Below are 61,331 nucleotides of genomic sequence, written 5' to 3'. Positions count from 1 at the left end.
CAACCCTATAGTTGAACTTTCGTTGGCCCCCTTCAGCCCCTCTTCATGGACTAATCAGTTCCACTCACACTACTAGCAATGGCACAGTTGTTCAGACATGTGGTGCAAAACTCATGTTTTTCCTCTAAGGAGTGGTTTGTTTTTTTTACATTGTGTCATGAACTCATTTCCTCCCATCTTGGATTATTTTTAAGTTTCATTGCTCCTTGAAATGAGAAAATTATAATCTGGTCTGATAAACTGAATACAGTAATCATAAATAAAGTCGAATTTCTATGGAGGTTTTGGGCAGAATGTATCTAGATGCTTTATAGCTTCCATGATACATTCTGAAATCGATCATAATGTTATTTACGTGAAGGCAATTCTCTCCTCTCGCCTCCTCACAGTCAGTTCATGCATAATGTCTCACTCATGCAGTGCCCATGTGCTATACATTTAGTGCTTGTGAGGGACAAATTGTATATATCTGTGTTTCTGTGTTTGTAGAGACACGTTGGAGGTTGTTGGCTGTCTTTGAACTGTAAATCTTTGCAAATGAAAAAGTGGCATTGAGACAGAACCTGTGTTGACACTCACTTCACTTACAGTATATGTACTGAATGCGTATGCGTATATACTCTCTCTCACATATTGATCATCTGGTTCTCTTTATCAGGCTCAGAGAGTGGAATGCATTGTTGCTACGCCTGGTTCTCATTTCAGATTTTCACCCTAAAGACGGCTCTTCTAATTGCATTAGCTTCGCTTGAACGTCTATAGTTTCTTTTTGTTTCATTCTCTCTTCTTTTCTTCTTCTTCCTCAGTGACATAGTAATACAAACTTAATCAACATGTGTATTTTTTAGGTCAAGGAGCAGAGCAACTCACAATCGTAAAAAAAAACCCTCAACAGCTTTTATCATATCACTTAGTTTGATGAGGTTAAGAGTTTAATTGGTGGAGCATTTATGGGGCAGTGATGGGAGGAATGAATGTCTTTTTCCTGGCAGAGAGTCTTCAGGGTTAACTCACCTATGGGCACATTTGTCTCAGGTTCACAACTTTGAACTGGTGTGAACTTTTCTAGACTGTCCGGGTTATTTATGGTCACGGCCATTTGCCTTCATTTAAAAGCTTTTACTCCTGTTGAACAAATGGCTTTAAGATGAACTGCTCATGATCTCCCACTTTCACTCCCTCAGTCTGTCAACAGTCTGTTTTGTTTTTTCACCTCCTACACATGTGAGGCAGCCTGCAATAGTCGGTGCCGGTCTCTGATGGATAGTGACAGATATTGAAATAGAAAACAGTCAAATACAATCATCACCAGGTTAAATAATAATACAAGTATTTGATCCTTGCGGGGATATTGTCTATTCACTTGCCTCTCTCTGGAGGAGGCTCAGAGGTCAGGATCAGACACACAGCAGCACCCCCGAAGCAGTTATAGGCATTTACTCTCTTGATCAGAAACACAGTGGGGCAGTTGCCCTCAATCCGACTAATGTTACAAAAAATGTGTCTGTTTTGCATGTGACTGATTGTTGTTCTATTGAGAATGGACACCAAACCAGTGAGCTGTGGGAGAAAGCAGCACCACACACGTACACACAGAGAATGTGTGTTAGAGAGAGAGAGAGAGAGAGAGAGAGAGAGAGAGAGAGAGAGCGAGAGAGAGAGAGAGAAAGAAAATGCTTTGAAGTCCCAGAAAATTCTTTGAGTTTCCTGTTAACGGTCCCGGGGTATAATGTGAACCAGGAGCGCATGTGTGCAAGGAGAGGGAAGTCTCTTCAGTCAGTTTCTCTCTGCTGGTGAGAGAGGCTAACATCCCTGCAGTCTTTGCCGTTCTTTTACCTTTGACAGTCATGTCCGATTGGGTCCACCTGTTTTTTTAGGACACAGAATTCTTCAGCCTTTAACCTTCTCAACTTTTGTGATCGACGTTCTGGAGCTTTTACACTCTTAAATCACTTTTAAACAGCTCACAAATCCATCTAGTCTGTGTCAGATGCATCACTGGTGCCTATGATCTAGCACAAATGTATTTTATACTCAGAGGAGGATTTGTGAGCTGCTAACCACTTCCCGCTGATCAACGAACCAGCCACTCAACCGTATCAGCAAGGATGTTTCATTTCTATAACTCACACTGGCCTCTGCTGTTGTTTGCTGTTCTCTGGAGCTACCCGGGTTGGCTCACCGCCTGGCCGGGCATCAGTCGCAGCAAGCCCAAGGTTCAGCTGGACCCTAACGTGAGGGACTGGGGAGACTATTCAGACCTCCCTCCGGGCATCGAGCAAGGGTTGGGGTTGGACGTAGATCGTGCAGACAACAGAGGGGTCGGAGAGTCCTCATCGAGCCTGGGCCCGGAGTTGGATTTCCTGGCGGACTTTGCAGGCAAGTCAAATGCACTGATCAGCGGATGTAACTATACTTGTCTGTTTACAGTACAGTACTTACAGTACCCCTTCTCTCCTCCAGGTAAAAAGCGACTGTGGGTGATAACAGCCCCATCACACAATGACCACTACCTTCGTATGATGGAGAAACAGCTGGAAGACATGGAGCAGGTACTCAACTGACTTATTTATACCTTCTATAGATTGTTTTCAAATTGGTTTCATTAAATTTGGGCAAATATTACGAAGTAATTTCACTAAAAACAGCATCCTTTCTATCTCTTCTGTCTCTCCCTGTCTCTTTCAGAAAGGGCTGAACTGCCGTCTAGCAGAAAGAGACACATTCATCATCACCATCATCCAGAATGCCATGATGGAAGGTCGGATCCAGAAAACAACTTTCCAAGGAGACGCCACCGTGGAGAGCCTGGACCCTGACACAGTTAGCAAACTGCTGCACTACCTGGAGCTTACCAGCCAGGTAACCAGTTATTCTTACAACAAGATATATACAAGTTGCAGCCCATTTGAATTATTTATTTTTATCAATGTGAATTTGTCTGTTCCTCCTTTGTGGGTACCTGCGCTTGAGTTTTTATACTGCAACAACTGTTTCAGGAGCAAGGGTTCACCATGCTGGTTCTGAAGAAGAACCTGCGGGTCAGTGAGCGCTTCCCTTATCCGGTCCGTGTTGAGGCGATTTTGGAGCTCATTGATCAGCTCCCCGTGAGGAAGCTGGAGAAGATGACCAGAAAAGGATCCAACTTGAGGTTCCATTATAGCACTGTAGCACTGTGTCATTCCCTCTACAGATAGAGAATAGAGGAAAGACATTACAAGTTCAGTCAGTGCACTTTCAATTGAAAGTAATGCTGTTGTAGGGAAAATGACCAACATTTCACATTCTAAAAATTAATCTTCAGCTTGTAAGAGTTGTGTAAGATGTTAATGTGTGCTATCCAATTTATAGCACACATGTTTTAATGTAATTCTAATTGAAGTTCTGTAGGAAATATCTACTCAGACAAATCCTCTCAGACAAAATGTTTTTTGTTTTTTTTAATTTAGGTGTAAAACCACTAAAAAGAAGGTTGTGATGAAAAGAAAAAAGATGAAAAAGAAGATGATACTGAGCCCTCAGAGGCGAGGTAATGTGACTTCTGTCGTGGCATTACAAAGAAAACCTCCCCTGGACAAAAAAGCTGCCTTGAAGAGTAAAATCCAGGATATACTGAGCGGACGGTCGAGGTTTGTTATCCGTAAGGCGCCTGCCGCGGGGTCCACGAGGGGAAAGGGCTCAAGCAGTGGTGGTCGGACGTCTTCTAACGGACAGCAAAGAGTGCACAGCCCTCCATCTGTGTCAAAGAGTAACGATGAAGTGAAGAAAGACAGGTACTATCTTCATATTTTTGGTCCATTTTTCAAACATACTGTAGAAGACAAAAGAGTGTGGATGTCAAAGCCCTGCTTAGATTTTGTGTTCCCATCTGGTAGGTCATGCCTCTTCATCTCTTTACACCAGACATAAGTGCTTTTTTAGAGCTGGATGAACATCAAAGTCCTTTTGTTCTTCTATTCTACTGCAGGCCTGTCTCCGCTGTGGAAGAAGGGAAGATAAGAAATGGAGGGAAAAACAATGAAGATAAAAAAGAGCAGAATGTAAAGGATGACACACAGGAAAAACAAAGATCCAAGAAAAAGGGTAAAGGGAAAAAAGGGAAGAAAGGGAAAGGAAGAGGTAAAAAGTCCAACAGAGAGGCCAGTGAGAAGGATAAAACAGCACTGACGGAGTTTTTGAACACTTTAAAGGGGACGAGAAGGTTAATGGTGAGAACTGTCTCTTTTTGAATTCTGGTGTTTTCCTTTTTCTCAGTCTTTTATCTCTACATCCACATTAAGCGCATGCAAAGCATTTGACTCTTAAGACACATCTGCACCTCATCAGGACCTTATATCCTCCATTTGGAGTGATGTTTCTGTTTGTGTGTCGCACTGGTGCTAGTTAATCTCAACGCCCAGCAGAGCTGCAACACTGTACATGCAGCAGAAAGACAACGGCGAGAAGCAACACTGTGACCTCGCTATTAGGAAGATCACTGTGGCGACCATTGTGGGAGAGGGAAGTGACGCCACGCTCACGCTGCAACACCACCAGCTCGGTAAGGAGGGCTTGAACACTTTTGTGCAGGTGTATGACATTGTCTGTTTGAAAATTTTGCATTTAATAATATTTGATTAGGTTCTATCGAGGGGTGATCCAAGGAAACTTGTGCAGATATGATCTATTTGTTTTTACATATAAGTAATATTTGAATATTCCGAACAAAATGTTGTGATCAAAGGCAAATGCTTTGGTGCTTCTATGGTTATAGCAGTAGAGGTGTTATTCACTGTTAACGGTTTGAAAGAGTGAATTTCTTCACTCTCGCATTTGTTGTTAAAAGGATCATACTAGTGTTTTTTCAAGCTTTTTCCTCTTCTCTTCAATTTATTTTTTCAAAAATGTAGCTGCTGACTGCTTGTTAATTGTGTTGCCAACATTTGTTATTGAGCTGTGGTGTGTTTAAATGCTGTGGGTATTTCTGACTTCCAACAGCTAAACAGCAGCCGTTTGAATAGAAAACAAGAGTCTATGGTCTGAGGCTGTGGCACTAAAACCACAGGGTTGCTTTGAGCTCACTGATAACACATGTTTAGTAGTTGCTTACATTTGCTAAATAATCAGTAAACACGAAATATAGCTGTGGCTGATGGGAACGTTGTTTGTCTGTAGGTGTCATAAACCAAACTACTGGAATCCCACACAACAACCCTGCTATATATACCGTCCTTAAAGTTTATATGTTTCAAACATTGTTTAGAGGTGGAGATTCATCTTTGTGGTAGTTTTGAGTCAGAGGTAATGTCGTTGTGGTTGTACTGGGTTGAACTGAGATTTACCTGGTATTTTATCTGCTTCCTTTCCATCTATATGCAGACATAGTCATTCGTATATTGTTTGTGTTTCAGAGTCGGAGCCTCAACTCAGTGACCAATCAGATCATTTCTCAGATTCAGGCCTGATCTCTCTGTTGAGAGCGGAGCTCGGCATGTCGTCCTCTGACCTCTTTTCCATGACCGTCACTGACTACGACGTCAAACCCAATGTGAGACGCTCTCCTCTTCACATTGTTCTTTTGTCTTTTAGTGTGGCTTTGGTAAGCATGCATGCTCGTTTTCAGCGCCACTCTCACTCAGGACCACACCTGGAAGTGCAGTTGAGTTCACAGGCGCTCAGAGTGATGAGAATATTCACCTCGTCTGCCAAGCTAATACAGAAGAGGCAACATTTCCTTCAAACTTGTTGGACATAGTTGGTGCCATCCTTTCAATTGTGTGTGAAAATCTAAAAGAATCCAGCATCATTTAGTAAGAGATGGAAAAATAACCAATTGATCCCCACTTTTTGTATAATCCAGCTGTGTCATTGCTGTATTTTTACAATGTTATTTTCTTTGTTGCTGTGTAAGGCTTTGCCACGAACCCCTGATGTAAATCTATGTAATACAAGTACACTTCACTTGACTAGACTTGTCTCTCTGTTTGCTCTGCCTGATTAGCATTTATTATTCCCCTAGAAAGTCTTTGAGGCTCCTCCGTCAGGCCCTGCTCTGTTAGAGTACATTGACGACTTTCCCTCAAGGCGTTCAGAAAAAGAAAAAGAAAGGAGGAGTCCTCCGTCCTGCTTGAATGGCAAGCCAAAGCCTGGAGCTGAGAACACACTGCTCAGGTACTGTGCTGTAATTCAGTCCTCATTATCCACCAATATTACATAAGGACAAACAGCCTCTTCAGAAATCATATACAAAATGTTCTCATTCTTATGTCCTGATGTCACATAACGCTGACTTATAGCATACATTTAAACTTACATGGCTATTCCTCTTGATGTTTAGGTTCATGTCTAAGAGGAGACTGCTGCTCATCTCGGCTCCCTCTGAGGACGACTACTCCTTCCAACAGCAGCTCTCTGCTCTCAGTGGACAGAAGTGTCACCTGGGTCAGTAGCTCACCACACTTACATCTACTGAACAATGCAGAAACTGTCTGTTCTGCAGTTTTGGGCGCAATAAGGAAATGTCACAACTGAGTCAGGTTTCCCCTCTGACCTTTAAACAAATACTTTGTTTGCCTAATTAAATAATAACTAATAACTGGTCATATATATAATATGCATATTTTTAATGTTATAATATATTCTTATTTATACTACACTATACTGTATCACGCTACCTGACACAGTCATTTGCAGAAAGGGGAAAGCGATAATGTAATTTACTTAAGTATTGTGTTTAAGTAAAATATTGAGTAATTCCATTGTGTACCTTATACTTCAACTCTCTACATTTCACAGGGAAATATTACACGTTTTACTGAACTACATTTACTTTGCAGATTTAGATTGATAAACAATAGTTAGCTCCACCTTTACCAGCTGCACCATTAAAATGATGCTTAAGAATTAATGTATCAATTATTATAATCCTTCAAGATAATATATATACTATTCTAAAATGGGCCATTCTGTAAAATGAGCATTTTCACTAATAGTATATGTTTATGCAAATTATTTTGTAGTTTAACTTAAGGAAAAATCAAATAAAGGACTTTTACTTGTAACAAAGAATTTCTACACTGTGGTATTGCTGCTTTTACTTCAGTAAATGTTCGGAGTACTTCTTGCTCACATTTACCCACTACTTATTTTTCGTTTTTTCTTCAGGTATTCGCCACTTTGCCATGTTGAAGCTGATTGGAACTGGAGACAAAGCATCAGGAACTGTTGAGCTGTTTCCCCTAAATGGTGAGTTTCAGTAATGTGGAGCAGTCTATGTACACCAAACGGTGATGGAAACATCAGCTTACAACTGTGTTTAATAAAATGCACAACTTACATTTCACCAGGTCACAGTCAGAGTGAAGTTGAGCCGTTATCCCGTGACATGGTCAACAATCTGAGAGAACAGCTGAAGATCAGTAAGGAATACTACAGCATGCTGGTCGTGGGGAAGGATAGCGATGTCAAGGCGTGGTTCCCATCACCCATGTGGTCCCTGGATAGCATCTACGACCTGGTGGACTCCATGGAGCAGCGCCTCCAGGAGGAGAAGCTGCAGAAGAGACTGGGGATCCACTGCCCTGAGGACAGAGGGACAGGAGGCAGTGAGGGGGGGCATTACCCTGGCTATGATGGAGACGGGGCGTATCACCGGTCAGAGGAATGAAGAGAGAGAAGGAGAAAGAGGATACAGTGGAGTGAAGATGAGCTACAAAATGTCTTGAGATGACACATCAGATAGATCATCACACATAAACAAACTCATCTTCAGGTCTTACAGGTCCAGGACTCACATCTTCAAAGACTCACAATAATAAGATGAATATTTTATGTTTGCAAGTAATACATTTCAAAAGCAGAAAATATTTGAAAGGTATACCTCAAAAAGTGAAAGAATGTGTGCACCCTTCAACCTTTTCTTTTTTTATGAAAAGATGGCTGATTACAGCAACAGTTTAACAAGAAGAAAGTCCATCCAAAGCCGAGCAGATTGTGCTCTTTGGCAACACTTCTGTCCACTCTTTTTCAAACACATTCACTGTGTAAAGTATAAAAATGTTGAAATGTTGTGATGCTAAAGTTTAAATTGTATTCAAACAAAACAGATGTTCTTTTCCCTAACGCTGAGCTAAACATCTGTTTTTTTTAAAGAGCTGCACCACCTCGGGGTCAGTGAAACAAAGAGTTATTGATGCTGGACATTCTTTTGTAACAGTTCTGCAAAAGCTTTCAGTTGCTGAAAAAAGAAAAGAAAAAAATTCCCAGAGACGGTCTTTTTTTGGTTTCCTACATTTTTGACATGTGAAAAGTCATCAACTCTAGGGTCATATAGACCAACCAAGCCAGAGTAGAGAAAATAGTAAATATGACATGGCAGCACTGCAAATATCCTAAAGCAATGGTCAGTGAAATCATCAAGAGAAGATAAGCAGACTCAGTTTAGAGGAAATTTGTGTTTGTGTGAAAATCAACAGCAATCAACACCCAAGCCTAAATGTGGATGTGAGTTTCTGCAAGTGCATCAGCCTCGGAGCATTGTAGGTTTGAAAGCACTAGTCAAGCAACATCCAAAAACATTACAATAACAATAAAATAAGCATTGATACTCCTAATATCTTTGAAGCGACAGACTGACGATCTGGCAGCTTGCCCTAATAACAGGAATGATCAAGTTTGCAATGTGTCACGTTTTGGATGATGGATGGTGAGATAGTGGTGAGAGTCTGCACACAACGACCTGTAGTGAGCCTTGGTACAGTAGGTTTATAGTCTGATGATGAAAGTCACTTGACCTTTGCTGTCAGCGACTCTTACTTCCTAAAACCAAATTTGAAAATTTTAACATTTTGAAAATTCTTTTTGTTCCAATTTATTTTTTGTATTTGGTTGTTTAATTTACTTGTAAAAGATAACGTAAAGTTTTGAATTGATAAGATATCAAATGACCACAGAAGCTTTCCTTTAATTGCAAAACATTCACACTAAGTAAAAACCCTGTCACAAATAAACACTGCAGCAATTCAAACACTTTACAGCCTCTATAATAAAAAAGCTCTGAAAGTACAAAACAATAAATACCTGTGACCATCATGAGGAAGTACGGTCTACTAAGCCTTGACAGCTTGCTCTGGTTTGCCAACACATGTCCCATGATGTCCACTAGGCCGTCCACTGAGGTTGAGTGAGACAACTTTCTCACAAAAAGCATCTGTTGACATCTGTCCTATTGTCTGCTTTTGTCTTTATTCAGGGTGATCAAATCAGTCGCTCACACCAGTCTGAGGGAATCAGAATCCTTAAAATGCACGGGACAATTCTGGATGTTGATCCTGAACCAAATCTTGACAAGTCTAAAATGGCCACAAAGTCAACACCCAGAAACAGTGCATGGACCACAGCTCACATTTGATCGCAATCTATACACACACAACTATTGATGTAGGGTTGCCATGACACTTTGTATAGACAGTTTTAGACCCGAGAGGAGGAAGGCTACTGACTTTGGCAATCCACTGACATATCATCGCGCTAATTAGCCAATATTAGCATGCTAACACTAGGAGTGTGAACATGGCAAACATTTAACCTGTTAGCATTGTGATTGTGGGTATGTTGCTATGCTTGCCTTGGTAGCTCAAAGCCCCACTGTGCAAAAATGCAGCCTCACACGGCTGTAGACTGTTGGTCTTGTTGTTGTGCAGACATGTGGTCAAAATCTTTTTTATAGTTTGGTTGTTGCTTTTTGTGGCTATGTAGCTTTGAGTCATGTCACATTTCAATCACGATCACTCATTGTCACATTTGAACTGTGTTTAAAGTGTTTAATACGGTTGCAAAGGAACGAGTCTCACAGTGGCCCTTCCACCGAGTGAGTGGGCATCAGTTGTACAGAGGGAAGCACAGAGGGAAACTGCAGGGAGTTTGACAGGTATAGGCAAATCCATGAGATCAAAACACACAGATAACAGAGGCTGTGAGACTCACACCCTCACAAAACACACATATACTACAGAGAGAGGAAGTAGTCTTCTAATGTAGCTTACAGAACTGGAGTGTCCACCCCCACCTCCCCCCACATACAAACACAGAGCCACACACTTAATGCTTTGTCACACTCTTTGTCATTCGCTTTACCTCGGTACCTCTCTGTCTCTCTCTTCGACAGAGACAGAAACTCACACCGATACACTGAACAAAAACACTTTTTACACCAACCGTTCAGACGAAGCGCCGTCGCCTCGGATTGCTGTCCTCAGCATGGTGAGTACAACTTAACTGTCAGCTAACTGTAAAACTATTTAGATACATGACTTTTTTGATATTAGAATCAATCGGGAATGCCATTGGAAAAAAAAAGAAAGCTTTTTGGAAATGTTGATGTTTAAAGTAGCCTGTTAAGAATGGATATTATTGAGTATTTCTTTGCAAATACACCCTCAAGTAGCCATTAATTTTTGTACATTTGAATTTGACAATGCCATTTGTTTAAGCGAGTTTCTGCATGTATGATTAGAGAGGATCTATTATATTTAAATAGTCAGCTTGCATTCAACAGAACTTGGACTACAAAGTCAATGTAGCAATTTACCCTTTACCCATCAGATTATTTTAATTTGAATATGTTTTTGTTTCATTTTCTTCATATATAAATATGTGTAAAAAAAAGGAGTCACCATTATTTTGTTTGTGGTTTCATGTAAACTAGACTGAGAAAGACAACTTTGGCCACCACTTTTAATCTCACTGGAAATAGAAATCAAGGTTCCTCTTTGCTTTGACCAGAATACCTCTTTCTCTCATTCTGCATTTTCAGCAGGTCATTTGACTGGAAATGTGCTTGTGCTTGATAACTGTACAGACAGCTGCCTTTTTATTCATATTTGCAAAAAACAGGGAAACTAGCTAAACGTCTAACACTCCAGTGGCTGTAGTCTTTGTGGCCAACATAACAATGGTTCTCGCATCTCCCCATGAGTTTACAGTTACACACAATAAAAGTGACCCTGCACTGAAACATGGATTGAATACAGGGTAAATCAAACTATATGCTTAACCAGAATGTACCGTCAGTTGCCAGCTTATCTATCTGAAACTAATACAGTCAAATGCAACAGCCCTGCAATAAATTCTACCTTTGCTACGCTGGCTAAATATTGTAAACTTTTTACAAAACTGCAACTGCACAAACATTTAGAGAAGTGGTAATTGCAACTGTCTGGTACAGAACATATTGGGTAATTTTGAGTTTACTGAGGTTGAGAAACAGAGGGAACTTTCCCCGCATTTCATATGCAGCCACATCATGTCAGGCTTCGTGTTGACACCCTTCATGTCATTATGACACCCCTAGAAGATGTTACTGGCACCATTAAAGTGACACTCCACCCTTTTTTTTTTTGAGGGCCAAATACAGAAACTCAGTTGGTTTGAAAAGTGGTTGGTAAGTCAAAGCTGGCAGTGGCCTACATGAAGAGAGTCGCCATGACTAGCTGCACTGCTTGGGAATGCATTCACAGCCATCAAACAGTGACAATGTTCCACAGCGGAATGAAAACTTCTAAAACCATAAATTGTCCATCATCACCCATAAACATCAAACAGATCATTCTAGTTACAATAACACATTGTAGCTTCTTCTCCTTTTTTTACTGGCAACATGGTTTGGTGTCAATGTCAATGCTTTACAATGTTCTAGCTGGGTGTTATATTTTGTTAAGATCTGAAGTACAACTTCCCGTTTAGGTTCATACAGTACATTTATTCTTTCCGTTGCACAGTTTTCCCTCACTTTTACTGCTCCGCTGTAGGAATAGCATGCTCTTATCTCCACTTCCTTGTATGGTGCTGACTCTAGTCAAACCTGCCTTATTACCAAAGGTGTGGTTGCTACTTGGTCAGTTCATTTTGGCACTTTTTAAAGCAGCTGCATGACTGAAATTGACCAAACCTGCTATTTTGGGGCATATTGGTCATTCTGCTGTTGGACAGACTTTCCGATTGCAGATGTTTGAATGGCTTATCCAATCATGCCATAGCTAGAGCAACACTATAGACTTATTTCTATGAACTTCTTTTCAGTGTAATAAACAATCAACCTGCAACACACGATAAACCATTTAGTCGTTAAAGTTCATTCAACCTCAAAACAGGCATATTGTAAATATCTCTCGCCCTCGCCTTCAACAGTAAATACTAAAAGTAAAAGTACCTTTTGTTTACCTACACTGAAGAATGTGCCAGGAAGTCAACATGAACTGTGCTCTGAAAAGTAATAAAGCTCTTTGTATACCTGGTACGAGCAATGACCAGTTTATCTTTTTTATAGTACTGTATAATTAACATGTTATAATTTGCTTTCAAGTGTTGTTTAAGTTGTATCTGTCTGCTTATGAGAACGTTTTCTTTTTTAATTTCTTTTCATTTATACATTTTAATATGATGTGAGGCACACATTTTGGTTCCCTGTTCTCATCTTCGTAGGCTACATTATCCAAATAATCACAATAAATTCCATATCAGAGAGAAGAGCTTTTTATTTGGATAAATGAAGGAAACTCTGTAGGCTAGAATACAGGACTTTGTGTTTTGGGGAGCTGCTGATTTATTCAGTGTTGTAAGTGGTAAGAGTATTACCTTTCTGTGACCACCAAAGAGAAGTTAACTTAGGCTCATTTGGCGTAAACACCCGCCCTGCATGGTTCAAACATTTTACAGAGAGATTTACACACATTTTACACACAAATAGCCACTAAGAGTAATTCGGGGTACAGTGTCTTTTTCTTTAGGACAATTCAAAAACGACTAAATGGCGGATTAATGGCAACTTGTACCTCCTGAGCCACACCGGTGTGTGAAGTTGTTCTACATGTATTCGACATGGTTTGTGTTAACACGGATGAGACAAACAAGAAAAGAGACAAACAAACAGATAAGTTGAATAAGTAACCACAGAGACAGAGAGCAAGCGAGTGGAAATCAGAGAAGGAAATGTCCTGATAGGAAATAAGGTATTTTAAAAGTTGTGCAACTTTCTGTTCCTATGTGAACTTTCATGTCATTCTGTTTTCTTTTATTCCTCTTTTGCATTGTACAGCAGTTTCTGTTTTAGGACTGTCTACCGCTGAAGTCATTTTATACTCTGGCATGCACAGAATATCCGAATGTTAATTTCACTTCTGGTTATGTATCCTCATATTTGACTCTTTCTCTGGTCCTCTTCCATTCTTTCCAGGAAAAGAAAGCGGACGTAAAGGCCATGATGGCTCGCTTCCAATCGCCTGGGGCGAACATGGATGAGACTTCTCCACCGCCTGGACGCATCAAACAACCCCTGCATCCCACCCTCTCCTCCGGCCCAACCATACAGATGAAGAAACCTGTCTTCGATAGCCTCTCAGGCGGTGCGATGAATACTCCTCCTAAACCCAATTTTCTGAAATCTAAAAGTGACGTAGAGGCACATGAACCAAACAAAACTAAAGCCCTGGCAAGCAGGTTTGGAAACAACCATGACGACACCAACACAAAACCCTTTGTTGTCAATAAACCGCAGCAACCCTTGAAGCCACCTTTCTCGCAGGCTCCTGAAGCTAAAGGCCCTCTACATAAGCCCCCGTTCAACAAGCCCTCTCTGAGCGCCACTCTGTCCGACTCCAAACCGGCCCTTCCTAAACCGTCTCCGGCATTTAACTCCAAGCCCAGCTGGGTGAAAGAAGACAGCGGTGGAGGTTCACAACTAAAACCGAGCAGCAGCATGATAAAATTGCGGCAGCAAAATGAAGAGATGGCAGGAGGCCATCTGAACACTGCGAACAAACCTTCGCCTCTGCCAAACTCCGCTTTTAAGCCCCCGTCCAACGTCAGGAGTGCTCAGAATAAGTTCAACAAGGAGTCAGATAGTGGCGGGAAAGCCGACGAAGCCAACAAACCGCTCCTCAGTCCTAACTCCGTCCCTCCTCCAAAACCTCCAGCCAGTAAAAAACCTAGCATCAAAAAACCTCGAAACCTTTCTCCTCAGACGAGCAGCAATATCAGTGATGGCGCTTCAGGCCCCAAGCGAAACCCCCTCCCCAACAGTTTAGCTTTGGGCCCTGCTCCCGCCAAGCCCAACCGACCCCCCAGAGTCAACCTGGAGAGCTTTAAAAGAGGTGCTGTGGCCTCTGATAATGGTAAGTAAGGCTTAATTAAAAAAAAGTTACTCATAATGAGGAGACAACCACCAATCCAGTGAATGAATATGTTACAGTGTTTACACAAATGAAATCAATTGTCACTGTGGTGCAATACACTACACGGTCGCATTTTGCAACGTTTTTTAAGAGAGTAAAACACTCAGCATCCCAAAAATGTGTGATCACACGTATAGTGCCACAGATAAACTCAAGCAAGCGTTCTTCATTTAGCAAACAGTTCTTACTTTTACTTTTGCAGGCTATAAAGAGCTCAATAATGGGTAGATTCTAAGTATAGATATATAGCACTTAACTATAAAGTTAGAATCCAAACCATCACTTAATGAATTGGTAAAGATTTCAACCTAAAAACAACAGTGCAGAAGTGCAGAAGACAATTTACAACTGGAATGAACTGAAGTTAGAGACGCTAAAGCCTCTTGCGGTGCTGGTGTCTACATACATGACGACTAGGTGTGACTGAAAAGGTTGATTCTGATTCTTATGACCTTTAAGGCTGGTATTTGATATGATGTGACGTAGTGTTTCTCCACTAAAACTTTGACACATTATAATGTCCTTTATTTTGGGAGATTTCTTAACTGAAAAATTTAAAATGTGGGGTTGGGGTTGCACTGAATTCAGAAATATGGCCTCATTCAAGTAAAATCATGGCTACAGTGTAAATAAAGCTGAACTAACTTACTAACTAATTAAATACGATAACGTCTACGAATGGAATGAGAATCATAAAAGGGTTTGAAGAGAAAAATAGTCTAACGTATACATTTCATTACTTTTTTTGGTACAAATCTCCTTCCTGTCTAATTTATAACCAGGAAGGCAGGGGAATGACTTGACTTAAACAGCAGAGTAATTCTGCAGCAGGTACACATATGTGAACCCACGGGCAGAAATACTTCAACTTATCTGGCTGCTTTCACAGCATTTGTTTTACATTTGGTATTTCATGTCTTTGTCCCTCTGCTCCCAATTCGTAGGCAACAAATACAGCAAATCAAACACTGCAGATGTTTTCAGCATAATTTGTTTCAAAGTCATACAATGAAAACTTTCTTTAAGCTTAAGGCACTTGCTGTGAAGAGGATTAACTGATTGTGGTCTCAAGAGCATTTCCTCTCTGTCACAAGCAGCGTTATTTCGGACAGACTGTGAAAACGCTTTTCAGAAGTGTGAAAACGACTTGCTTCACAAGTTAATGTGGTGTGTTATGTGAGCAGTGTCTGGCCTGCAGTTGTTGATTTTACTTTGCTTGTGCATGATAACTTCAAAGTAAATTATTCTTTGCATTTTAAGATATGTTCATACAGCAGCTCAATTTGCATTTTGTCTATTCCGTACAAAATGACGGCAAGTCCCACAGAAGCTGCAGTACAGCTGCTTTAGTCACAGAAACGCACTCGGTTCCTCTATTTCCCCCGGCCAAGTTCCCTGTCCAGTTTCTCCTTTCTCCTCCCCCCTCGCTCTCTGCTCACACAGCTGAGTTTGTTTGCCCACATGAGGAAGTATGTTCCAGCAAAAAGGGATAGTTTCGAGTGAGAGGCTCTGTTTTTAAACACACACCCGAGCTGAATTGATTTCCAGTCAGCGGTGAAGGATGGCTGGTGGCTGAAATGTGCCATAACACGGACAAATACTGGACCAAAAATAACACTTTTAATGCTATATTTCTGTTATATATTTATATATTTGTTTTGTTAACTATAGTTTGTGATATAATTGCATTTACTCAAGTGCTGTAGTTCAATTTCAAGGTACTTGCACCATTTTTTGCAACTTTATACTTCTACTTCCCTGCATTTTAGAGGAACATTGTAAAGTTTTTACACCGCAGTTACTTATAAAATCTAATTATTTATAAAGTAGTTAAAATCAGCAGCAGCTAAAAAAACCCCACAGAAATGGGCCATTGTTCTCCATTATGAGCACTTCCACTTTGAGACCTTTTACTAGATTTTCCTGAGAGGTAAATTCGAATGCTTTTAATTGTAATGGAGTATTTTCACAATGTCACATATTGTTTGTTGAGACGTGTCTGACTTGGGGTTTTATTTTACATGCGGGCCACTATCCTAATTAACTGTCTGAGGATTGACAACTCTATCCCTCTATTCATCTGTACACTTGCAGTAAGCTTTCTATTTTGGGACCATGTGTTTTTGTTACAGGTCCTGGCGCCTTTAAGAAACCCATTATCTCGACTCCTCTGGCCTCTCACCCCAGTAACCATATCAACCACGTGACCCCGACTCAACCCCCACAGCCTGCAGTTCCTAGTCTGCCCCCCCGACACCCTGGAGCCATGTAAACCTCACACGAACGCACTTACAAAAGATATATATACTGTATGCTTATAGGGAAAGCTTCTCCAGTTAACTCAAGAATAAATCCTGACCATGTTTTTCAGGACCCAGGAAGATGAATGCTATGATGACGTTGATGAATTCAGCAGCCCTCCTCCACCTCCACCACCGGCAGGTCCAGTAACATCACTATCTGATCAAACGTGATGTGTCATGATGATGTGTTAAGGCTTTTATATTAATTGCACCACAGGAAGACAGAGGAGGGCTGTTGTACCTTATCTATGACACACATAAAAGGAACATTTTTAGTCGGCATATTTGTCAGTGTTTAATTACGGTTACCAACTTTTGTAGCTACTTTGGGATGGTTATGTAAATGATATACGGTATGGCTAAAGCAAGGGTTGTTTTTTTATTTCTATCAATACTAGACAGTCAAGTTTAGTTCTCATTGAGTGACACGTAACACATAAATGTGGTTTTAAGTGATTCAGAATCAAAAGTGAAAAAATGAAATGTCTGAGCCACTCTCTGTGAATGTTACTAAAATACTCAACAGAGTAAAAATAGTCCGATCTGAAGTATGAGTCGGATCACGATGATCGTAGCTATTGCACAAGGATCAAATTATCTTGTAATGTTGATTAATTCTTTCTCTTTAGGTCACCCAAGTCAGAGGCCAAAGGTGAGACATGCTGATTTACTTTTACATAAACACAGATATGCATACAGTCACACGTGCAGATGCAAACGTACATACATAAGAATACTCACATAAGAACATGCATGTGTGCTCATAAAGACACTAGAGGTGTGCAGCACGTCATTTTTGAAATGTTCAAAGTAAGCAGACCACTGCTCAGCTTTTCACCTTCTGTAAAGTGCTTGTACAGGCAAGTTTTGTACTAAATTGAACGTTACAACTCGGACTACAACTACAACAGACTGAACGTACAGCTGAACTGAAGACATTCAGAACCAGTGCTGAACTTTGGCTCGTATGACGGTCGATGCATTCACTTACTGACGTACATACTGAAGTACATTAGCGCTTCGGGAAAAAAGTGAATGGACTACGAATCATTGAACTGAACTGAACAAAGTGATTCGGATTAGCAAAGTGATTCATATGTCGCGAAGAATGTGAAATAACAGCAGCATGACGTTAATTTATGTGAGTGTAATTACAAAGACAAGGAATAGGAGAAACAAGAAAACTAGAACATTGGAGCTAATATAGAAAATGTGCATTAAATGTCTGCAGAAGTGTGACATACATACGTTATGATGTATGAGAGTGATTTATTTCTATTTGCTGTTTTTTACTCATGCGTTCTTCAGGCCCAGGAGGAAGATGATGATGACGATGACGGAGAGATGTATGAGGATCTTGATGAACGATGGTGAGAGAGAGCGTTCTTCATTAAATCTTTACCTGTTTATCCCACATCTCAGTAATTCTGCCGTGTCTGTGAATCCGATTTAGTATATGTGTATTTATCCGTAGTTGAACTCCTTTCAGCCAATCAGTCATGTTTGACATTGATATGGCTGTCCTCTTTGTTAATGAGTTTGTAACCTTAAGAACGTCTGGTAGTCAACCAGTGAGTGGATTTGTTCATGTATCAATCCGTCACGTTTATAATTATTGCCCATTGTCAACTCTCTCTCGCTCCCAAAAGGGAAGTGGCTGGACAACAACAAGAAAAGAAGAGGGAGAAAGAGGAGAAGGAGGAGAAAAAACGACTGGAGGCTGAGAAGAAAGAGCAGAAGGAGCGTGAGAAGAAGGAGCAAGATGTCAGAAAGAGATTCAAAGTGAGTAAACAAGACAGCAACTGAATAAGTAGCTAGACCCAGCAGGGGGTTAGCTTAGCTTTGCATAAAAAAAAGTGACAAATATTCTGTCAAGAGCACGTCATCAATAAATGTAACAACCTCATCTTTTTGTTGATTTTTCTTTGTGTCTGTGTGTTTGCATATACGTTTGTGCACGGCCGTGTGTGTTAGTTGGTCGGCCCTCTGGAGGTCATCCACCAGGGGAAGGCTCGCGTGGATTGCCGAAGCAGTAAGAACGACCTGGCTCTGAAGCAGGGAGACTGTGTTGACATCATACGTGTGCAGGGCAACCCAGAGGGAAGGTGGCTGGGACGGACGCAGGACGGATCCAGTAAGTTCACATATTTATCCCTCGTTGGTCTCATTGTCTTCACTTATCTTTGCCATAACATCCCTCCAGTCCAATCTGTAAATACAGGACAAGACTTTCAATTACATCTCTTAACCTCATTATCTTTTTAATTCATCATTTAAAAAAGTCTATATTTGAGCTACACACATGCAATAAATCATACCCAAAATCCTAATTTGGGGAAAATCTACCCAATATTTTACTCTTTGTTTCCAACAGTTGGTTATGTGAAGACCACTTCAGTGGAAATTGACTTCAACTCTCTGAAGAATCGTCAAGCTCAGCAGGCGTACGAGCCCGAGGTATACGATGACATCGACGTGGTCTCTGCTGATAAAAGGTACGGAATTATACATTCTAACGCTACATCAACGTGTTGAACTTAACATTGCTCGTGGAGTTTGACTGTTCATGTTTACCACATGTTCTCCAATCTATAGTGAGAAAGAAATGACTCATTTCTTGAAATTCTTCTCTCTCTACAGTGGGATGAAAGGACCAGGAGGTATGCTTAAAACCTTGCAATCGTATAATTCATTCCATTATATCCAGTTACTGATGTAAAGGTTGCTTCACTGAGACAAAACACGTCACCGATCATGTAATGCATTCGCTGTTGTCCTGTAGTTGTCCTGCCCCCGATACCAGGAGACGATGGAGAAATATATGATGATATTCTTGATTCAAACCTGGAAGTCAGGTGGGAACTGATTTGTATATTTACAATAAATTGGTCAATGGTGATTGATTGTTTCAGTACAACATGCTTGAGATGGATACACAGGAAAATGGAACAGAGAAAGAAATGCAGGTCTATTCATGCTTGGTTGGCTCTCTAGTCCTCTGGACTCCAGGTCTCCTTCTACGAAGCCTCGTAGCTTCCTGCGGATGTTTGAGCGGAGCAGACGTACTGACAGCACTAAAGTGTAAAATACACTCAGTAGTAAGACTGATCACAGACCTACTGTCAACTGTTATTAATCCCTAATCTTTCAGCCGCCATTCCCCTTTCAATGGCTAAACAGTTCCTCTCGGTCACTTTCAAATGTTGATTTCCTCCCCAGATCAGCCACTCTACCTCTTACTGAATAACACAGACGGATGTTTATTTGCTGTTGTTTCTGTGATTACAATCAGTGCAGCTGATTATCTGTGATTTTACTAATCTTCTCGAGTCATTTGCATGCCTCACATTGATATCCGACCGTTGACGTAATCAGACAAATCAAGGCAGCATCTGCTTACACCTTCAAGTATAGGCCTACTAATTCAAATATTGTGTGGTAGATCATGAATATGATTGTTCATTTGGTCTGCTTTGAATCATATTATCCTACTTTTAGTTGATGATATAAATGATGTAACATTTTAATGATTTTCTTTGATATTTTTGATATTTCTTGTGCCAGAGTGCCTCCACCCAGCCAGTTTACTGCAGAGGGGAATTCAGGTATTGCTCGCTGTGATAATACTACAATGTTTTTAATTGCTATTTAATGAAAACATTTTATGATTTTGATTCTTCTCTACAAAACACAATGTTGCTCTTTTTAAGAGCAACTGTGTTTTTTATTTTACTTCATTTATTTGGTCTGTTATGACCACTCGTAGTGATTAGCAGTTTAAATAACATTGCTTCTACACTTTTATCTCTAATAAGTTATGTTTGTACTAAATGCATAAATGACTTCCCTTTATATGAGCTTTACTAATTACTGACTTCTTCTTCCACGCGTTATCACCGATCATCTAGGAGGAGAAATCGATGAGGATATATACGATGATGTTGACTCTCAAAATCTGCCTCCCCCTCCTCCCATCAGCAGGTACAAGTACATCCGTTTTTTAAAACTAAATAACCTTCTCGACCATTTAGATTCTCAGAGAACATATTTTGGTTGACAAAAAATATGAAGTAACCAAAGAATCATTTGCTTTTGTTCTCCAGCCTTCCACATCTGAGAGGCAAAAGCAAGACTGACGAAATGGACCCAAAGAAGCAGAAAAAGTTTGAGAAAGAGGAGAAGGACTTCAGGAAAAAGTTTAAAGTTTGTCGCTCTATTATGTCTTTAAGCATATTTATATTAGTGTTACCAGGATCACCTTAACTGCTCTTTAATGCTCCCTAATTTAAACGCATTAATACTTTTAATCCAAATTCATTATCATGTTATGTATAATAATCCTAGTTAATTTAAAGTTTGACTTTTGCTTGCCTTACATGAAAAGCAGACGCGCTATCATCGAGAACGTAACATTAACATGTCTTTGTAGTCACACTATTGATGATGTCCTTCTCCTTCAGTATGAAGGGGAGATACAGATGCTGTACCAGGTGACCATCTGCCCGACACTCACCAATAAGAAGTGGAGTGTGAAAGAGCTTCCAGTCAAAGCAGGAGAGAAACTTGACGTCATTGTTAAAGCCGTGGACAACAAACTGATCTGTCGGAACGAGGATGGCAAGTGTGAGTAGCTGCTGCTTGTTATTGTTTGCAAAGAAAATAAATCAAAACATGTGCTCAAGATTCCACTGTTGCTTTTTTTCCATTCGTTGCGCCACAAAATTGGACCTTCCAAGTCTAAAATCTGTCTGTTTGTATTCTACAGTTGGCTACGTATCGACCAGCCACATTGATATGAAGTGAGTACCACGAACATTGACACGAGAAACAGACACTTGACAATATGCTGACTGATCGTTTCCTTTCTGTTTACAGCGATGGAGATATCTACGATGACATTGGAGATGGTATGTTTTATAGCTAATCTTTCATCATTTTATATCCATTTATAAATATCCAGACAGTGGACCTAAATCACTATAAAAACATATTTTAAATGAATATCACATTTTCTTTTCAGATTGCATCTATGACAACGATTAGAAACATCCTGCACTGGGTTTACACTGATATTGTTCATGTTATTTATTATGTTTATTAATAATACATTGGAACATTTGTTTTGGTTCGCCTGATAATCAGACAGAATTGTCATTCATTATTTATTATTCACCATTAGAATTGATGAATAATTTGGACAAGTCTGAGGTTGATTCATAAACAAAACAATTTGATGAGGTCATATTACTTGCGGCGTATCAGGAAAGTGGAAAACGTTTGTTAGAAAAGTATTTGCATATGTCTGTCTGCCTTTAGGACCTCCACAGCACTGTATGTAACCTTCTACTGTGTTTTGCATTTGTATAATAATAGCTATATGTTGTAAACATTACTTGCTTATTTTGTCTTTAGTTAATGTCCATGATATGATGCTGTGTGTATATTCCATTGCTATCTGTGCTCCCAAAGTAACTCGGGTGTCTCAAGTTTCAACATGTAGACTAAACAACTGTTCCTCTATAACACTGTACATGAATACAATACAATACAATTTAGACTTTTCTCTACACGTCTTAGTTTGGTCTTTGTTTAAAGTAAGAGCATGTCCAGCATTCCATAAATACATCAAACAACAGCATGCACCATACACTGTGGTGTGATGCCTGTGAACTTGGGCGATGTGTGTGCAGGTGTTTGATGTGTTTAAGGCTAAATTAAGACAATTTAAACTGGCTTTCCCCAGCGACAAAGAAATTCCAACTCCTCAATCATGACTTCTCTGCGTAGTTTGTGTGCAAGAAGGGAAGAAGCGACATCTAGTGGCAGCCATCGGGAACTACAACAACAGCAAACTTCATACTGGGATTTGGATTTGAAGTACAAGTTTGTCATCCGCTGTGAAGATTAAAGATAAAACAAAAGAACAATGATTGGTACATCTACCCAGCTTTTTAAATTTACACTTATTTGACATGATTAGTTGATTAATCGATCAAAATAAAATGAATTGGTATTGGATGGACTTTGTAAAAATAAATGTATTAATTAAGGAAATCATCTAGTATCTAGCATATATCGAGTATGTTTATTGTGTTTGAGCTGTTTCCGGGGGAGTTCAGCTTTCTGGCAGTGCACCTGCATGGCTTTGATATAATTAAATAAAAGTGCCTCATATAATAACTGATAAGGTGCATTCTGCTGTCACGTATGAACAGGATTCTATTTATTTTTTAATGTGAGAGGCTTATTGTAACGTGGCTCCCTTTAAGTCACTTATAATATATCCCTTATCTGAGTAATATAAACTAGATATTGGTATGTAGGCTGCAGCCTCAAATAAATATGAGTAATGTTCATGTTTAAGTATTAATAATTCTGTTTTGGCATCATTACCTTGTGAAGCTAGTGAGTCCACTATGAAACGGTCATAGTCTGTTGCTTTAGTCCATTGTTGCAGTGAAAAAGTAAAAAGTAAAGAAAAAACAACACTGGAAATGTTACATTTCAGAATGACGTTTGGTTAACAGCGAATCATAGCCCTGGAGGTTTCAATCTTTCCTCTCATATCAAGAAAAAAGCGAAGAAGAAATCACTTCCGCTCTGTCCGGAAGTGATCTACTTCCTCGCTTCAACATGGTTCCTCCGGTCGCAGTGTCGCCCCTCATCAAGGTAATAATAACACTGTGTAATAATCATTGTGATTTTGTCAATTTAAAGGGAATAAACTAATTTAAAACGCCGACTTTCCTCTATACGTGCATCTACAGGTGAACTGTCGTTGATGTTAGTTGCTAGAGTAGCATGTTAGCTAATGCTAGCAATGACATTGACAGGCTTGAACATTACTCCAGACAAACAGCTGGAGGTTAACATTCGTGGCATCTTCCACATCTGTCTGATGTGAAGTTCGTGATTATTATTGCTAGCTGTAGAGCGATTTCTCAGCCAGTTGTGTTTAACAGAGTCACACCAATGAGGTCAATCGCACTGGGTATCTTAAACGTTGTTAAAGAACAATAACATACTATGACCACTCAGTTAGCTGGTTAGGCATAGCTGTTTCACCAGTTAACACCTGTGAATCACTTTTATTTCAGACGGCCAGATGGTCTGCTCTGCTGATCGGCGTGTTCTATGGCAAACAGAGGTTTGGTAAGTCCATGTCTGCGCATGCGCCAATGTGTCATCGTGTCAATGTCCAAACTTCAAGGGCAACATTTAAACAAAAGTGAAGTAATATAAATGTTTAAAAGTCTCATTTAGTCCAATAAGCCTAAACCAATCCCAGCCCATGTGCAAAATAAAAGTCCACATTTAAAGAAATACATTTAGAGCCCTTAAACGGTCCTTTTATCACTAAACAAACACATTAAAAAGAAGAACGTCCACCTAGACTAGACTTACTTTTAGGAAGGAGGTAGTTTCAGATTAAGTTCTCATATTTTGTACTAGTCTAAAAATGTTCTGCAAGATTACATTTTTTTTGATGGGATTTAGGATGTTTAGTAATGTGATTTGTTGTATATCTGCCTGGATTGAGTGAATTTAGGCCTGCTCTGATCTAAGAAGCATATGTGTGTACTGTAAATCTACTTATTCTCTACGTAATTCGTCACATGGATATTTTGCCCACCGCAAAAATCTTGAATCAAGGATTTTGTTTTGAAATAATGACTAGTTGTGGTGTCGTTCTTGTCCAGATTACCTAAAGCCCATTGCTGAGGAGGAGCATAGGGTTGAGGAAGCAGAGAAGAAGGCCAGAGAGGAGCAGGAGCGCATCTACAAACAACTGTCTGAAGGTAACGCAGGTTCCTGTTCGTCACCAAAACAAAGCTTTGATTGTTCACACATTATCTCCACAAAATGTCTTATTTACAAATTTTCCCCTCTTGTTCTCTCTGCAGCAAACTCTGACACCATCCTTAAATGAGCGATCACCGAACCTGCGGCACTATGTTCCAAACCCAATAAACAAAAACATATTTTTCATGTAATAATCAAAGTGTTGTCATTTGTTTTTTTTATTGTTTAGATTCTTTTTTGTTTTGTTTTGATTGTTTTATTCTTTACACTAAAATAGAAAATGATTTTAAACAATGAACCTTTCCAAGTCAGTCTTCAGGTTTAGTTTGTCAGTTGCATGTAATACAAAGACAGAATACACTGTAGCACACACACACACACACACACACACACCTTGTGACTGCAGTATGTGTGTGAGTGTGTGTGAGTTTGAGTGTGTACCTGTCCTTCAGCAGGAGCTGAGCATGGTTGTAATCCTGGCCTAGTTTAGCAGAAATCCCAGGATTGGGGTCAGGGACCAGTCGTAGAAAGTGCTGTGTGGACACAAGTGTTCCCTCAATACTCTAGTGTGTTGTGTAATATTGTAACCTTCATTATGAACTCTCCCTTACCTCTATAGGATTATATCCTACATGCTATTATAATTGTGGCGGCAGATGAGGTTTTCGTACATGTTCTACATGTTACGCTCAAATAAAATGAGTCTTTTCAATAAATTAAACTAGTCATATGACTTTAAAAGTCAATTTCCTGAATGTTAAGTAAGTGAATAGTGAGTTACCAAACGGTACGTAACAAGTCCGTCATTTTAGTTTGTGAACAAGTTTCAGGATCCTCGGAAATGAATTCACTCAGTCATAAAAAATACATTTGCTTTATTTGGGTCATCATAGTTCACATGGAGCATTTGAAGTGGCAAGCTTTAAAATACTGAACATTAAGTAAAGTCTACTTAAACATGTTAAGGGGTATGTTTGCCGCGTATTAAGGGACATTTATTGCCTAATATAACATGGTGATCTCTGATACATAAACATCTGTATGCGATTCCTGTACATCAGTAAATTGAGGCTAGCATGATAAAACCATATGTCAATCACTTAATAAGGGACTGAGAAATGATTGATGAGTCATTTGCCGGCGCTTATAAATCACACACTTTCACTATTTAAAAATAAGCATCTCTATTTCAACTGGAAAAATATTTTTTTTTAATGTATTTACAGGGACGAACGAAGTATGTACAAGTTATTACAAGAAGTTGTTCTTTTGTCTCAATCAGCTCTAGAAGTCTGCAGAAATTGGTTTTGAAGATGCATGATGGGATAAAAGGTTTGCAAGGTTACCTCACAGCAGTCCTATTTAGGATGGGACCAGTGCAGAAGATGGATTTCCCATCAGGGATTAATAAGTGGTAACGTTTTGCACCAGTTGGAGAGAAATGGCTTAACAAATAGAATAGCCATTGAGGTCCAGTCATTCAGGTCATAGCAAAGTTAATCTGATCTGGAACCAACTAATTTTAAGATTTAATATGCTCTTATTTAAAAAGACATTTGTATCTTCATAAAATATAACATTCTCAGCTACTCTCTCAGATGTATGTACAGTATGAAGGCATCATGATTAAGCAACTAAAGGCTTGTTTGCAGACAGTAAAGCAACATTTATATTCCGCATCTCTCTCCTCAAGTAAATATACATTTACTGCCGCAGTCCCGAGCTTGTTATCTACCTTTGGCTCTCTGCAATCAAGGTAAACAAACTCTCATTTGTAAATGGTAAGTGACTGGAAGGAGTGAACATGGAATTATCATTTTTGAAATATATGTACAGTAATTAAAATATATTTCTATCCACCCATTAACTGAATTTACATTCTGAACCCCTAAATGAATCTTACATTAATGTACAATAGAGACAATAAAGACTCTACAAGTGTCTCGGGCTTTGCAGTGAAGAATTACTTGGACAATGTGTTCGCTCTGACATATTACGTACTGCATATGGGTATCAGTTACTACACAGATGTATGTACAAATGTCATCCTCTCATTTTTGCTGTGCTTAATAGCTAAATTAAAGAAATCGTACAAAGAAATATAAAATGTTGTCCCACAACAAACAAACAAGCACACACAGCATCTTTGCACCCTCTGAACTAGCGTTAATCCTCAGAATACAAGGAAGCTGATGTTGTATGAGGATGAGTAAAAACCTGGGATTCATATTTAATTAAAGTAGAAGGTGTCCTGCTTTGCTCTGAATTACATGTTTGGCTCACCTGGTTAGTGTCCCTTAAAGACAAAACGTCTCTTCTTGGTGAGGAATCTCTGCTTGTTCAGGTTTTTCCTTTTCTGATCAGAACCAGTTTATCTGGAGAAATACTACAGCACTGTCCATTCACTCTCGTACCCGTCTTTATGACTTTATTGCATTTCTTTTCATGGCGGTGAGACTGACTGTCTGGCTGGCTGTGATGCTCAGGTAATTCTGGAGTCAGTCCGTCATGAGCCGTCTGTGTGCACTCCGGCTTTTTGACCTTTTAGCACATAGAGCAGGTCTTTGAGCCTCCACCACTGTTTGCAGGAGCTGATAGACAAAGACATATCAAAGGGAGAGTCAATATATTTGTGGATCAGCAACATAATTGGCCTTTTTTTTGGTCCTTTGGCCAATTTCAGTATTCAAACTAACAACCAATTTGACCATTTTAGCTTCAGTGTTGAAATGACTAAAATTGGGCAAATGTCATGGTAGCAGTTCTAATACATTGCACAGTTTTACTGCACCTTTACTGCCACCGTCTTTAGCAGCCTTCTCATCCTCTATGGCTTTGAGTTTCGCCTCATACTCTTCTTTTTTAGCATTCCACTCCCTCCTGTTATTCAGGATGCCATCAAACATGGGCTGGACTTGTGGGTGGAAGCGTGCAAACTCCTGAGAAGAAAAGGGAACAAATTGAGGTCGTTGATGCTCCACTGAAAATAAGTGAGCGGCTTTGCTTTTATTTTGGCAGAAGGTTTATGTACAAAATAACACAAAAGATAGAACAGGAAACCTCCAAATATATACTAAATAGAGGATTTGCTTTAAGGAAACTGAAAAAAACCCACGTAATCAGCTAAAATGCAATATGAAAAATTACCTTATAGACAAACGTGCAGACAAAGTCAATAAAACCACACTGTAGCTTTGGTAGTTCTGCTGACTTGTTCCTGTCCATCATGGGCTGGTGGGAGGGACAGAAAGTGTTCGAGTCACTTCACAAAAAAATTATATTAACATATTAACATTAACAACATTGACGTCAACCATTTTTTCCTGAGAACTTTATATTCCCTCTTGTGAGTTAATGTTTAAAATTTCAAGTTAATGTAAAAAAAACGAAGCAAATTAAGTGAATGAGAGTAATAATTCCACACCACAGATAGCCTACATGTACAGTTATTTACTAATACCAACATGTGCTTTCACATATGCACATTTTTACCACAGATACAAATATAAACATAACAGTTTGTCAACTCACAATAGGTTGCTGCTCCAGTACCGTCCTCTCCAGGTCACCCTGCTCCCAAAACTCTGCTGCTACAGACAAGGCAACCTGAAAGAAACACAGAGAAATACACAGTCAGTAGAAAAGCAGATCACAAACATTCAGTGAGACACTGATTTATTACATCTTTGTGCTTCTCACCTTGCTCTGTACCTCCCAAGGCTTGGCGATGGCTGACAAGTCACATGCGGTCATCATCATAGCCCTGAAACAAAAAAGAAAAGATTTAGAAGATCCAAAAATGTAAAACAAACAAAGAACATTGTACATGCTCGTTGTACTCACATGACGATTTCTTTTCTGGTTGTTTCTAGAGACATGAATTCGACCCACTTCTTTTCGTCCTCATATGTGTGTGAAAGGTCTACGATCTTCTGGAACATGGTTCTTTTCCTAACAAGATAAGAGGAGAGGAGCTAGTTTACCATCGATCTTCATGTATTTTTACAGAGTAAAGAGGAGAGAAAGTACAAAACAAGTAGAGTGAGTCAAGGAGAGATTGTGCTGACTTGAAATAAAGAGCCAGGTCAGTGGCGATGATGGCGATGTCGGTTAGATGAATCACATGGTCTATCTGTCGCCTGTGAAGGTTCTGGTAGATATTCAGTGACTGCAGAAGAGATGAGAGAGATGGGCATCGGTCATAGTTGGCCACTGATGAGACAAGGAAGAGATTTCAGTAACGTACAAGTCTACTTCACCTCTCCTTTCTCACCTCGTCAGCCAAGAGGAACTTCCCCATCTCTAGGTGGTGTCGTTCCAAGATGGAGGAGCCATGCAGCTTGGCCAGAGGGTTGCCAGATCTGTTGGCGTATCAGTTTCAAGTTGAAGGCTTCAGCATTGACATAGCACATGACTTTGTGGCTTTTATTTATATATTATATATATATACAGCATATTTATATTTTTATTTGGCATGTGTGTTAAATAAGGTTTAACTGAATTGTGTGCGCAGCTATGGATACAGTTTTAGATAGTGTATCGGAAGGATTCTTTTTTTTTCTACTAAGAAATTAAAAAGTATTGAACAGCTTACTTGACTTGGTACAGATTGTTGGTCCCTCTGTGATCCAGATCATGGAGGAAGCCTGCAGTTATCATGGCCATTACCTCCAAGTCAGTGTAGTACCGCTTCAGCATTCCCGTCTGAGCACACAGAGACACACACGAAGTGGTTAAAACAAAGAAAATACACATTTTTCAGATAGATTTTAAGGCCTCAGCCATTGATATGGACTGTAAACTACTTGCAGAAACTTGTGTTGTAAATAGAGTAGAACATGATATTAAATAATAACGCTACCGTTAAGAGCGTAAACATGGTCTGTCCCACGTTGAAGCCATGACGCCAGTTGTGGTAGGTGATTTTTCTGTAGCCTTTACTGAGTGAGTAAATGAACCGAACCAGCGCCTGAGTGGAGAGAACTGATTAATTCACGAGCTTGGTGTTTTATAATACAGCATAATAATGTTGCATGCATGTCTAGATCACCTCTTGAGGGACCTGGAACTTCTTGACCACCCCGACCTCGTAGTACATCTGGACCGCGCACTTAACCAGATCCATCTCTGTGCAGTTGAAATCCGAAAAGTGGAATTCGTAGATCTCAAACTTCTTAATAAGTGGAGGTAGTTCTTTTTTCTAAGATGGGAATAAAACATAACAAAAGCAGAGTCAGGTAAAAACATCCCTGCTTGAATATGAGAAAAACGGACAAATTATTTTAAGGAAGTATCAATTTGGCACCTCTTCTAAAGATTAGGTGCCATTTAGTGCACAAATGTCAGTGTTACCAGGATATCTAGGAGCTCCTCCTCTTCACAATCTCTGGGTTCACGGCCATAGACCTCTCTGGTGTTCTGGGAGAAATGAGAAAAACGTTGTGGCTGTAATTGACTAAATAGCAAAAGTAGAGAGATAGTCATGCTGAAAAGAAAGTGTGTTACATGGATGCTGAACCGTTTCTGTGTCCTTATGATGGGCCAACTTTGAAATAAATAGAAAAAGTACAGAGTACTGACCAGGACATTCTGGATCTCATCATCCTGACATTTGATATGGTAGAGCACCATGTCTTGAGCAATGTCTTTCCGATTCTCCAGCTTGTTCATCTTGTCGTAAGTGTCCGTGTTCAAAACAGACCAGCCCAGGAACTGGGTCAAAGCCTGAGGAAAAGGGATCGCGTATTTCACAGACCAGTCCAAATTAAATTGCCGGCGAGACATTTTCTTAACCATGTCAGGAAAAGCTGTATCACAGTTTCTGATTTTAAAAAACTGCATCATTGGGTATTTCATCAATAGTGAGCGACAAGATGATGCAGAACTATTCAATGTGTACAGAAATCTCCAAAAAAGCATTTAATTATGTGACAGAATTCAGCGTTAATATACCTCCATGAGCTGCTCATCCTGATCGTCAAAAGGCTTTCCGTCTTTTCTGTTGTAAAAAGTGGCCACGCCAACGATCTCTTCTTTTTTGTTGACGATCGGCAGCGAGAGAACATTTTTAATGGTCCAACCACTGCTGTCGAGTGGCTCCGTCTGAAACAAGCAAACGCGTGTGATACTATGTGAACAACTCTGAATTTCCTTGGAATAATTTGTTCTTCTCTTTTACCTTAAAGCTGAGCTTAGCCCTCTGAGGTCTCTTACCTGAAACTTGAACATCTCGTCAGCAGCTGTATTCATAATGTTACAAATCTGAGGAGCAGAAATAAAACAGATTGATGGAGGTGGAAGATGTGCTAAAGTACATTCATTTGGGTTTCTAAATGACTCAACAGCTTGTAGTAATGTAATGAAAAGAAACTCACAAAACCGCTCTCAGCTACATACGTAGGCAGGCCACTACACAAGGCCCAATGGTCCGGAGTCGGATTGCTGTGTGACGCACGAACAAGTACACAAGTTAGCAGATACGACTAAGTTAAGGCTACCGACACTCTGCTGTCTGATGTGCTAATCAGGTTTCTAACATGGTAGTTAAATATACCACGTTGACTTCAAGCCCTGTTCCCCAAAATGTTGCTAGTTCTGTAGATGACTTCAAATAACTAACGCTGATTTGTTGGTATTTTGTTGTCATATTAATTAATCCATGACCACATTTTGAATCAATATTCAGACTAAAGCCAAAAGATTTACTTACGGTATTACTTTGATGTCTTCTTTTCCGTGTAGTATATAATCAATCACTTTGTAGAAAATTACCTCCTGGAGTAAAAAAACAAACACATATTAGGTTTAAAACAGCTACAACTGGAAAAAGAACAAGGACGACATCTCTACTGCCAAGCAGAGTGTTGATAATAATGTTAGATAAATGAAATAAAGGGAATGTACCCTGCCATCAGGAGTGACGGGGCCAGAGTAAGGTGCCTGCTCTCCCATCAGCACTGGCCAAATATCAAAGAACTCCTAGAGGGAAGACGGACACAAGAATGCAGTCAACACTTCCTGGTAACAAATGCATGAGCTCAAAACGTGGGATGATACAGGCAAAGACGGAGAAAGACACAGTACCTTCTCCTTTGTCATGTCTAGTAAACCGACAGAGTAGCGGTCACAGTTGAGGTAGGCTCGGACTGTGTACAAGGCTTTGTGAAACTGTCGCTCGATGTCTGTCAGCTCTTCAAATACCTTGTTGGCCGACCAGAGCAGCAGCTAGAGAAACGTTGCACACACACACACACACACACAGCAGTCAGTTCATGCAGTGTGGATGCAGTCATTCTGTATTTGAGTATAGAATGAAAAGCCAAACTCCTGACTTCTATTCAAATATGTGCAGGTTAACATCCTTCACCTGTCCTTTGCGGGTCTCGCAGCTGTGGAGGTAACTCAGGTGGTAGATCTTCAAGTTCAACGTGGCAATTTTCAGATACTTTAAAAAAAGCTAAACGGACAAACAAGAGAAAAGGATAACGTAAAGGAAATAATGTGCTAGTAAATAATGTGCAATAATGTGTTGATGAAACCAGTATATGTGCTTTGATGCATAGCAAAATAATTGACTGACTATTTATAATAAACGTAAGTAAAGTATGAACATCACAGTGTGATTGCGACAAAACTGAGACACATGAAATGTGTTGTGATTTACAGTCGTTCTTTGACAGATCCACTCTTACCTTTTTACTCTTCCTTCTCCTTTGCTTTCTATGTTACTATTAGACTATTTTCATAGCTAAGAATCTAAAATTAAGTACATTTTTGAGATTTAATTAAAGGCCACGGCCTTTTAGTGGGTTAATTTAAAGGTAGGTCATTATGATATTAAGGCAGATAGCAACCCTGGCAAATAAAACTACAAATAATATATTGTGCTGAACTTTATGTATGTTTGCTTATGATTTCATACGCTGTCTTAACGTTACGTGCTGTTAGTAAAGTCATTAACCTGCTGTAGATCTAAGTCCATAACGCACTTGACCACCTCAAGCTTATTTCCATTTTGAAGCTTAGTTTGCTGCTAATTGGGATTAATGACCTAACGTATACTGAACACACACTGGTCCTACTCGTAAAGACCTTAGTGATCTACCAGTCAGCCCGGAGGGGATTCCCTACCCGCTGCAGTGATACACTGATGGCAGTTGTCTTTAAAACTTATAATCACAATTTGAGCACAAATAAATTAAATTCTATTCAATATCGCGTCTCAAAGAAACTACGATTTGGCCTCTGAACGTCCAACTGCTCTGCTCTGAGTTTATATGTGCTTTAGCTGTGTGTGCGTCGCGTGTGGTGGCTTGTGTGGTCGGGACTCACGTCCTCATCGTCAGCAGTGAAATGTGGTCCTGTGGTCTTGTTCAGAGCCATGATCACGGCCACCATGTCTTTGCCGTTGAGGATGGGCGTAGCCAGAATGTTCCGGGTCTTGTATTCTGTGAGGTCGTCGACAAATGAGCTGAAATGCTGGTTCTAGAAGACAGAAAACACGTGTTTTGAGTAAATGTTAAGTATACTTGCAAGGCTTATCATTTCTTGCTTTCATTACGTTTACTGCGAACATTAAAAAAAAATGCTTTGAAAGAGAAATTTGGTACAAAATGAGTTTAATAGCGCATAGATTATGCAGTAAATGTGCTCCAAATTGATGTAAATGATGTCATTTTCATTTAGTATATTGTAGAGTATAGCGCCATGAGTAGATAAGACCATTATTGTGAACCTAGTCCAAGAGACAAATCATTTGACAATAATCTCTTTGGAAAAGTATCTAAAATCCCTACACTGAACTGGAAGATGTTTGTTTTTTTAACATGATTTACAAAAGCAAAATGTCCCACGATAGGACCAACCGGCTGTTTCCCACTGCTTGATTATCAAGGGGATTTCATTATGAAACCGCAGCACTTAATTCAAATGGGCAAAATACATATTTAGTGTGTAGTTTAGTCTGTATGGAGGCAGTGTAAAGTGAGCTTGTTTTGATCTGTTTTAGATTCCTGCTGACTAAATGCCAGAGGCGTCTAATCCACAGCTAGAGAAGAGGCTGATGGGATCTGGAAATAAATGGATTATGTCTGACAAGGGGATTTACACTCTCATAGATACGTGTCACTAACTCTTCCTTTACTTGTCTGCACACATCATTAGTTAAAAACATACAGATTCAGTCAGGACATACAGTATGTATTGAATATTGTCAAAAAAATGGTATAATAATCATAATACACCAAAACATTGTGTAATTTGTACTTCATAAACAGAGGAATGGATGCTGAAGCTACACACACTATGTTTTAAAGCTGGGCTGCCCACTACAGCGCTTTTTACACCAGTGCTTCATTGATAACCACCTTACAAATTATAGCTGCATTAGAGAATATAGTTTTATTTCTAGATGGCATCTATTGTTTAGCTTATTTCTATAATGGGGAATGTGGGATGCAGTCCCTCTGTTTGCATCACCAAAAGTCAAAAAGGTTTTTAGCTTCATTCAACAAAATATCATCTGAAGGTTGCTTTTTTTATTCTATGAAATTAAAATCATGCCCCACATGAGATGAACAATTCAGTCTTTTTCCAATTTGAACTATCAATGCTTGTCCATCTGCAACATGCTATTTTTAGGTTTGATCTATATCTGTTTCACTGGGATTACTTTTGAGTTTTGATCGTGTACGTCTACTAGTTGATATAAAAATCATAGACAAATCTAATTTCATCCATTTTCAAAATGGCCCAAAACAGCAGAACCTCCTCTTAAAGGGCGGGTTGGCTGAGTCACATTTAATTAATGAGTTAATCGCATCAATAACTGCAATCGCATTCAGAAGCAGACCTGCTTGCTATGCGATTAAGATGTAATTGTTAAAAAGATAAACATTTAATTACTAGTTAAAACCGTGTAGGATTTAAAAATGAACGGCTGTGGTGCCATCTGGTGGTAGTGTCATGAATGACGTGACGAACAACAGTGCAGACAAGCTAAACATCTGCACCCCATCCAGATAGAACTTCATCATTCTAATTAGTTTACTGGTCATCAATGCATTTCTTCCCACTCCCCACTAACCTCCGTGACATCTTTCACATTGACAGTCTTCTTGGTGAGGGCCACGTGGCCGACTATTCCCATGTCCAGCGGATAGACGATCTCAGAGTCCGGTGGCACGACACAGTCGTTCAGTTCTGCCTCCATGTTGACATTGAAGAGCCTGGTGGCGAGCTCTCCGATGCCGTTCCGCTGGCGGTACATGAACAGGCTGCAGCGGTCCGCGTGGATGAGCGCACTGATTCTCTTCAGGATCTTGAAGACCACCTTTTCCACGTTGATGTTCTCCTGCATGTCTTTGATCAGGTCATACATGATTTGGCTTTCTTCGAGCTTGAAACGGAGCAAGAAATTGACACATTTTTTAGAATTTGTTTTCAGGAGAGATGATTAGGACCTTCCTTATAAGTGTAGACGTTTGCAAAGGTTTTATCATATATGGACAGCTTTCTGTGGGGTAACTCTGGCTGCTCACCTATGGCAATGTTTGGTCAACAAGAAGTGAAACAATGAAATTTACCTGAGTGAGGTCCTTGAACTGGCTGAAGTCGATCTGTTTGTCTGGGAGTCCTGACACCTTTGACATGGAGGCAGGGCTCATCTTCTTGTCAAAGTACTGTTTAGCAAATGCAGGGTTCTCCTTGAGGAACTTTTCCACGTCTTCCTTTTGCACACCCATGGTTCCTTCTTCCTCCTCTTCTCCCAAATGCTCCTGTCGTCTCCCTCTTCAGCTCAGTGACTGACCTCCCGCTCGGTCCAACGCTTCCTTGAATTAGCTACTTCCAACTTCTCTGAATGGAAATAAAAGGAGAAAAAAAAAGGATAAAGCAAAACAAAGCACAAAGCTACCGGTTTATCAAGTTAATTCCCTAAAGAAAAACAAATCTTACCCAGGTGTTACACACAAAGGGGGAAAACAGAAGTGGACACATTCAAATGCAGGTAAAAAATAATCCCCCCTGTTAGTGGGATGAGCGGACTGAGTGAGGGAGAGCCCTGAGGAGAAGGCAGAGGGCTGAATCCAAACAATCCATCTGTCATCAGCAGACAGAGCTGAAGGTTAGCAGGGATCGGCCTCTGCTAAACTTGTCAGCTGATCATCTAGTAACAGATATGTGGGCCACATTTTACAGCGCCCAGTGTGCTTCAGTACATTCTGTATACGTTTGTAGCGGCACAGAGAGATCAAATGAATCTGCAGGAAAATATACTGCATGAAAAACACAGCGATTTAACACAAAAGCTGTAAAATTAACATATCCCTCTCTTTCTTTTCACTGCACTCTTGAATTTTTAATTCAAGGGTTACATCCAATTAGCAATTAGTTCAAATTAAAACATGTATATGTAGGTTTAAATGCATATAGCTTTCTTATATAGCACAAAGACAAACAAAGCTAACGATGAAGTTTATATTGTTATAGAATAACCGTACGAGACCTCATTTGGTAATCTGATCCCAGCTTGTATAAACATGTTTAAAAGATAAAAAGCGAACCGGCCCGTGTGTGTGTCTCTAGCTCATGAGATTTGTGTGCTGTTGATGAAGCCAATTCCGTAAAAGAGGATACACAAACTCCACTGGGAGTTGGATACGTAGGTTGTGATAAACTCTAAGAAGGTGAGAAGTAAAAAAAAAGGACTTACTTAAATATACATATGCATAATTATAATTGAAGAGGATCTGTTGGTGGTTGTCTGAAGCAGGAAGTTACAAATCTCAATTACAAAAAAGTAACTCTTGTATTTATATTACATGTCTTATTTAATGACCGTTTGAAATACAGAAGTATGAGAAACACGTTCATGAGTATTTTGAGCTTATTCTACGTCTTTCATAATATTTTTCAGTTTATGAGTGGTCTACCGCAGTATACTATTTCTATTTCTGTCTCTCACACACATGCAGGTCTGTCTACCTGTACAAGCTCTTTAAGTCCTTATTAAACAACGCCTCCTCTGCCATAAGCCCTATTTAGTTAGGACACGAGCTGATTATCTCAGCACCCCAACTCTCCGTCTTTCTCCACCTGCGAGTCTACCTGCAGTGTCTTTTCCCCCGGTTTCCACAGCCATGACTGTCGTTATTTAAGAGACTGATGGTCAGTGGCATCCTGACGGGGCCGAGAGAGTAACGCCAGCTGGAAGATAGACATTAATTCAACATCAATGAGAGAATACGGTCAACAACACACATAGACACGGCGTGGAGATAGAGAGGCATGTTGTGCTTCTGTAAGAAAGTTAATCCTTTCATTCAGAGCAGGGAGGACCTCTCTATAATAAGGTTCCATAAACACCTTAAACAAAAGGTCAAATAGATAATCTGCTTCCACTATAATAGATTAGGCCTACGGCAGGTCCACAGTGTGTGTGTGTGTGTGTGTGTACGACATAGAATGAGTGAGTGATTTAGGTTGGTCAGTTTGGTCAGAGTGTGTATTTGATGTGTAGTCTACCTGTTGTGTTTCCTGTGTAATACATTTTATCGAGTTTTGCAATTGTTATTGTAGTGCCTCTTAAAGGGGAGACTGACATATGTAGCAGTACCTCGACTGACGTTATCTACTTTGGACCCTTTAGAGTAGCGGGTTGTGATCACCAGGGATCAGAGAAATGTAGGGCTTTAGCCAGCAGTTCAGTTATCTTTGTCTAGGAACTATGGAGACATTGGGGGCTACGCTGTTTCGGGCCACTAAGATCAGAGGCTTTTTTTAATCCATGAATGTCTAGCAAGGGGGGATTTCATGTTTTGCAGAAAGCTTTCCATTATGTTGTGTCTAGCTCACCCTAATTTACAGATATGTCAAAGCAGCTTTCTCAGCTCCAAGGTGAAGGATTATTATGTGTGTTTAAAAAGTCAAACTGGATTTCAAGAGCTTCTTCTTTTAATAATTCGAACTTCTTCCGATATTCACAGCCCGGTGCAGATTGAATGATGATCAAGATACTTGTATGCTATGGGTTAGTAAACTACATGCGCTATAACTTTGGACCAGTACTGAGACCGGCCTGTAACGGACAGTACACCCCAAAATCAAAAATCCATATTTTTCTTGTTGTGAGCACTGCTTACAACAAGGTCTGGAAATACTTACTCGTTGCGATGCTGACACTCACCACAAGATCGCAGCAGACCCATATTATAGCACCCGTACTCTTAAAGCACTCACACACTCCTTGTCCCTACAGAGGGACTACATAATAATCAATAGATCAAAACATATGTTTACACAAGTAACTGACATTCCCTATATTCCTCAGGTAGTTTATAATGTCATGACTTTAATACAGCTGACAGTAAATGGAAAGGAATGGCATGTTCAACAATTCAAAACAGAAGGAATGTCTTCAACAAAACAATGGGAATACATTTTTTTTTTTCTTCCTAAAAACGATCTTACCGTATTCAAAGTTTTTACATCACAATATACCAAACGACATAGGACCACAACCCCAAATACCAGGAAATGTCCCCATGTTTTCTAAATGGGGTGTACAGTACAAGCTTAAGGTTTTAGCCAGTGTGTGTGTCTGCACAGTCCCTGAACGTGACAGTACTTAAATAGATATAAATACAGTAGTCATGATGGTCAGCAGAGGGTGTAATCGTTGTGTTAGCCTTGTCACGGGTCCGTCCAGGTTATCAGCCAAATGCAGACGTAGATAATGACCTGAGGCTTGTAGCGTGCTCTGTTGAATAAGCCACGTTTCGGCTTGTAGGTGTCCTCAGATCATAAGTTAATTTATATAAATGGTTTCTTTACAACTTCAAGAATGGAGGTATCCACAGAGTCGATCGAGTCGATTCCAGACCAGACAAGTAGGATTAAAGCACTGAGCAGCAGTCAGAGGAAAAAATAGATTGTCTGCCTTGATTGGCTTGTTTGTCTGTATCCTCGCTGAGGAGACTGTTTACTAACAGTGTGGGGTGATTCTGCAGTTATATAACTATTCTTTTATTCAGTGTATAAAAGCAACAGATTGAATAAGTTTAATGAAGAAGAGAATACTAGAAGAACAACGCTGCACACGAAGAAGACTTTGATTGTTATTTCATGATAAACAGTGTTATGTCAGCAGTAATCTCATGTGACCGGGGTTAATCCATAAAATGAGAGTTCAATAGTTCACAGCAGAGTGTGAGAGTGTGTGTGTGTTTGTGTGTGTGTGTGTGTGTGTGTGTGTGTAGGTGCAAAAATGCATGCATGCAAAATAATAGTGATATTGAGTTCCACTTCTCCTTTTGTCACGAAATGTAATATCTGTGTTGCCATTGTGATCTTTTCTGTGGTAAAAGACTTCACAAACATAATTATACACCCTTATCTAACTGTGTTGTGAGTGTTGTTGTTATTCAGCGGATCATCCCATTATTTGGAAAGTTTGGACAGGCTTACAGGCTACTTCTTCCAGGATTACGCACTGATTACTCAACCACAAGAAGAGGAAATAACCAGGTAGTCACATTGTGTCTCTCAAGTGGTGTGAGATAATGTTCTCAGCCTTAAACTGTGCTGAATTTAATAATGCCAATAATACATTTTATTTGTATAGCGCTTTAAAAGGTTCTCAAAGGCACTTTACATGGTAAAAACAGAAACAATAAAAGCAATAACTATACAAACAAGGACATTTTGAAATTTAAAATGTAAACCGTGGCACGGTTTTAACCAGTCATGTAGGTGTTTTGTTTATTGTGGCACTTTAGTCCTGCACTTTAGTCCTAGTCCTGTTCACATGTAGTGAACTTGTAACTCTAAGCAAGATAGCATCTTTAAAAAGTAAGAAAACACATAAAACGTTAAGCTGTAGTGAAATTAACTTAAATTCTACTGCAATATTTACATTCTCCTGTGATTCAGCCTGACTTTGAGCAGTGCTTGTCCACACAGTACTCCCCAGTCCTTGTATTGGTGAACTCGCCAACGTATCCAACGAGTTATGGAATTAATATCTCAGTAATTCTTTGTATGGTTTAAACTCATCAAAAGTGAGTGGAAAAATAGATTTGTCTGAATTTAAAGCTCCTTAAGAGGAATATGTTCAGGACAAAGTGGAATGTCATTATTAACTGAATAGCCAAGAAATAGTTTTAGCTTGTTTTCTTGTTGATCCTACGCAGGCCTGGAAGTTTTTCAAGTTTAGTTTCACAAGCAGATTTGTGCCTTTTGTACCAGTGTGGCACTTTGCTAAAAACGTCTAACTCCGGAGTGGCTTTAATCAGAAACTACTTTTTTACAGACAATGACTTCAACTTGTCTGCAGAAATGACACCACTGTGACCTGCAAAATCAAACAATGTTGGTATTGTGGAGTCTAGCCTTTTTAATTGGCACACGACTTTTTCCTCATGTGATAGTCGTGATGCAGATACTTGCATTTACAAAATCATATTTATGTTGTATGAACCATATGAATATTTTCTTAATCAGCCAGACATCAGAGAACTAAGCTCAAACGTTTCTGTTGCTACTCATCGGGCATTTGAGGCAGAACATTTTCATTTTGTGTTGCAGCAATTTATTTCAACTTTTGACACTTAAAAGTTGAGCTATGGTTGAGAAAATCCACACTCCGAATTCAAACACTTAATTTAATATCTGCGCTGTGCCATGTGTTTATTCAAATTCTGTTTATGTAACGTGCTCCTGCACCTGCTCAGATATGTGCCTGTTTTTATTTTGTTTCAGTTACATAAAGGTCTGATTGTTTTGATCGAAAGTCTTGGGCAGGTTTCAGCATAGAAGCCAGATTACGGTAAGTATTTCAGCCCAACAGGATTACCTCTAGATTTAAGCACCTTATTTAGTACCAAGCAATGAAAGTCAGCCATAAGCTTGTCTGTGGAGTGTGTATATAAAGGTTGCCTCACACACACAAGACCCACAACACTCAATCTGGTGGATAACCACGAACAGTAGATTTGTAATTGGTGTTGTTTCTTTGACTCAAACAGGTAAGACACTGCCGTTTTACTCATTTTACCTTCTTACTTTCTTGCGGATTTTCTATGTATGATTGTGTTGTCTGAAAGTGCACTGTGCACTTGCCGTAAACGTTCTGTTCTGTCAGCTGTGACTGTTGACGTTAGAGACTTGTCAATCGCTGGACTGTGTAATGTGGTGTTAACATTTTTTTGTCAGAATACAACATCATTCGAGATACTTGTGGGAGTCTGTTTCTGGTCCTAACACAGTCATGTGCATTTCATTTTAGAATGGGATCCTCTAAACTGGCTCTGCTGCTGGTCTTGCTGTCCTGCGTAGAGCAGTGCCTGTCTGCCTCCTGTGTCGTCGACAGCTTCACAGTCAAAGGGGACTTTGACCCCAAGAGGGTGAGTGAATTGAAGCACATCGACAGCATGCATGTTGAAAAAAAGGTAAGTAAAATCCTTTCTCACCGTCCTTCTCCTTCTTTTTCATCGCAGTATGCAGGAAAGTGGTTCGCACTGCAGAAGAAAGATCCAGAGGGCCTGTTCCTGCAGGACAACATCTCCGCTGAGTACACCATCGATGATGACGGCTCCATGACCGCCTCCTCCAAGGGACGCGTCACTCTGTTTGGGTGAGTCAGAGGAACAGCGAGTGACTTCACAAGAAAAGGAGGAGAGACTTTTCACCCTGCTTTATTTCACTCACTATCTGCAGATAAGATTACACAATTCAAACGAAAAACCATCTGACCTCACGTCTCTCTTTAAACCCCTTATGATCAGGGCAAATGGTCAGTTTGGTCACAAAGACCATCTTGATTCAGTTTTCAGGGTCAGCAGTTAGGAGCAGGTGTGATTTTGTAAAAGCACATTCTGAACAGCATTAGCTACAAACTGGCTTTTCCCTGGATTATGGAGGGTTAGGAAGAATTGAAGGTTGAAGAAGTGTTTTTTTTACAAAGGAATGTGGGCTTGAATGTACTTTAACAAATAAAGTTAAAGAAATTCAGCTGTTTTAAGCAATTATGCCACTGCATACTGAAAGAAATCTAGGCTTTGTTTTGAGAAATGTAAAGTATACTGTACTGTAGTATATGCACATGCCGATGATACAGTATGTTGTCTTTAGAATTTCTGAGGTTTACGCCGCTAAAATGTCCTGTAATTGAAAGAAAACGACAACGATATTAGCCAAAGACTGTTGCTTTGTTGTGGGCCTACATTGTTCACTTTGACACTGACATGTGTGTGCTTGCAGCTTCTGGGTTGTGTGTGCTGACATGGCCGCCCAGTACTCTGTCCCCGACCCTACCAGCCCCGGCAAGATGTTCATGAACTACCAGGGACTGGCCAGCTACTTGTCCAGTGGAGGTCAGCTGTGCATACATACCCACCGCTCACACCCCTCTCATACCTCCTCACTCCTCTTCACACTCGCTGACCTCTTCCTTCCTTCCTAACCAGGCGACAACTACTGGGTGATCGACACCGACTACGACAACTACGCCATCACCTACGCCTGCCGCACCCTGAAGGAAGATGGCAGCTGCGAGGACGGCTATGCCATTATCTTTTCCAGGAACCCCCGCGGTCTGCCCCCCGCCATCCAGCGTATCGTCCGTCAGAAACAGGAGGACATCTGCATGGCCGGAGAGTTTCAGCCTGTGCTGCAGTCTGGAGCCTGCTAAAGAGAAAGAGAGAGAGCAGAGTGAAGCCAGCTAGTTGCAGTCAAGAAGGCTTGAAAGCAAGAAGAGGGAGAATAAAGAGTGTATGTGTAAGAAGGCCTGTATGTGAGAGTGATAATGTGACTGGACAGATACAGGAAAATTAAAGATTGAGAGGAGGAAAAACACGAGAATTTAATCAGGCAAAGATGTGTTTTTTTAAATCCATTTTGTCCTCTGTCACTCTGTCCATCCATTGTTTGAAAGGAAACTGTTACTGCTGCTTTGAAAGACGAAATAAAAGGTATTTTTCTAAACAATATCACTGGAATTTTGTCCTTTTTGTTCAAAATATTGACTGTATATAAATCTCTTCGTGGTAAAGCATAACACCTTGTTGTTTAAAGCATATAAACAGAGAAGTGTTTGTCAGCAGTTAAGGCTTGAACACATGCTGCACTTGTAAGTGGCTGTGATCCCTCCTGAGCTCAAGAGAATGCAGCCAAACCCAACACAGTACACACTGATCAGTAATAAGCTGACTGGTGGTCTGGTGTTCAGAGACCTTAGTCCTCTTACAAACTAACCCACCTGTTTGGCTACTTAGCAGGTTCCAGGGGTCAGCGATCATATCAGGAGCTACATAACTAAAGAGGTCAAATGTTGTCAACTTTGGGGAATGAAAGGGAGAAGCAAGATGGTCGACAGTGAGAGACTGAGAGTGAGAGAGGCAGAAAGGCAGATGGGGAATGTTTGGGACTCTAGCTGGTGTGTAATCCTGTTGATGTTATGCAACAAGCTGTAAAGCAATGTGCTGGAGCCAATAATTGGCAAGCATTACTGTAAACCAATATAATACACCTCATGCCCCGGCTTACTTTGTGCAAGACAGTGTAACCCGCTCGGACACACAACTCAAAAGCCAAAGATGACATAATGACAACATTTTTCCTACATAACAGTGATTTGTAGTCATATTTCATTGGACATGTATCATTGAACTTTGTTGTGACTAAAATCAACTTATTTCATGAATTTCTTTCCAAAAAGGAACTGGAAACATTTTGAAACACTTCACTTCACTTTTTGCAGAATTTATTATCTTATTTTTGAGACGTGAAATCACACCGAGGATTATAGGCACTACCAACACTACGTAGACATCGCTTTAGATGGAAAACAAGACCAAAAAAAAGGATGTGGTCTCACCTGTACTGCAGACTAAGACTTACTGTTAAAGCCCAGACTGTTTTCACGTAAAATAGGCTACGAGCTTGAGGTAAGAATATAAGTGGATTTATCTACTTGAGTCTGGAGAGGCTCGAACCCAGATACCCAACGTCTGGAGGATGACAGAGTTCGGGGTTATGGTCCTTCAATGTTCTTCTCTGCAGACACAAATCTACTCATTCTAATCTATTGTTTTTCAGTATCTTTTGTATATCAAGCGAGTGTCTTTCCTCTCATACTGTTTAAGTTTTTACTGTCCATGCAGACTGTATCATGTTGCTGCGTTCAACTAGAAATAAAGCATTTTAATGTTTAAACACTCTACCTTATATAAAACTGTACAATGTGAATGTTGGCAAATGCTGCCTTTAGTGAATTGAATTGTGCAGTAATTGCTAGATCTGGCCACGAGAGGGCAGTCCAGCTACATTCAACACTAAACAATGAGCTGGAAGACCCATTATAACTACTTTGGAGCACTGAAAGATAATTGGTGCTATTATGTTTGTGATTGTGGGCTCAGGGTGGGGATGAAATCTGATCTGACTGAGGGGATTTTTGTAGTACCTTTAAAAATGTCGGCCTGTTCCTTGTTCACATAACCAGTAATAGAACAACACCAAAAAGCAGAAATGAATATATGACTACAGTTTGATTGAAAACTTAGTGTTGTGTTCTTACACTGTAAATGGTGCCTGAATGCAGAACCTGAACTCGGGAGACGAGCTTGTTTTTGAAACATCACCAGACCGCTTAATCCAATGATCTGTCTGTCTCCTACTCACCATGTCGTCATTATCTCTCTGTGGAGAACAACAGAGGAGAGACAGGAGGCGACTGCCTGTGTACTCTACCTGCCGCCATTTAAAAGATACAACAAAAAAACATGAACTAGCTTCTGCTTGTGGATCGGGCTCCATGAATCCGCTTTACAGGGAAAGCACTGCAAAACAAAACACAACATCACAGCAGCATATTAGTAGAGACATCTGATGAAACAGACTTTCAAAGAAATCTGTTCATCAAGAAAACCTTCCTTTTACAGCTCTCTTAGTTTACTAATTAATACTTGTTTTGTGGGGGTGTTTCACTAGAAGACATACAAAATGGACAAAGTGTTCAGTTAGAAGATTTTCCATTTAATTTCTAATCGAGAGATAATTTCACTGAGGGGTCATGTCAACTGGACCTGAATATATGTCTTCCTGTGTGGTTGTAAATGGTAGATAAGTTTATACTTCAACACAATTATATTCTTATTAAGTATTTACTTGAGTAACCAAATGGATCTACGTGACTGTAAGACTTCTGCAGAATAAATGTTGTATTGTAGCCAGCAATACTTCTTACTGCTGTCTCAATATGTACCAAGGTCTCTAAATCTATATGTGATTATATGCAAATGACCTTGTATTCACAATTTATTTTTTATCACAAACAAGAAAAGGTCATTAGATGCTGAGTGAGTGAGATCATTCAATCGGTTCCCAGTGCAGTTTACCTTGTTTCAGGAACGAGTGTCTGCATCTTGTACTGTGATAAACAACGTCAGTTTTCATTGCAGAACAGATGGCAAAGGTTCACTGTCGATGGCAGGCTTTGTGGCATTCATTACAGAAATACTTTCCACTTAAAGGAAATTGTTCCTTTAAAGCGGCTACAAAGGGGACTCATTTTCTAAAATTGACGCCTTTACATTACATTACAGGGAGTCATTTGGCTAGAAGGGTAGCTGTGCAAGGCATTAAAATAATAAATGCTACTGATACGTGTTAAATTACTGGTGTTATGATCACAGGACAGCAGAGAGACATTTCTCAGTTTGTACCTGTCTCACTGTTTCTGCTCCTTCTGACTCATCGGACTTCCTGTCTGTCTTTTTATGCCTCTTTGAGTTGCCGAAGAGGAATCTGCCGGGGGGGCAGTCTAAACAACATGCTATGCTTTTATCACAATGTCTGTGGAGCTCATGGCGATAAGCTGAGGCTGGAGTCAATGTGTGTTTCAAGAATCACATTTCCCTAAATCAAGACCAAGACACCATTTTCTATATAGGATGTTTCAAAAAACAGCTACGTTTAATTCATTCTAAAACACCAGTTTCACGCTGTATTGTAGAGCTATAAAACCAATGCTTTTTAAAAGCAAAATATCAGTTTGTCAGTTCATTTTGGTTTCCTTCCTTTTGACTTTTGCTCATGGGGGCATTTAGGAGCATGGTGACCTCGGTGACCCCTCTACAAAGATCATGACCCTAAATTACAGGGTTGATGGAAGACACAGTTCGGTTGTTATGTCATGACAAAGTGTGTGCGCAGGTATAGGAGGTGCTCATTGAGCGATTGTCGGGTGTATCAGAGTCTGTCAAGTGGAGCAGAGTAAAAGCCAAACATGAAGACTCCCAACAAAATTACAGTAGCCCAATAACTGAGTCCACTGAAGACGCTGCATATTGTCATCTGATTTCAGCATAAAATAAATGTGTATTCTAAAAAAAGAATAGAGGAGTACACATGACTGGTTTAAAGAAACTTTATTTAGTCAGAGTACAAACACAAAAACAGCAAAGACAATTGAACAATATTCTTGCAAAAGGAGTAAAGGTATGCATTACATCAAAAAAAGTAAACTTTTCCACACTAAGTAATAAATATCTTGTTTAAAAGTACGCAGCATTTCATTAGTAAGACAGTATGAAGATGGTTAGTCAGTTGCTCTCACACAAAAACACATCTCTATTCTAAATTGATATAAGCATGCACATAGCTACAGCAGTGCTGGACATATACTGTATGTTTGTTGCATTTACTCCAGACAAACAATTTATCAAAGCGTCACTTATAAGACAAATGTGGGAAAGAACTTCTCTGAAAACACAAAACAGTCATAGTCAAGCAATTCCCCCCCCCCCCCCCAAACAAATCCTCCAGCTCTGTGCCATTTTCTTCCCTCTCTTCATTTCTTGGACTCCTCGATCTGCTCCACCTCGCTGGATTCGTCCACCACTTTGCCGTTGATCATCGTCTGAGTCACCACCTTCACAATCTTCCTGGTGCGAACATCAGGCTCTTCTGCACAGACACAGATGACATGAGATGAGATGAGATGAGATGGAAGAAAACGGGATGATTTGGAATGAGATTCGATAAAATGAGTGTTGAAATGAGAGATTTACACTGGTGAGAAAGTAAGCTGCGATGAAAAGAGGTGAGAAATTGCAATAGGAGACAACGGTTCGATGATACGAGATTGAATGAAAAGAGAAGAAAATTATGAGATAATGCGAATGAATAAGGAGAATGTGATTTGCAGAGATGAGATGCAATGAGGTGGTATGAGAGAGGAGGAGAGAAATAAGTCATTTTAATCTCACATTCCTCTGTAATGTGTGTTGAATCAACCTGAGTACACTACCACAGTTTTAATTCTCCTGATGCATTTGGTTTGTTGTACACTGAACTTGAACTAAATAAGACGCTGTCTCGGCAGCTTCAAGTGAAGAACTATGTGCACGAAAACCAGCTTAAACAATAAACTCCCCTGTCTCACGAAGGACTCCTGAAGGCGTCAGTTCATTGACTGTGTTGTTTTTAGTCTTCTGATGTTGAACAGTTGTTAATCCAGCAGCATGAGTCAGTCAGATTAAGACACAGTTCCAAGTTGTTGCTGTGTCTTAATCAAAGGTGGGTGTGAAAACATTGATCCCAATGTCGTACCTTACAACATTGGGATAAATGTCTACACTCCCACCTTTGTTGCAATAGGAGCTGAGCTGTTGGTGGTGTTTGCATTGTTTTGAGGTGCATTAAACAACCATTAGTCCTCCTGGGCCAATTGGGTGTGTGAATGAATATGTGTCTGTCAGCCTCACTTAAACGCTGTCAAATTACAACATAAACATACGGGAACAGTTCGCTGTACTTATCTCCTTCGTCATTACAGCTTTAGTCACTCTTTGCCTCCCTGTTCCATTCAGGGTGTGATAAGAATAACTGAATGAGCAGTGCTTCAATCTTTGCTGTGCTTATGTGCTATTATATAATACTGTGCTTGAGAGTCCTTCTGGTGCTCTGACATATACCAGCAGTGACTTTGCTCTCTTTTTGTCAGTTAAATATTAAAAGCCGAGTGCTCACTTTTTGGTGGAGCAGGAACTTCCTTGACTCTGAGGGGCAGAAAGGAAACATGTTAGAATTAGTATCTTTAAATTGACTTGAAAACAAGATGAACACATTTAAAAGAATAGTTCAAAATAAGCGCTTTTCCGCTTTTCTTGCTGAGAGTTAGATGAGAAGATCGATACCACTCTCATGCCTGTATGAGGCTGGTGCCAGCAGCTAGTTAGCTTAGCATAAAGACTGGGAAAAAGAGAGAAACAGCTAGCTTGGCTTAAAGTAAAATGTAACAAAATCCACCTACCAGGACCTGTAAAGCTAAACTGATTAACATGGTATAGTCAGAAGACAAGTTGTGGTTTTACTGGGGTTTTGTTATCTTTGGAATGAGCCAACCTATGCTAAGCTAACAAGTTTCGGCCTATAGCGGACTGATATGAGAGTGGTATTGATTTGAGACTATAAAACGTACGCCTCCTCTCCCTCCAGCAGGCGCCTGTAGGTGGCGATCTCCATCTCCAGGTTCTGCTTGATGCGGAGGAGCTGCTCGTAGTCGGTCTTGGTGCGCTGCATGTCCAGCCTGAGCTGCGAGAGATCATCCTCCAGCTGGTTCAGGGTGGCCTGCAGCCGCTCCATCTCAGAAGAGTATTTCTGGCCCGTCTCACCCAGGTTACCTTCCAGCGCCGATAGCTGAGGAGAGAAAGGGGAAATGGTGAGAGAGCTGAACTGCCTTCTCCTACCTGACTCCATTGCGAGCTTTTAATGGTCCCATTTCCTCCGAAGGTGTTTGCCAGTAGAAATGAAACCTCAGTGTCTCCTGATTCTAAAATCAACAAAAAACCTGTGAGCTGGCAAGGCCTTGGCATCCAAAACAAAATCGCTGCTCAGACACGATTACATGATTACCCATCTCACCACCGAAACTCACCCCCATAGAATTTAGCAACTGAATCCGCCATGTCTCGCGTGACTTATTAGCATGGGAGCACATGTTTACTGTCAACACAGGATTAGAAGAGCCAAAAACCAAATGATTTTTCTCAGACGTTGACGTCAAGTTGAAATAAACCTGTGTATGGAGACTGAATCTGAACTTCAGTTGGGATTTCCTGTGTTGTATCTGACAAATCCCTTTTAAATCCCGGTCTATCTTTAACACAATGCCATAATTCATCTTGGCGTTGTGAAAAAGAAACACTCATAGTCGTACTTTAAATTCATGGTTGTGGTGTTTGCACTGCTTTATGCTCATTAAGTTTTGTTTGCACAGCTGAACGTGTAGAAACATCACTTGCACGATTATTTTTAAACCAAAACACAACTATATCAGGCTTCTGCTGTCAGAAAGGAGGAACAAGCAATGTGCAATGTGCACGTTGTTGAATTTCCTATTCTAAACATCAATCTTCAATTCTTGTAATCAATCCATTCTCATGGAGCCAAAAGGTGTGAACACTTGTGCATTTTCTTTATATGTTGACATGGAGACACCTCCTTTACCAAAAAGGTCTCTTTCGCCACAGTTAATGCTTGTGGAAATGAAATCCTCTTATGGCTCGTGTGTGTCCGTGGGATTATGTGCCCCTCGCTTCTCAGCCGTAGCAGCTCACCTGTTTGTGCCGATTCTCCAGCTCCACCTCCAGGTTCTGCAGGAAGCGCTGCCTCTCGACCAGCTCGCTCTGAGCTCCTCTCAGAGCCTCGTTGCTCTCCTTCACGTCATTCTGCACCATCTCCAGCTGGACAGGACACAACAACGTCACAGGAATGTACACTCTAATGAAAACGCATGTATTGTAGTATATGATAAGTAAGATGAGTCAGGTGTAACTAACTAAATATTTCAATGAAGACGTAAACATATTTCTGATTCATTGGACATATCATACATTAAACAATGAAATAAATGATTAAAAGAAGTAGTAAGTTGCAGACCTATTTCAAGGAATCACTTGATTAAAGAGAATTCTCTTGTCACGAGAAAGAAATGAAAGTTGCTCCGCTCACCTTCTTGAGGTACCACTGATCTGTTTGGTCCTTGTTCTTCTTGACAATCCCCTCATACTGGGAACGCAGGTCGGACAGAATGGTGCCCAGCTCCGGCCCGGTGGCCGAGTCCACCTCCACATTCACCTCATCTTTGGCAATACGAGACCTCATCTGCTCCAGTTCCTGCAGGGGGAAACATAGTGACTTCTTATTAATTATCTTTTGTCACAGTGTGCATACGTTTATTTTTTATTTATTTCAAAGAACCTGATGGTTGTCATCTCTAAATAAACTTAAAATTGTACAATGTGTGAATATACAGACGACATATGAAACCAGGAATAGTGAACCCTTCACCGCAGGGTGGCAGAGAGGATGTGAGGACATCTTCATAATTTAGATGTTCTTTATTAATAATTTATTGGGCAGAGCTCACCTTACCTCTGGCTTTTCAGCTCACACACACACACTGAACTCTAGTAATGATTATTCACTGGATCTCTTTCACTCTCGTTTCTTTGTGTGTGACACACACACACACACACACACACACTCACACACACTTATTGTGTATTTTATGCACAGTATTTGTATCCTTGCTTGGTAGGTGGGGGGAGAGTGTATCACTTTCCTCACACCGGTCAGGGTCAAGACCTTCACATGTGGTCAAATAAGATAAATAAGCACTTGCAAAATAAGTAGACAGGTGATTTGCATGCAGGATACATTAAACAAAAGTCTAAATAATCCAGTCTCAGTTAGTGAAATTCATTCTCGATATCTGCAGCTGGTCATGAATTGGATCGGTGCAGTTTTGTTTACATTGTGTTTCAGTAAGTAGGAGATCCATCCTTCCTTTGGTGAGAGGAGGTAAATTAATCTTAGTTTCTTTTTCACCCCCAGAGGACAGGAGTCCGGTCGCCTCAGATCAGCTGATTGGGCCAAAAGAGCAGTTTAGGAAACCAGATCTACCTGCTTCTTTTGTCCAGAGTAACCAGAGAACCACCTCTCTGTTTCTTCCCCCCTCCCTACTCTTTTTTTCCCCTGTCCTCTTAGGCTCTAAATAAGACCTCATGAGTCCAGCAAACTGGGTCAAACAACTTGTTGTTTGTGAGGGCAGGTTGCAGAATAAGAGAGAGGCCCAAAATGAAAATGAGATAAGGCCAATGTCGTGTAATGGAGAAGTAAATGTGATAAACAGCGTGTTAAAAGACGTGCACACGATAGACATGTGGGTGAAGAAGAGTACAGATAAAAAAAAACAAGTACAGGCAGAGTTAGATCAGACTCACCTCCTCGTGGTTTTTCTTGAGGAAGTAAAGTTCTTCTTTCAGGCTGTCCAAATCTCCTCTCAGGGAGGCGATGATCTGCTCGTGGTCGGTCTTGGCCTTTTTCAGAGCAACACAGTCTCGCTCCACAGACTGACACATCACCAGTTCTGTCTCCCACCTAGTCAAGTCCAGATGAGTAGAGAGAACGGCAGGAAACAGAATACTTAATGTTTACTTACCTTCTTTACAATTGCTTACAAAATGCCTCATAAAGTTACATGTAACGTTTAAAGCTCTGATATGTCTGCAGATGAACAAACATCTAGATATAAAAGAAGACGAGTGTTTTTCATTGATCTCCATCTCATGACATCTCTTTGCATAACTTTCATTAAACAAAATACTCAAGAATCTCAATGCACTCTGACTTTATAGGGGAAAAGGGACAGGAAAAAGGAGGAAATGAATGGTTAAAGTGGTCTAAATGAAAGTGATATGATAGTTTAATCATTAACCACTCACTTGATTCTGAAGTCATCAGCAGCCAGTTTAGCATTGTCAATCTCTAACATGAGACGAGCATTTTCCAAGGTCCTCTTCCTCAACTGCCAAATACCAAAGTAGAGAAACAACAGACTTTAACATCACTAAAGTCAGTCTTCACACAGAAGTCATCTGCTTTTAATGCTTCATGTATTACACTCACATGTTTAAAGGTACACTGGCAGTAAATGTGGGGTACCAATGTTTCAAAAGACACAAGAAGGTTTGAATCATTGTCCAATAAGGTGACGCATTACGTTTTCATTAAACTGTAACTTTTTTCTGTTTGGTCAAAAAAGGCAAAAATGATGATTAACTTTGTTCAGGCTTGGTTTGGTACAAGTTAACTCAAAGATCAAGCACAGGTCAAATTCTACCTCTGATGAATCAAGTGATGCAGCTCCTGCACATGTCCACATTTGCATTGATGTTTTGGCTATATGTAAAATAACAAATGTCATCATCGCGGACCTTGAGAACTTGTGCCGGTCTCTGTGCTGTATGTCTGGTGTGGTTGCACGTCCCTTCATGCCTACCTCTTGCTCAACAGCATGAGCTTGGGCCATCATGGAATCAAGATCATGACCTTTGGGAATACGGTCGAGCATCACCTGCTTGATCTTCAGCTCCAGGTCTGCGTTGGAGCGCTCCAATGAACGCACCTGGAGGAAGACAAAGAGACAGTTCAATGACCTTAGTGTTTGGTGGCAGACGAAGATACACCCATCACCCATTTGGCTGCCGACCAACAGCTTAACAGTGCTGGTTTAATGCGTCAGACCTTGTCCAGGTAGTTGGCCAGACGGTTGTTCAGGCTCTGCATGGCTTCCTTATCGTTGATGCTGTTGCCGTGAAGGCCATTAAGTTGCAGGCTTGTTGACCCGTTGAGATCCTGGCCGATAGAGGCCGAGCGACCCAGAGGGCTGGCTGCGGTGAAAGACACGGAAGCGCGGGAGCGAGCGCGGCCGGTGTCCATCAGAGAGCGGCTGGAGAAGGAGGGCTGACGGTTCACAGAGAAGCTCCTCACTGACATGCTGGAGGCCATGATGGGGGGCTGTGGGGCAAGAGGAAACGACGATGAACAACTCATGGAAATGTTGGTGAACTTGTAAAGAGAAAGTGGAGGAAATACATGAAGAGAGAAACAGAACAAGAGCAAGATCACTTGTGTTACATCCATCACAGCTGCCAAGGGTTCACCTCTCTGAATAGACACTGGATGGATGTTCAAATTACACATGTCATAAGGAAAATACTTCAAATAGCAGATTTATTGCAGTCATTTAAATGACATGAGATCTGGCTGTGGAAAAGCTCTTTTGTGGCCCTTAAGTAAATGTGTTTTATTCCAGCATTTGGCAGCTAAACGCAAGTGGGGTCTTATATTCAAGACCACTAAAAATGATGAAAGGAGTCTTTCAATGATGTGACCGGCTAGTGGCTTTTCAATTGAACCATCTGCATGGAAGACATTGACTGACTATGGCCTCTTCAGTCTGTCCATCTCGGCTCCATTCAAATATAGCTTCAACTCAAGCCAGTGTAAAATCTAAATGTAAATGAGCACAGCTCAACCCGGGGTCGGAGGAGAGCCTCTCACCGGGACCAAGAACGCTCTCATACAGTCTATTACTATGATAATAAGGTGCATTTTATATTCAAGAAGACACTAATGGAGGATTCATGAAAACAGAAAAAAAAACTGAGGAGATAAAAAGTGGCTCCAAAAAATTGATTTCCTAAAAGGTGAAGACTACTGGTGATGTGGTTAAATGTTATAACATATTATGAAAGTGATGTCTCTGTTTAGATCCAGTGCACAAAAAAAAAAAATTCTCAATGTTACTTTGAATAAATACCTCATATCTTCTCTCCAACCTCATTTGATGGTATGTTTAACAGGTGTTCACATTACTTCCTGGACCTTTAAGTGTGACTTGTTGCTGTATGAATGTCAAACATGGACAGTGTATCTTTGTCTGTGTGTGTGTGTGTGTGTGTGTGTGTGTGTGTGTGTGTGTAGGTGTGTGTGTGTGTGTATGTGTTTCTGCAGTTTAGCGGTCAAGGGAACCTCTCTGTCTCTCTGTCACTTGATCCTTGCAACACCGTTCCCACAAAACTACAAAGGACCAAGCAGGAGACAGACGGTCCTTGTTCGGATGAAAGAAAGAGCTTGGGAAAATGATTGGGGGAAAATATTCAGAGTGAATTCCATTGACACAAAGAAACACATTGTTGTGCAGGAAATGGAACTTTCATTTCACTTTTTGTTGAAATCATCCCATCATTAGCTGACAAATAGTTGTGTTGACAACTGTTGAATGGAAGAGAGCAAGAATATAACATTTCCTTGAAAGTGGTTGAAGCTTTTTTCTTCCAATTATCATTTTCATTGAGATAAAGGGTTTAACTTTTTCCACTCTCAACTACTACATTTGTAAAATACCAAGTGGAATTGCTGAAAACGATTTCAATCAACTCTGATAAATCTAATTGCTAAGAAATAATTTCTTAAAATCCTACTCACCAGAGTTTTCTTCCGATAGGCAGATCAGGATCCAGAGGAATACCAGAGGATCTGTGCTGCTGATGCTACAGGTGAGCTTATATGCAGGTGTGCAGGAAGTGGGAGGGGCTAGCTCGGAACAGGAGGGGCGTGTGTTTACTGCTCCTGAAGGTTTTGATATGTGGAGTCTTTTGATGAAACTGTAACATATCTCCATTTCACCTGCCTACTACTGAGGCGCAATAGTCTGAGTTACTCCATGCTCACGTTGTACCTTTATTATGAGGCAGTTACAGAATAAATGTTGGTCTGTACTACAATGATCAGCTCTGATAAGAAACATTTCTACTTACTTTTGTATCAATTCTGTAGAGCCAGACAATAGTGTTTGGAATAGTAATTTGTATATGTAGCCTGGAAATGTTACGTTTCCACAACTCAGTTGTGTAAGTTGCTCTTTTGGACAACGATTGACTTCCAAACTAGTTGCGATATCACAAAATCCTGCTCGTTAGCAGATGTGTGAAACTTAACGTGATCATGCAGAACTTTTCCTCCTTCATCAGACGAATGTGAAAACAGACTTCTAGGGTAAAACTGCACACACATGGAGGGGACTTATATATGGTGAACACGTTCACAATCAACTTCCTTTTTACACATCCAGCAGACACGGAACAACATAATCATTCATTTGAAGCAGTGTTTCTTGCAACCTTGTGAATGTAAGTTCAATACTCACTCTCCTTTTAGCTCTGTTTTTGGTCTCCAACAGTTCCTGAGAGAAATGGCTGCTAAATGCTCCGTTTTACTTGCAAGCGTGTTGCTGCCTGCATGCTGATCACTATAAAGCATGCCCTCTGCATCGGTGCTATTATATATCTCATTATCATCACCAGCCCTTTATTGTTTGTATTTAGGTGGGTGGCGTGGAGCCCTCCTGTCTTGCAGTCAGTCATCGCGTTGCAACCTGACGCTCCTACCTGTCAGAGATCAAATATTCAACAAGTCGCTCACAAAGAAAGACATGCTGGCTGAAGCACTTTGGAACAAACATGATGTACACATATAGGTACGTGCAGACACCAAAATAGAAGCTTTGTACGAAATAAAAGAATGTGCCATTGTTAATAAAGTTGTAACTTTAAAGATGAAGCTGTATTTGAGCTAGAGCTACAGCGCGCACACACACACACACACACACTAAAGTTGTCAACTACGCAATGCTGTAACTATAACTCTTTGAACTTTGTCCATGCACAATCTCATATAAACATAGAGGAAGGTGTGATATTATGAATGTGTGGGTGACACATATTATCATATTCAAATACAAGAGAAGGAAACGTTTCTTTTCTCTTTCAGCATTGTAAATGTATCCATGTTCCTGCAAGTTGTATTTGAGCAAATAGCTATATTATCATATATTGGTTCATGACTTATTGTTCTTCTGTACACTAGAATCACTTCCTGTATAACGCAGTCACGGTATTCTCTGCAATGTATCTGTGTCCTTACATTTTACAAGCTGCAACATCAGAAACAAACCAGCTAAAAGTCCTCTCAATACTCTGGTCTCAGTTTACCATTTTGTATTGCCCAGAACCACAGCGGTCATGCAATGATCATATTACATCACTGTTGTGGTACTCTGATGAAGGCTTGTTTGCTAAATTAGTTTTAAGATGTGATTTATAATGAAATGCATTTGCATTACAATATTGCTAATTTTGGTTCAAATTGTTTCCGGTGCCTTCACTGTATATATTCCCATTAGACCACACATCATTCACCAGTCAGTGATCGCCAGCGTTACAGCTGTAATATATCTCCACTCTGTGGTGAAGGTTGGTCAATACAAGTCAAATTCACAACAAAGCCGGTGGCAGTTCTTCCCAAAAGAGGGCAGTAACAAGCTGTAGTGCTAGCTTTAGTCTCATCATCCCAACAGACTAACTAACTGGATTGTCCATGTTTATAAATGCTTGATAGAGTAAATGAAATGAAATGGGTTTGAATACAAATTTAAATAAAACAATTTCTTATTTTACCTCTTTAGCATTTAGTATTGTCTTTTAATTTCCAATTAGCTTTAAAGGGACAGCCCCAAATCAAAAATATTGCTATTTATCAAGATGTTTGCCTTCTCTTGAATATAATAGGACTATATGACACTCAGCTTGTGGAGCCAAAAAATTACATTTGAATAGTTCAACAGCAATGCATCTTTCCAAAAATCACGACCCGGTTACGCAGGATAATCCACAGACCTTGTTGTTGGCAATTTCAAGTAGCAACTATTGTTGAAAGAAAATAGTTCCTACATGAGATTTCTAACAAGAAAAAAAAAAAAATCAACAATAATAAGTGGATTTAAGAAGCATTTATTGTTGAATTTTTCAAATATTTTTTTTGTCACTCTGAGCACCACAGGCTGAGTGCCATATATATTGGAGAGAATGCAGACATCGATATCTTCAACTCATAGCAAAACAATCTAGATTTATAAATAGCACTACATATATAAGAGAATGATCACTTTAAGGTTGAGAAATGAACCTAGACTGTCTAACCATTACATTTATGCAGCATATTATGTATCTGCTTTTTCAGCTCTTCATTGAAGCTAAATTATGTTCACGCTGTGAAGAAAATTCCCCAATCAGGACTGTACAAGGATAAGCTGGGTACCAGGTACTGTGATCAACACATGGATGTGGGCAAGTGAGGCTGGCACAGTCAATGCTTTATCTATATATAGATACATCGGGTGCAAATATTACTTGCAAGAATGAACTAATTGTTCATAATTCTAACATCAATAACTCAAGCATCAATGCACTTCATGTGCTGAGAGCAAGGACACGCACAGTTTCTCTCAGACAAACAATTGTTGCCAGAAGAGATCCCAGGGTTCTGCTGCAGGTTAGTTTAAACGGCTCACCCCTGAACTCAGTCCCATATATGTAGGCGCTGAACAAGCCAGGCTCCTCCCACTTCCTGCTCCTCCTCAGACAGCTCCGCCTCCAGACCTGCTCCTCACAACACAGTGAGTGAAATATTACAACCCAAGGGTCTATGTTTCTTAGTGCTGCACCATTTCATCAAAAATAAATATTTGGACACATTTCTCCCAAATCCATGTTTTTTGGACATTTTGGACACATTTGGTATTTTTGGAAGCTTTTGAATATCCACCAGACTTTAAAATAAAGTTCTGTAAATATTAACCGTGTTTGTAAGAATGTATCCACTGTCACACTTACAGGCTGCTTGGTTTAAATAAAGGGATGTGTTACCTTATAATAACAAACAAAGCTACTTTGTACCAAAACTACCACAAAATATGAGGGGCACATTCCTACATGAGATGAAATATGATCAACCTTTCCTCTTACTGTCACTTTCTCGCTCTCTCTTTCTTCCCTCCCTCTCTCTCCCTCCTTCACCCAGGGTGGATCAGAGTTTGGTTGTTGAAAAAATAAACAGGTGATTAGACTGGCAGGATGCCAGGATACTACTCATGACCCCACTTGACCCTTCACGACCCTTGTCAAAAGCGATCATGTGACCGCACCAGCAAAACGCAAGCGCCAGCAGAGAGGAGAGATAGCACCGTGGTACCCAAGGCACCCAGGTCAGGTCATCACTTTCATAATAATAACACAATGATGTGGTTTGTTTGGATGAGGAAAATTGTGAAATTCGCTCTGATATCAGCATGACAGTTTCGGACATGGCACAAACACAAAATCCACTTGTGATTTCATTTGTTAGTTTGGAGGGAAGAATTTAACTGTAAGTTGATGACTCAACACGACGCAGAGGGTCACAGCCAACAGAATCAAAGCAAAGCACAAATACACACGTGAGAGCCAGCGTGAATATAAAAGCATTTTAAACACCAGACCTCCTGTGGAAATAAAATATTTTTAGATGGATCAGGTAAAGTCCTGACAAAGTACTTCTTTGGGAAACAGACCTGGGATCTCTTCAGCAACACTGTGTGCAACATCACCGCTGCCCTGGCCATGAACATGACTGACGCTTCTCAATAGTCATTTTGCTTCTGAAGTGATTGCTTCCTGTTACAATTCTGTTGCTGGCAGGAGTCACTTGCATTTCCTGTTGGCTGACAGACAGACAGACAGGCAAACAAACACAGACAGACAGACAGACAGACAGACAGACTAAGCCACAGATGAGCAGCCAAAGAAGGATTAGTTCATTCCACAACTTTTCATTGTGTATTTAGTCTTCATCTGCAGCATTACCATCCTGATCAAAGGTTCTGCGTCCCAGAAAATATGATTGAAAACAGGTGAAAGGTGTTACTGCGAGCCTGCAAAGCCCTAACCCGGAAACAAATAAAGCAGTGCTGGAGGTGTGTCCAAGTAATAATTCAAGTTTGAGCGCTAAGTTCAATCACTGATTTTGGGAGCTGACGCAAGTGATGCAATTGAGGCAACAGATACACAAAGCATCACTACTCTATGAACGATGTATCTCCAAAATGTCAACTTTTCATGAAAATATTCGTATCAATCGACTGCTGTCTGTAAGCCAAATGACCCTTTGGGGAGTTTCAAGCTTTAATCTACACCACTTTAATAGATGTAGGTCTATGTATGCCATCATTAACATTTTATTAAGAATCATATTAAGATCACTGCAGACCGTAAAGTATGACATCATCTCATGAAGCTTGTCCATTGGCTGACCGAGTCCCCAATGACTTCAGATCAGTTTGAGACTTTATATGATGCATGCTGGACAGGGATATTGGAAATTTCTTCAAATCAACTTTTCCATGGCAGATTGAGTTATGCATCAGGCAATCTGTTGTTTACAATCACTTATATTACAGAGACAATCTTGTAATAGATTCTTTGAGACAGCAACACGTTGCACATGCAAACAAGCCATGGTCTCAACTGCAGGCTGTTTTTCCCCCCCCAAAATCTATATTTCTGCAGTTTTTCTTCCACTTTGTTTCTCACAGTTTCCCATCAAAAGTTTAAATCGAGGGTAACAATTGGAAGTAGATTCAGTATTCCACCAATTTAAGGAACTCAAAGCACCGCTCCACTCCAGACCCTGATTGATGCAATCTTGGCCCAGAGTCACCGTTTGATGGGCGGACGTCAGTACACCAGCCATTCTCTGATAAGGAGATAAGAATCGGCAGTGGAGAAATTACACACCGATAACAACATATGTGAGCAGCTCAGGAGGTCAGCACCTGCACTCGCTCTTTCTTTTCCTTTACTTGAATTATACCGTTTTTTCCCTTCCTATATTTGGGGTTTCCTCCCCCCGCCTGACTGCAGGTTGCTTTTGTGTGACGGAAACACGTCAGACCGCTCAGTATGTGTGTGGAGATTATGATCAGAGGGGTTGGTCATATTTAAGATATGGATCTGTATGCATAGCTGGTGAGTGTATGAAAAGTTGAAAGGGAAAGAGTGTGTGTCTGTGTGTGTGTGTGTGTGTGTGTTAACCCTTATTTAAGAGGAAAACTTCCCTAAGAGCACACTCTAATCCTGTTCACAGCCCAAGGAAGTAGCAGCAGAGAGAGAGAGAGGGGGGGGGGGGGGGGGGGGGGGGGGTGCAGCGCCATTGGGAGCTGTTTTGTGGTGAAGCTATAGTTCTGTTGACAGCTGAGCTGCTGTAACAGTTTGCAGTTTGGCTCGGTGGCACCTCAGAGGAACAACCTTTGTGAGGCTCGGGTTTCAAGCTCACCAAGTACAGCTGGATTACCGTCTGCAAGCAACTGCCCCAAAAGCACCTATTTTACCTGCTTTTGTTGATTTGACCCATTTGAACTTTTGTTTGTAAATTTGCACCGGTGAAGTACAATATCAACTGACACACGTCCTGCATTGTTAGGTTATTAATCTGTGGCAGTGACTTTAGAGAGGCCATGTTACAAAATCTAATTTTAAAGGCCCTAAAAACCTATTTCCTCAATCAGCTTCTTACTACGAGTGATGGGGTCCTACATGAACGTAACACTTTCTGCTAAAGTAAGAACAGTTTTGTTAACTTTAAATGACAGAATTTAGTTTTCTATGTTTTTCTTACTGGTTTGATCTTCAGTTGAAAAGGGTCTCAGGGAAAAGCAATATTTGAATCAAAATCTGATGACTCAGATGGCTTGGACTTTGAACGTTAATTATTTAACCATAAATATGTTAAATTAATGAGAAATACTGAAGATTTACACAAAACTTTCAGGGGCTTTAAGACCTTTATCATGTTAAGAAAACTAACTAAATTTCATTACATGATGAGAGACGAGACATCTCGTTAAAATAAACCTGCCACATATTTATTAAGTTGCTTCTAAGTCAAAAGAATGATGAATATTGTTATACTTATTATGTTGGGTGCACAGAAATGAGACAGAACATCCAGAAGATATGTTTTTGTCATCTCAAATCTTTTTTTTTAGAGGCTGAGGTTCTAAACAAGACACACAAGACAATAATGACACAGCTCTGTGATCCATCGCTAATGCGATCATTGGATGTTTGTTTTGAGGGAGAGAGCTCAAAATCCGATGTTGCTCATCTTTCCTTCATTTGGTCCCATTAACCGCTGGCAGCGCTCTTGTTTTTCCGTTGTTGTTGAAAGAAGCCCTTTCATATTCATATTCCATGTTCTGAAGCCTGCCCTGCTGTGTGTGTGTGTGTGTGTGTGTGTGTGTGTGTGTGTGTGTGTAAAAAGTATGCTCTCCAAAATATGAGTTAAACGGACACAAAATGAACCAGAACCGGAAAACTGTCCGTGCTGAGGGTTAAGCACTGATAGGTGCTTATTAGCAGCATGACAACAGGGAAAAAGCTTGTCATTGTAACGCGGTCCCTAATGAACTGCTATTAGTATAATGACATAATTCTGACTTACAAAGACACATGACTCGTGTTAAAACTAAATGAAACTGATCTAATCTTTAATGAGCATATGTGGTGCAAAGTCAATTTTGAAGAATTGCTTTGAATACTTCTGATTTAGTCCACCGTGAATGAAATAAATAAAGCCTGACATAAACAGTTCATCCTGAAAAACGGAAACACATGTCAAGATAAAGACAAAACTCAAAGCCGAGTGTCATTATTAGGGGCAGTGGACTTTAATTGCAGTTAATTGGCTAAAGTAAAAGCAGGAATTAATAATTGAATGATGAATATGTTCTAATAAATGAGCATTGTCACTTCTTCTTGAATGTGTCATGTTAGCAATTAGCCTATACCTGATTCAAATAAATACTCCTTCCACAGTTAAAGGGCTTGTCCTGCTCGGTGTTACTGTGTTAAATTTGACAACATGAAAATGAAGAGTATTTTTTTCCTTTAGCACCGACTGAGTGACATGATACATTTCAGTGCTTCTTGCTCAAAGTAAGTTGTTGATCAATATGCCCAGCGAGTGCGATGAATATGCACGAGGCGTCCGCCGCGGCGGCCCGGTAATTGCCGGTCGTCAGGGGTGGCAGGCACGGTAATTTGCATCTTGGGGATCCTGCAATCAGCGTTCTATTCATTAGCGCGCCAGCCGCTTCATCTGCTGGCCACTCAGAGCTGCCAATCTCCCCTCGGCAGCCAAAGCATTTGAAAAAAACTGAATGGAAAAGTTTAAATTACAAGCCTGCGGGTAGTGGTGTAACAAGTCCTAAACCCTATATTTAGGCTGTTTTATGCAG

The 61,331-nt window shown here is 40.2% G+C and overlaps 6 protein-coding genes across 7 annotated transcripts; 4 read left to right on the top strand and 2 right to left on the bottom strand.

The window, feature by feature from the left end:
- Positions 1–2,108: 2,108 nt before the first annotated feature.
- Positions 2,109–8,134, top strand: ccdc80l2 (coiled-coil domain containing 80 like 2; the record flags this gene model as incomplete). The annotated part of the gene is made up of 12 exons (XM_079179280.1): positions 2,109–2,379; positions 2,464–2,552; positions 2,689–2,862; positions 3,000–3,151; positions 3,450–3,773; positions 3,968–4,208; positions 4,384–4,540; positions 5,391–5,527; positions 5,999–6,150; positions 6,317–6,420; positions 7,144–7,224; positions 7,326–8,134. 12 exons carry the CDS (start codon positions 2,109–2,111, stop codon positions 7,643–7,645), a joined length of 2,202 nt encoding a protein of 733 aa, XP_079035406.1. The 3' UTR covers positions 7,646–8,134.
- Positions 8,135–10,108: 1,974 nt separating this feature from the next.
- Positions 10,109–22,564, top strand: fyb1b (FYN binding protein 1 b). 2 transcript variants are annotated; one of them, XM_079178641.1, is made up of 19 exons: positions 10,109–10,239; positions 13,211–14,147; positions 16,340–16,475; positions 16,579–16,649; positions 17,140–17,162; positions 17,819–17,880; positions 18,160–18,292; positions 18,485–18,644; positions 18,885–19,005; positions 19,151–19,170; positions 19,293–19,365; positions 19,505–19,591; positions 20,075–20,115; positions 20,419–20,491; positions 20,614–20,713; positions 20,971–21,133; positions 21,276–21,309; positions 21,386–21,417; positions 21,531–22,564. In XM_079178641.1, exons 1-19 carry the CDS (start codon positions 10,237–10,239, stop codon positions 21,551–21,553), a joined length of 2,292 nt encoding a protein of 763 aa, XP_079034767.1. In that variant the 5' UTR covers positions 10,109–10,236; the 3' UTR covers positions 21,554–22,564. The 2 variants fall into 2 exon arrangements, with proteins under 2 accessions (XP_079034767.1, XP_079034768.1); XM_079178642.1 differs by lacking the exon at positions 19,505–19,591.
- A 528-nt stretch (positions 22,565–23,092) lies between these two features.
- atp5mea (ATP synthase membrane subunit ea) lies at positions 23,093–24,512 on the top strand. The gene is made up of 4 exons (XM_079179425.1): positions 23,093–23,179; positions 23,608–23,662; positions 24,211–24,309; positions 24,415–24,512. The coding sequence occupies exons 1-4, from the start codon at positions 23,144–23,146 to the stop codon at positions 24,438–24,440; spliced, it is 216 nt and encodes a 71-aa protein (XP_079035551.1). The 5' UTR covers positions 23,093–23,143; the 3' UTR covers positions 24,441–24,512.
- A 2,307-nt stretch (positions 24,513–26,819) lies between these two features.
- On the bottom strand, positions 26,820–35,055 carry LOC306710637 (rod cGMP-specific 3',5'-cyclic phosphodiesterase subunit beta-like; the record flags this gene model as incomplete). Its single annotated transcript, XM_079179279.1, has 23 exons — positions 26,820–26,904; positions 27,092–27,252; positions 27,461–27,544; positions 27,845–27,919; positions 28,013–28,076; positions 28,157–28,264; positions 28,381–28,481; positions 28,587–28,674; positions 28,908–29,017; positions 29,175–29,282; positions 29,364–29,513; positions 29,666–29,731; positions 29,894–30,037; positions 30,266–30,415; positions 30,527–30,574; positions 30,688–30,754; positions 31,023–31,087; positions 31,217–31,291; positions 31,397–31,537; positions 31,680–31,769; positions 32,645–32,797; positions 34,398–34,709; positions 34,897–35,055. 23 exons carry the CDS (start codon positions 35,053–35,055, stop codon positions 26,820–26,822), a joined length of 2,604 nt encoding a protein of 867 aa, XP_079035405.1.
- Positions 35,056–40,596: 5,541 nt separating this feature from the next.
- On the top strand, positions 40,597–42,297 carry rbp4l (retinol binding protein 4, like; the record flags this gene model as incomplete). Its single annotated transcript, XM_079179411.1, has 4 exons — positions 40,597–40,713; positions 40,807–40,943; positions 41,570–41,682; positions 41,776–42,297. The coding sequence occupies 4 exons, from the start codon at positions 40,597–40,599 to the stop codon at positions 41,997–41,999; spliced, it is 591 nt and encodes a 196-aa protein (XP_079035537.1). The 3' UTR covers positions 42,000–42,297.
- A 3,431-nt stretch (positions 42,298–45,728) lies between these two features.
- On the bottom strand, positions 45,729–53,685 carry LOC306710223 (keratin, type I cytoskeletal 18). Its single transcript, XM_079178637.1, has 10 exons — positions 53,648–53,685; positions 51,902–52,174; positions 51,657–51,782; positions 51,100–51,182; positions 50,599–50,755; positions 49,325–49,489; positions 48,931–49,056; positions 47,793–48,010; positions 47,342–47,370; positions 45,729–46,276 (listed from the first exon to the last, which is right to left on the bottom strand). The coding sequence occupies exons 2-10, from the start codon at positions 52,163–52,165 to the stop codon at positions 46,161–46,163; spliced, it is 1,284 nt and encodes a 427-aa protein (XP_079034763.1). The 5' UTR covers positions 52,166–52,174; positions 53,648–53,685; the 3' UTR covers positions 45,729–46,160.
- Positions 53,686–61,331: the final 7,646 nt, after the last annotated feature.

The sequence above is a fragment of the Pholis gunnellus genome (assembly GCF_910591455.1).
Source record: "Pholis gunnellus genome assembly, chromosome: 18".
Lineage (NCBI taxonomy): Eukaryota > Metazoa > Chordata > Actinopteri > Perciformes > Pholidae > Pholis > Pholis gunnellus.
This window is presented reverse-complemented; position numbering and strand designations above follow the sequence as displayed.

What these genes read in the sequence shown, in the direction of transcription:
- LOC306710223 (XM_079178637.1), bottom strand. Translation starts at nt 52,165, where the DNA reads ATGGCCTCCAGCATGTCAGTGAGGAGCTTCTCTGTGAACCGTCAGCCC. An exon ending in TGGAGAATCGGCACAAACAG is followed by an intron (nt 48,011 to 48,930) that starts GTGAGCTGCTAC and finishes TTCTCTCCTCAG; the next exon opens with CTATCGGCGCTGGAAGGTAA. An exon ending in AGTTCCTGCTCCACCAAAAA is followed by an intron (nt 46,277 to 47,341) that starts GTGAGCACTCGG and finishes GTGTCTGTGCAG; the next exon opens with AAGAGCCTGATGTTCGCACC.
- fyb1b (XM_079178641.1), top strand. An exon ending in CCCCGACACCCTGGAGCCAT is followed by an intron (nt 16,476 to 16,578) that starts GTAAACCTCACA and finishes CATGTTTTTCAG; the next exon opens with GACCCAGGAAGATGAATGCT. An exon ending in GAGGATCTTGATGAACGATG is followed by an intron (nt 17,881 to 18,159) that starts GTGAGAGAGAGC and finishes CGCTCCCAAAAG; the next exon opens with GGAAGTGGCTGGACAACAAC.
- atp5mea (XM_079179425.1), top strand. Translation starts at nt 23,144, where the DNA reads ATGGTTCCTCCGGTCGCAGTGTCGCCCCTCATCAAG. An exon ending in CAGTGTCGCCCCTCATCAAG is followed by an intron (nt 23,180 to 23,607) that starts GTAATAATAACA and finishes CTTTTATTTCAG; the next exon opens with ACGGCCAGATGGTCTGCTCT. An exon ending in CTATGGCAAACAGAGGTTTG is followed by an intron (nt 23,663 to 24,210) that starts GTAAGTCCATGT and finishes GTTCTTGTCCAG; the next exon opens with ATTACCTAAAGCCCATTGCT.